The 62711-nt window shown below is 39.5% G+C and overlaps 3 protein-coding genes and 1 non-coding gene across 5 annotated transcripts; 3 read left to right on the forward strand and 1 right to left on the reverse strand.

Annotated features, from left to right (window-relative positions):
* Positions 1–22015: 22015 nt before the first annotated feature.
* Positions 22016–22122, forward strand: LOC131247612 (small nucleolar RNA R71). Its single transcript, XR_009171888.1, has one exon. It is a non-coding gene; the product is annotated as a small nucleolar RNA R71 (small nucleolar RNA).
* A 9390-nt stretch (positions 22123–31512) lies between these two features.
* On the forward strand, positions 31513–34331 carry LOC131245725 (subtilisin-like protease SBT1.2). Its single transcript, XM_058245376.1, has one exon. It carries the CDS (start codon positions 31833–31835, stop codon positions 34173–34175), a length of 2343 nt encoding a protein of 780 aa, XP_058101359.1. The 5' UTR covers positions 31513–31832; the 3' UTR covers positions 34176–34331.
* A 2158-nt stretch (positions 34332–36489) lies between these two features.
* Positions 36490–38994, forward strand: LOC131245727 (uncharacterized). Its single transcript, XM_058245379.1, has 2 exons — positions 36490–36974; positions 38712–38994. The coding sequence occupies exons 1-2, from the start codon at positions 36547–36549 to the stop codon at positions 38869–38871; spliced, it is 588 nt and encodes a 195-aa protein (XP_058101362.1). The 5' UTR covers positions 36490–36546; the 3' UTR covers positions 38872–38994.
* A 937-nt stretch (positions 38995–39931) lies between these two features.
* LOC131245726 (uncharacterized) lies at positions 39932–53953 on the reverse strand. Of its 2 annotated transcripts, none has more exons than XM_058245377.1 (8): positions 53804–53953; positions 50624–50913; positions 50348–50417; positions 50123–50178; positions 47769–47844; positions 47624–47660; positions 40607–40721; positions 39932–40532 (listed from the first exon to the last, which is right to left on the reverse strand). In XM_058245377.1, exons 2-8 carry the CDS (start codon positions 50905–50907, stop codon positions 40196–40198), a joined length of 975 nt encoding a protein of 324 aa, XP_058101360.1. In that variant the 5' UTR covers positions 50908–50913; positions 53804–53953; the 3' UTR covers positions 39932–40195. The 2 variants fall into 2 exon arrangements, with proteins under 2 accessions (XP_058101360.1, XP_058101361.1); XM_058245378.1 differs by having other exon boundaries at positions 50624–50930; positions 53804–53866.
* Between the last annotated feature and the right edge of the window lie 8758 nt (positions 53954–62711).

Raw genomic sequence — 62711 nt, forward strand, 5'->3', positions numbered from 1 at the left:
ACTAACTTGGTTCATATACAGCTCTACATGTATGATCCTTTGACGCTCATGCATGCGCACGGCTCGAGCCACATTCAGTTGATAATATCGTTAGTAAAATTAATTGGACCCAATTCCACCTTATTTTAGCCATGTCTAAGATAGTGGACCTAGGAGTGCAGGTGGGGTGAGGTTGGTTGTCACAACCTGACCTCCAGAGGCCCAACTCACAACCTGCGACCTGATAAGACCTGAATTCCAACTGCAGCTGGTTCCTAATCCGATCCAAATACATGTGATTAATCAAAACCTGACTCAGGTTGTGGGTGCTTGATCCCTGGAAATATGCCCCTAAAACAAACTCCTCTCATCAGACAATGGCTTCATCATTTCTCAGTCTGATGATCCAGACCATTGATCTGATGGGAACCACATGGAGCATCGTCCCATATCCGTTAAATCACAGTGGTTCATGATCAGGATTGATGTTCAAGTTTAGATGAGGTTCAATCATAAAAAGGAGAGATTGCCATTTTGTAGGCCCAAACGTGACAACATGTGACAAATGTGTGGAACATGTTTACGCCGCCCTGAACGGACGCGGATTTCCTGCCATAGCCTTTTGCAGTGAGTTCATGCGCTGGCATGCTAGGTGGGCCCCACTGTGATGTTTGTGAGAAACCTGCCCCGTTCATCTCTTTTGCGAGCTTATTTTATGACATGCGACAAAAAATTAGGCGGATCCAAAACTCATGTGGGCTATACAAGAGGAAGCAGTGAGGATTCAATGACTACCGTTGAAACATTCATATGGACAAAAAAGTTTTGTATCAGCCTAAATTTTTAGTGTTTTCACTTCATCACAGTAATAATGACCTTATAAATGGTTTGGATGGCATAAATACATCAAGTGGAGCCCAGAAGGTTTCACCGGTAACCATTTCCTTCCCCAGTTTTCTCTCTCATGTGGTCTGCTTGAGTTTTGAATCCACCTCATTTTTTGTAGCATGTACTAACATAAGCTTGCAAAACGGATGAATGGGTTGGATTTCTAATAAACATCAAGATAGGCCCACCTAACATCCCAGTGCAGGAACTTGTGCAAAAGGCTTTGGATGTCACAAATGCGACGAGACGTAAGAACAGTCAAACCGTACGAGGAGATAAATATGATATAGTAGGTAAAGCGTTTGGTAAGTGGGGATCCACCATGCATGCATCTTTTTTATCGTCATCTGTGGCCCATCGTGAAAGTTATCTTACCGAAAAATCACAACGATTAACACATTAGATTGGCCAACAGTGCAGGTCAAATCTGACCATCGGTGGTCACCTTCTTTATAGTGTGACCAATGGAAGCGGATTGGTTGGTGTACCTCACACCACGACCTGGTTGGTGTGTTGACGTCACCAAGTTCCGTGAGTCCCGTTATGAGGTATGTGTTATATCCAAACCAACCATTGGCTGAAATTGTTGTAACGCTTAGCCCAAGATAAGACAAATCCAAAAATTAAGTATACCATATGGTAAAAAAACAATGGGGATTGAACATCTACCATTGAAAATTTTTTAAAAGTTAAAGAAGTTTTAGATCACTTTGATATTTATTTTTTTCTTTATATTAGTCTCCGTGACCTTAAGAATAAATTGGATGGATAATATATTCTATAGTGGGTCCTAATGTTTTAACCTAGAGAATGATTATCTCCACTACTACACGCGGTGTGTTCAACCTAAGATTTGTGTATGCTCATTTCTGGGCTGATTCTTTAAAACCATGTTGAGAAATAAATTAACAATGTAGATATAATAAATACATCATTGTGGGGCTTATGTAACTTTGATCTAAATTACCACAATTGGGAGCTCCGGGGCAGTGCTGGTCTTGGCATCACACATGCCCACGGCAGCTAGGTCAGTGGTGTGTGGTACACTATCCACTCGCCTTTCATGTAAAAAATCAGGCTGGCAACCCATTAGGTGTATCACAGCAGCAGATTGGCTGGTGTACCACGCACCACCGGCCTGCCTGGCCGATGATACTCATTTGTATGAACAGTTTAAAAGAGATCAAAGTTACATGCCCCACGATAATGTATATATTATATTCACACTGTTTATCTATTTGAAGAGAATTTTAGAGCATAAGACAAAAAATGAATCATCTCCATAGCTCAAATGTACCACACCACAAATAGTAGTTGCGACAACAATTCTCATCATTAAAATATTCATAAGGCCACTAACATTTATTTTTCATCCAATTTATTCATAATGTCATACAGACCGGGCTGAAGAGGAAAACCAAATATCATGCTGATCCAAAACTTATGTGACCGTCAAAAGGGTTTCAAAGATATACGTTCAATACCTCAGCTACTATGTAAAGTGTGCTCCACTTGATCTTTATATTTGTCTTATTTTTAAGCTCGAGACTTAGGATGAACTCCCCAAACAAGCCGACAGTTTGGATATAACACATACTTCGTGATGGGACCCACAGCCAAGTCGGTGTATCCGTTACACCAGCCAATACGCCTCCGGATCCGATCTCCCCGAGAAAAAAAATAAAAAAACGAAAACTTCGCAAACCTACCGTCTCACCTGGGGAAGCGGATTGGCTGGTTTCCCGCACCGCAGCTAAGCAGCTATACGGCTGCTGTAGGTACGTGTCGTGCAAAGACGAGCACTGACGCTCCTCGAGCTCCGAGTTTTACTAACGGTTTAAAGGAGATCAAAGTTACATGGCCCAATAGTGATGTATTTATTATATCTACACCCTTCATTTATTTTTAAAGATCATTTTAGAGTATTATCCAAAAAAAAATGAATCACATCCAAATATCACTTAGACCACACCAAAGATAGCTGCGGAGTTAATGATTGACATTATTAAACAATTAGTAGAGCCCACCGTAATATTTATTTTCAATCTAATCTGTTCATAGGGTCAAAAAGACCTGAATTAAAAGGAAAAACAAAATTTATATTGATCCAAAACTTTTATAACCCCCAAAAAGGATTTCAATGGTAGACGTTCAATCCCCCACTGCTTTTTGCAGTGTGGTCCATTTGATTGTTAGATTTGTCTTAATTTTTATCTCCAGCCTTAGGACAAGCTCACCAAATGAATAAACAGTCTAGATATAATACATATCTCGTGATAGTACCTACAAAATTTTATGACGTCAATACAGCAGCTGCATGAGAAGGGTGAGGTACACGGGTGAAAACAGCTTCCTCTCTTGATCATCCGTTGTCGCTCTTTTCCCTCTACTGCTCTCCTTTCCCTCCATTTTTCTCAAATTTCTTCCTCCTCCCTCATCCGCCATGCGTCAAATCTCTCAATCAACATCAAATCAAAGCATGATGCTGGTGGGATGTGCGTTTAGAACTTGATTTGAATTTAGTTTTGACGTATAGGTCCCACCCACGAACGTGTCATTAATTATATCTCTCGGGTGCTCGCTCCGTACTAATTATATCTCTGGAGTATGGGTGACAAACATTTGTTTTTTTTTTTTTAATCACTAGCTGTTGATCTTCTTACATGCACGTGGCGTGGCCCACTTGATGAGTAGACCCACTTGTTTTTTGAGTCTGCATAGCTTCCCTGACGAGTAGTATGGCTCGTACGGTGTCATGGTAGGTGGGCTAAGTAGGACGCGGATTGGATACTAGGTTGAGTAGCCGACTCTTTACTGAAGTTACGTCACCCCACCATGTATATGCTGTATTCACACTGTTCATACATGGGATCATTTCAGGGCATGATCCGAAGAATGAGGCAGATCCAAGGCTGAGGTGGACCCCACCACATAAAACAGTGGGGAGAACGACGCTCACCGTTGAAACCTTATGAAGGTCCACCGTGATGTTCGTCTCGTGTCGTTTTAAAATGTGAGCCAAAAAATGAGGCAGGGAAAAATCTCAAGTGTACTACAAATTGGGGGTTGAACTTCCACCGTTAAAAACTTGTTGGAAGCTGGAGTAGTTTCGGATCAATCTGATATTTATTTATTTTTCTCTTCATCCACGTCTACAGGACCTTATGAATAGGTTGGATGGTAAAATAAACATTACAGTGGCCCTTAGAAAGGTTTTAACGGTGAGTGTCATTGTCACTGCAGCTTCCTTCGGTGTGGTGCAATGGAGCTTTGTCCCTACTTAATTTTTTGGTTCTTACCTTAAAAGGATTTGAGAAAAACGATGAATCGCGTGGATAAAACACTTAAATCACAGTGGACCCCACAGAGCCCTGCCCGGACGAATTACTGTCCGGGCGAGGGTAGGACGCACTCCGCCTTCCATAAGTTCTATACAGATATCTCAAGTACAATGCGTATAACGACCTAAGTTATAAGTCCACCTAGCTAATAACTTCAAACTTTTTATGTGTCTTATATCCAACCCATCCAATACCGTGGCCTTATTATCAAGAGGATTACCTTGTAAAAAAAATATATTTACTTATTAAGCGAATCACACTTCTTTTTATTACTTATTAATGGCTAAATTTTATTTTATATGGTGTGCCCACCTAATAAAGAGTTAGGAATGTTTTTTTTACATTAAATTATCCTCATGGTGGGACCAACTCATTAAAAGGGTAGCATATCACATGCACTTTATAGTTTGGGTGTTATGGGCTAATTGGATTGTACTTCATGGTCTATGTAAAGGTGCGCATGGATGCTCACCTAAGATGGTGTGCAGGTGAGTATTACTGTATGTATACTTGACAATCAATGTTTAAAACCTGAACTAGAAAAAATTTATTTTAAGTTGCAGTCTGGTCGAAGCTGATCTTACTGTTATTTAAATAGATACGTGTAAAACCATCATTGGCTCGTAAACGACTGCAGTGATGTTATAAATAAAATTAAGATGCAAATGATAGAGGGTTGTAGATTGGGTGAGGGGAGTAACAGCTTAGTGGATGAGGCCCTTATACTGGGGCCCACCTCAATGCACGTATTGTATATCCTTGCCGTGCATCCTTTTTTCCAGATCATTTTAAAACATTGTCCAAAAAAAGAGGCAAATCCAAATCTAGGTTTGGACCACACTGTAAGGATTGAATCCCACCATTAAAAACTTTTTGGGGCCTACAACCGTTTTGGATGAAGTTGATATGTGTTTTTCCTACGTCTAAGTTTGTGTTAGCTTATCAACATGTTTTGAATGGCAAATAGACATCGCAATGTAGAGTTGTACATGAGTTGAGTTAGCTCAGTCAACTTGCATGGCTCAATTTGAAAAAGCTCGGCTTGCCTTAGCTTAAATTGGACTCGGACTAAGTCAAGTTGATTTTTGGAGCTCAACAAAATTTTGAGCTTAGTTCAAGCTTGCTTGAGCTTGACTGGATTCGGCTCAAACCCCAACTCGAATCAAATTAGCTCGATGGTGACTAGGTCATTTTGATCTTAATGTTGCTCACCAAGTGTTTCATGAAATGTCTCAACGAAGTGTTGTTTATTAGACTACCCTCGTATTAGAATATTTTTGAAATAGGTATTTGAGTGTAGATTGAAGAAACAAATCCCCATTAAAAAAATACATTATAGGACTCTCCTTGTATCTTTATCTTGATGCTCCTCACCGAATATTTGATGAAATACTTAAAAAGTGCTCTTGTTGATATACGTACAAAGTATGAGAGGTTGAATATGCAATGTGTTTAGGATAATGTCACACAGACTTGAATTCAGCTCGAGCTGGCCTTTGATATTGATCGAGCTGATCTTAGAACCGAGCCTAGCTGACCAATCAGGCTCAAGGATCGAGGCAAACTGAATTTGAGATGGGGTTAGCTGCTGGCCGTGCCGATCCGGGCTTTACCAAGCTCGACCCACTTTGACTCGTGTACTCTATTACAATGGCCCCTTGGAAGTTTAATGGTGGGCTTTCAATTACTATTGACTCATTTTTTTGGGAACATGTCCCTAAAATGATCTGTTAAAATGGATGGACGGCATGGATATACAACATATACATTATGGCGGGACCCAAGGTACCAGCATACACATCTACAGGAATTATGAGATAAAATAATGTGCACCCACCATATTATGTTGCAAATTCCATGAAATGAGCACGCAGACAGTCAACCTCCATTTGGTGGACCCGGGCATTGAAGGACCACGGCATAGGAATTGACGTCTCTCCATTTGCAGGTCACTAGCTGAATCATTAGGTGCGTGTTTGGGCGTTGGGATTGGAAGGGATTCGGTGGGATGAGATTCAAAAAACATAATTACCCTGTTGCCATGGGATAAGAATAATTCCATGCTTTGTTGGTAATCCGGTGGTTCATTGAATGGATATACTAACCATCATTCGAAGTTATTGAGAATAACACACATGTGTTATATCAAGACTGTTCATTTGTTTTGTAACCTCATTTTATGGCATGGGCCTAAAAATGAGGTAGATCCAAAACTTATATAGCCCCTTTGAAGTTTTCAACGGTAAGTATTCAATCCCCGTTGCTTTCTATGGTGGGGTCCACTTGAGCTTTAGATTAACTTGATTTTTTGGCCCATGATTTAAAATAATCTCAAAAAATGGGTGGACAGTGTGGATCAAACCTACACATCATAGTGGGACCTACACAACTTGCTAATATTGAGTGAAATTGGCATGGGACCCAATGCAATTCCATCGACAGCTTTTCCATCCTCCCCAAACATGGAGTGGAATTGGCACGGACCAGATGCAATTCCATCCCACCTAATTAGGGCGTGTTTGGGCACTGGGATTAGAAGGGATTAGGTGGGGATGCGATTCATCTGGTTCCGTGCCGATTCCACTCCATGTTTGGAAAGAATGGGAAGCTTGGAATTACATTAAATGGAATTGCATTGGGTCCTGAGCCAATTTCACTCAATGTTAGCAAGTTGGGTAGGTCCTACCATGATGCGTGGGCTATATCCACACCGTCCACCCATTTATCAAGATTATTTTAGAGCATGGGCCAAAAAATCAAGTAAATCTAAAGCTCAAGTGGACCCCACCATAGAAAGCAATGGGGATTGAATACTTACCGTTGAAAAATAATTTGGGGCCACATAAGTTTTGGACCTACCTCATTTTTAAGCCTATGCCATAAAATGAGGTTACAAAACAAATGAACGGTTTAGATATAACACGTGTGTTATTCTCAATAATTTCAAATGATGGTGGGTATATCCATTCAATGCACCACCGTGTTATCAACAAAGCATGACATTAATCTTCTCCCATGGCAACATGAGACAATTCTTGACATGGGTAATAATTATGTTTTTTTGAATCCCATCCCATCTAATCCCTTCTAATCCCACCGCCCAAACAGGCCTAAGGAAGTCTCATTAGAATCGTCGGTTTGTCTATTTATTTGAGATTTTAATGTTTTATACATGATTCAAAATTTAAACTGTCCAAATTGAGGGTGTGTATTTGAAAAATCGAATGGTTTGGAAAATCATAACCTCTTGTCAATGGATATTTTTGTTGAATTTGGATCATTGACTGTGTTCATTTTGACCGTTCATTTTTTGGCCTGCAATCCGGACGGTTATTATGGTCCTTTAACGTGATTTTTCAGTAATTACCCATCTACATTATCCCTACCATCTTTAACAATTTGGTTGGGGGGCACATGGCTGTCACGTGTATGATAGGTGTGTGCCTGACTATGAATGGTTACACTTTGCCAGAGCATAAAAAGTTCCTTTGTTTCAAACTTTCAACCGGTACGTGATAGAGGAAGCGGATTGGTCACCACACCCCAACACTACCCAGCTAGGTGGTGTTGGCCTCATGGGGCCCACCGTAATGTATGTGTTCTACCACGCTATCTATCTATTTTGCCAGTTCATTTTAAGGCATGAACTCAAAAATGAAGTAGATCAGAATCTCAAGTGACCACACCACAGGAAAAGGTGGTGATTGAATGCCCACAATTAAAAATTTACTGGGGCCACAAAAGTTTTGGATGAAGCTGATATGTTTATTTTCCCTTCATCCAAGTCCGTGTGAATTTTCCAATAAGTTAGATGGAAAGTAAACATTACAGTACGTCATGGGAAATTTTCAATTGCCTGCATCTTTATCCCCACTGTTTCCGTAGTGTGGTCCACTTGATGGTTTGATATTTTTCATTTATGGGATCATACCTGAAAATGAGCTGGAAAAACATATGGACAGGGTGAATATAAAACACATACATCAAAGTGGTCCCCACAGCGCCAACACGACCGACCTAACGGGTAGTGTTGGGGTTACTACCCCCAATCCACTCCCGACCAAATTTGAATGGTCTTAAATTTTCCATTGTTAATTTGTTTAAACCATTAATGTTGTAATGATTACCCAACTGATACAGTACGTGTCTGCATGTCCCGACTCGCAGCGTAAGAGAGGAATGATAAACTATCCTGCAATCAGTTTCTAAGTGGGACCCATCTTTCAGTTTATCCCAAACGCTGATATGATGGGTCTGACCATAGATGCCCCATGCGTCAACCATTCCCAAGATTAGAAGATCATAGCCATAGATAATTTGGCCTTTTATTACTTGAATTGAAACTGCTTGTTTATATTCTTCACTTAAAGCTTCTTTGGGAGCATATTGGGAGCCCCCTGGATTTGAAACTCCTTAGGTTTTGGAATTTTCTTATTATGTTTGGCACCCGGGATTGGGAATCAACTTTAATAAAAAAGTAGCTATGCATGGTATATTTAAGGGAGTTTGAATTTAATTATTAAATCAACTTTAATATATCTAATTAGTGAACCTATATAATATTTAACACAATTGTTGCAATAAGCCCGTGAAATATCTGCTTTGTTTGAAAATGATGAAATTCCAGGTCCCGGATGAGCCATAAGCACAAAATCACGTCCGAGTGACTAACCGGTAAATTTAACGGTTGATTTACATGGACAATGTTTGGATGGTGTTGATCATTATATTCAAGTAATTATAGTGATGCAAATGATAATCTAATTGTTTTGGGACATCATTAGTGGGCCATGTGCCCAATAGAATAATTGTCCATTAACATCCATGTTACACATGCAACTCCTAAAAGGATTTTAGATGTAATCCTAACTAGGGGTGTGCACGAACCGGGCTAGCTCGGTTAGCTTGCTCGACTCGACTCGAAAAAGCTCGATTCGACTCGCTTCGAAGCTGAGTTCGAGCCGAGTCGAGATGATTTTTTTAGCCCGAAAATGAGTTTGAGCCGAGTTCGAGTTGGCCCCAACTCGACTCGACTCGGATCAAACCAGTTCGGTGACTCGGTCACTTCGATATTGATGTTGCTCACTAAGTATCTAATGAAATGACTCAATAAAGTGTGGCTAGTGGCAAGGAAGGTATGTATTTTAGCGTCACCAGACAATCCTCATCCTGGCCAATAGGACCCAGTTGGGAATTGGCCAATCACCTTGTTGGAAAATGTCTCACTCTTAAAGTACAAAGGCCCTCCAGCTGCGTACTTTGGACAGTCGGATCTTCAATAATCTAATTTTCAGTATTTTGAGCAATATAGCTATCAACTTAGTAGCGGATGGTAACTCCATTTTTATCGACAACTCCATTTTTATAAGAGAACTGATTAATTACAGGCAACAGCCTGCGCCACTTGTGCTGATGTAATATCTTTTATGCTGATGTGCTACTTTTGTAGGCCCCATCAAGAAAATCACCAATGAGTTTGAAAGTGTAGTCCAGGTGTTTGTGAAAATGCCACACAAGCGAACTCGGCTCGATCTTGGCTCAAACTCGGCTCGAACTGGCCCGAGTTGCTGATCGAATCGAGTCGAGCCAAGTTCGAGTTGAGGCCAGCCCTAATCCTAACTCTCACCATGGATTTCAAAGAGGGGATTTGAAACCCCTAGTTACTTAATGGTGCCAAATAACCGGGGGATTTGAAATCCCCTCAAATCCCCCTAAATCCATGGTGCTAAACGACCTCTGCTAGTAATTTGTTGGGCACCTATTGAAATGGGTTGACTTTTACTTTTGAGAGTTTCTGCGTGTGGACCACTAATATCGAGGCCAATTTGGAGATGAACGTGCAAACTCAAAGCCTGAATAGTACATTATCATATATGTGATCATGTGTATGATAAATGGGAAGCATTAACAAGTTTCTATAAACCATTATAATAGTGGCCTACTTTATAATTGGATTAGACCCATGAGCTGGGCTAAGTCATTCATCATTGGCCCTGGCCCATTGCCACCATTATCCAATGGATATATCACATGACACACATGTGTCATGTATGTAGAGTTGTACACATGTTGAATTGAGTCGAGCTCAACCTAGGTCAACTCAACTCAGCCATCAAGCTACCCTAGCTCGAACTTAGCCAGCAAGCTACCTTAACTCAAACTCGACTTGGTTCGGCTCGGCTCAATCCTCGAGCTTGATTGGCCCACTTAGCTTAGTCCTTAAGCTTGACTGGCCAGCTCAGCTTAAATAGATCAACAACTCGGGCCAATTCAAGCCAAGTTAGAGTTGAGCTTGAGCTCGATCTTTCAAGCCGAGTTCAAGTTGGAGCTTAAGAGCTAAGTTTGAATTTAGCTTTTAGGGTTTTTAATATATATAATATATTGTACATAATATATGTGAGGCCCGTATCCTATCCTGTACTGATCCGTAGGTTTCCGCGATCCTTCCGGTCGAATTTCGGCAACCTGCGACGTATAATCGACGTTTGCACACGACCCTAAGTCATATCCCATAGATTTGAGTCGGCTTAATTCGAGACTTATACTATTGCGACCGCACTGTCGCCGCGGTTCCAACGTCGTGACTCGCGTACCGATCAGATACCCAAGTTAGAAGATGTGGGCCCGCATTTATTTCGAAGAAACACTGCGTGTTTGCAATCCCAAGAGAATCTCTATAACATGTCCCATCAATGAATCACTCAAATCAATCAATCAATCACCTCATGTTAAGTATAAGAGCAACCCCAAAGTCAACTCTTTCTGATCACTCTCTCTCTTACACACCCATACATGTCAAGTACACCACCACCTCACATCCATTACTCTATCACCCATCACCTCTCTTACAACCACCCCATCTTTCTCTCTTTCTCTTCACATCTTCCAAGCAACAAAGGAGAAGAAAAGTGGACGTCCAAGCTATTCCATGAGAGAAAAGTGAGATGTGTGTGGCTCACTTCCTCTTCCAAGATCTATCATCCTAGCCCTTCATCTCTCATCCCCTTCCATCAAAGAGGGGTACACAAGGAGCTCAGTGTTTCATCGGACCAAGAAGATCGAACGATGGGTGCTTCTATAGGCCTAGATTTCATTTTTTTATGAAGGGCTAAGTGTGGCCTACCAATTGATGGTATGAATCTCAATTTGGACCCTAGATGTGGCCGATGGCCCAGCTTGATTCTCATGATCATTTCATGATGGGGCCATTCTCCATGGACCCCATCATGATGTTTACTTCGTAGTTTGAATAAGGTCATCTAGACCTTCCATTTTGATGGAGAAGGAATCTCCACCATTGATTTTTATTTTGGTGGGCCCACATGTATTGGGACCCACTTGATGTATGTTATAAATCATGGAAGGGAGGGCCTATAGTGCCGGAGTCCCTCCATCACTCGATCTCTCTCTTTCCCTCTCTCTTTTTCCCTTGTTCATGGCCCCATGATGTGTACATTTTATCCAAGTTGTCCACCTTCGTGGGACCTACTTGATGGACGTGTTGGATCCATTCGTCCATGCCATATGGGCCCTACCTTAATGGGGATGGAAAAAAACAAAAATATCAGATTGATCAAGTGGCCATGTCCCCGTGGGACCCACCTTGATAATTACGTCCACGTCCAGCGTCCCTAGACGCTGGATGTTGTGAAGGATAGTGGGTGTACTAAAAAAAATATAAATATATATATATATATATATATATATATATATATAATTTTAAAGCTAATTGGGTAGGCCACTCCTATGGGCCCCACCTTGATGCATTGATCCAATCCACATCGTCTATCCCGTTCCTCATTTCATCTTAGGCGTTAAGCCGAAAAATGAAGCTAATACGACTTTCTGGCGGGCCATAGCATAGAAAATAGTGTTTTTACTGTTGAAATTCACCCTGATGTTTCTGTACACCAAAACATGTCGAATATTGGGCTTGATGGGTCTGTCTTGGGCCATAGAGACTAATGGTTAGGTTGGATTTTACTAATGAGGACCCCACTTATGAAAAACCACAGAAAAACCTTTTTTTAAAAAATTATATATATATATATATATATATATATATATATATATATATATATATATATATATATATATATATATATATATATATATATATATAGACGCAGTGCTGCTGCGCTGCTGTGGCGTGCGCGGGCAGGGACCCCGGTCTCAGCCATGGGCCCCACCGTGATGTGTGTCATCATCAACACCGTGCATTTGGGTGGGCCCCTTAGGGCAGTGGGCCACCCCCAAAATCAGCCATGTAGGGAACTCAGGTGGCCCACGTCACAGGGAATAGTGGATTGAACGCCTGCCATTGAAACCCTTGTGCGGTTACAGAAGTTTTGGATCATTATAAAATTTATTTTTCCTCCTTTTTTGGTCCATGTGACCTCACCAACAGATTGGATGGAAGTTAACGTTATGGTGGCCCCATGTGGGACCGCACCTTGATATATATGTTTGGTCCACACCATCTAGATGGCTGGACGGTGGGTCGTACCATGATGTGTGTGTTCACTCCACTGTCCAGATAGCTGGACGGTGGGCCTTGCTATGATGTATATGTAGTATCCACACCTTCCATCTGTGTGGACCTTACCATGGGGTATGTACTTTATCTATGCCGTCCATCCCTATGGGACCCACTATGATGCATGTGTTGCATCCAAACCATCCAACCATTTTGAAAGATAATTTTAAGGCTTGTGATAGAAGAAAAATAAGACAGATCTATAGTTCAAGTAGACCCACCATTTTAAATAGTGGGGACAGTGACATTCACCGTTCAAAACTTTTTAAGGGCCATGGTAGTTCCGATCAAGTTGATGTTTTTGCTTTCACTTCATCTACCTCTATGTTAACTTATGAATGGGTCGGATCTCAAAGTTACATAAGGGTGGGCCAGATTGATATACATGAAGCCCATTTGATTCGGCCAGTTGATACGACCCATTTGATGAGGGCCGATGTAATATATTTGGGACCCGTGGGTTGAGGCCCATTGTGATGTATTTGGAGCTCATGGTAGAGGCCCCTTGTGATATATTTTTGGCCCATTTGGTAAGGCCCATTGTGATGTATTCCCGGCCCATTGTGATGTATTTTCGACCCATTTGGCAAGGCCCATTATGATGTATTCAAGGCCCATGGTTGAGGCCCAGTGCAGTGTATGTATGGCCCGTTAAGTTGTGTATGAATCCCTTGTATGGGCCACTCCTTGGGAGCAATGTTGGTTAAATGGCCACATTATTGGGCAATGATGGTTCAATGTCCATACTGTGACCTTCCCTTAAGCCTTGTTTGGCCGATTCCAATTGTCGAGGCCTATTATCAGTGCCGGTTATCAATACCGATTATGAGTATGTGACAGCATAACATCATGATACATGCCCGTACGCATCATTTGCATGTTTGTTATGAGATGTGATTGACCATTGCATATGTCATTGGGTAGGTTGCTATGAGACTCCCTGATAAGAGAAGATTGTCTTACATGAGCACACGATATGCATAGGATTGAAGCATGACTGAATTGTATGACTAATGCATCTTGCATTGTATGTTGTGAGTACTATACACCTTAGCAACATCAGGGTCGTGGCCTCCACAGGCATATCGTGGATGGCCAAATGGGACATCGAAAATGTTTGGTTCTAGCATACAGACAGTATAGATGTCCCTGAGTGAAAATTCATAAACCTTCATGGCTAGGAGACGTCCCAACGTCGAGACCGAGTGGATATATATGAGCGTATGAGGGCTATATACCAGTAGGTCGCATCTCCCATTGTATCGTGGTCGGTTGGGAAGGGGTGTGTCCTTACCCGCCTGAGTGAGGGGGAAATGTCTAAGTTGACTTTAACCACCTTGAGGAATGAGTCCGCTATCGACGATCCAGGCCCAATATTGGCAGGCGGATAGTGAGGTCTCTTTCACTTACCCAGTTGTGCGTTCGGATAGGGGCGACAAGCTGGCGTAGAGTGTAATAGACCGGTGATGATCCTAGAGGGGAACCATATCGATATGTCGACTTATTGAGCAGGAGTTGTATACTCATTCATTCATTCATTCACTATCTACTCGGGCTGGTGGTGCTCAACTATTTGTTATGTGTACCTTCGAATGGCCATGATTTCGGTTGGGGCGCGCGACTAACCTGAGATCAAGAGTTTACCACATTGAGTTTGACTATCTAAATTTAGGTATGAGACTAGTTTGGATAGAAGACTCTTGGGATGGACCCCATAGCTTGCGATACTACGTACTATCATCCCCGGCAACGGCGCCAAAAACTTGGTTGCTTGCCTCCAAGTGCAGAGGTTCATAAGTAATATCCTGTGAATACAGGGTCGATCCCACAGGGAGATGAATTGCGAGAAGAAAAAAAATCAAATGCAAAACAAACTAAGTAATAAAAATTAATCTGATGATTTGATTTTGGGATTTTTGAATGGATGTAATTCAACTGAATAAAAAACACCCAAGCTTCAAAGTTCCACACATAGGTTAATGTTCCAAAATCATGATGACTTGGATAACACAACTAGGATCTGAGCACTATGGTCAGCCTAATCAGAAAATAAAACACTTTAAATATTTTAATAAATGATATAAAAGATTATAAAATAATGGATTTGCACCATTGACATATATTCTCAAGCGCTAGTGATTTTAAGTATTCAATATCTATAGGATAATGAATATCAAAGAAATATAACAGGTTGAGAACATCTCCTATCTACGAAATCTGATTAATTTAGGGTAAGCCTATCCATTAATGTGGATCTCATATGATGGAAACATATGGATCTTACAAAAGGATAAAAAAATAAAACTTAAATAATAGATAACAAGCATATACCATTCTTCTCATCATTAAAACAATCAATCATCATAACTTAAAGAAATATTAAACCCATGTGCTTCCCTTCTAGCTTGGGCTAGAGGGAACTTAGAAAAACATAATTAAATTGCAGAAATAAAAAGCAACAAGAAAGAAAGAAGAAAAAATTACAAATAGAAAAGATCTAAAAGGAAAGAAACAACTTATAAAGCTTTAATAAAACTAAAAACTCTTAAAAAACCTAAATATTGCTCTTGAATGCTTCTAATGATCCTTTAGAATGCCCTAGGAGGCCCTATTTATAAGTAGGGAACTCCAATTTTCGTATAAAGTTGAAAACCCTAAAAAACGCCTCAAATATATGTATTTTTCCAAAATAGACTTCTCGCTGCATAGTTCGTTTAAAACAGACTTCCTGCTGCGCAGTTTTCCAAAATAAACTTCACAGCTTTATAATACACTTTTTTAGGATGATTTCAGGATTCTTCACTTCAAATCTTTGATTCTCTTCATTCCTCGCTTGGTTTTCTTAGATCTTTGGCATGTGAATTCTTCAATCTTGATCTCCTAAGATTCATCCCTTGCCTTGGTGATTTTTGAGCATCAAATTCTTACTTTTTAATACCCTTTTTCAATCCAAGCTCTTAAATCACCCTGCAACACATACATGAGTAAAATAGAATATTAAGATGATTTATGTTCATAAAACTAAGATATAAATGGGGAAAATTATGCAATATTTGAGTCTTAACACACCCCCCAACCAGCATTTTGCTAGTCCCGAGCAAAATAAGCGAAGAAAAATAAAAATAAGAATAAAAAATAATTCTAGAAACAAAATTAAAATGAAAACAAAATTCTAACTACACCACTTTCGCAAGTAATCTCGATTGCATTTAGCATATGCAACAAGCCTTTAAACCCCTAGGTTTCCCCTAGTGGACGAGTTATAGTCTCATGAGGGTTTTCAGAAATGTTACCCACAAACATTAAAAATAAGAAAAATATTTCAACACTATAAAATTTATACAATTATGCCTTCATTCATCATATGAATTCCAAAACAAAACAATACTTACCCTAGATATGAAGTTAGCTAGAATCTTAATTTTTTAATCCATTACATCCTTCAGTTCAGAGACCTAATCAAAATTTAGAATAGTTATAACCCGATATCCTTAGGTGCTTCGTGACACTAGTCTAACTCTGAGAAATATGCATGTTCCCTATCCTAACTCCTTTCAATCATCCCAAGAATATGAAATCTCTAGTTATCTCATTTTTTTTATGACATTTCTTCTTTTATCATCATATTCTCATTATTATAGACCACCCTTAGATGAAGATTCCCATCGGGTTTGCTTCATAACCTAAGGTATCGTACTTGTAATGGTAACAGTAATGGATACTTAGGTATTCTTACTCCAGATTACTGACACGATTGTTATGGTCATTGCATTCATGCTCTATAATAAAAATTTCTTTTTTCCATCACTCTTTTCTTTTTCCTTTAATATTCTTTCTTTTAAACATATATCAATGGTACTAGTTCATTCAACCTTGTTTGAATCAAAAGTTGTTATTCTAGTTCACATATCATATTCCTCACTTAGTTAGCTAGGGTATATTGTGAATTCAGTACATCAAATTACAACTCACTTTAAACTAGTGATTAGATAATTGAACTCAAGTTTATAATTTTTAGTTGTCAGAATTCGGACTACTATCAACCTAGACTAAATATTAACTTTGCCTTTGGAATTCGTATAATATCATGTTCACATTCTTGTATAAAAATATTATTTTGAAAATGTTGAAATTTTTTTTTTTTCATAAACCTAAAAAAAAAATAAACTTAAACCTAACTAAAACCTAAAAATAATAAAAATAATAAAAATAATAATAAAATAAAATGAAACCCTAAAAAAAAAAAAACTTTCACATGGATGACTATCCACACCCCCCAACCTAAAATCTACATTGTCCCCAATGTAATGATAATGTAATGTAGAGAACAATAAAAATAAAAGAAAGGGTGGATAGTACCTGCCATGAAAAACTCACCTGCTATGTGACAGTAAAAAAATTGAATATGTTACAAATCCTACACAAATGCTCCGTCAGACCAGGAGCATCATTCTGAATATTTTGGCTCATGAAGAGGGATGGACTCCTCTCCTAAATGAAAGTTTTCCACATAAGGCTTCAATCTCTGACCATTAACCTTATACACATTGCTATTACGTGGATTCTCAATTTCAACAGCCCCATGAGTATAAACATTTTTCACAATGAAAGGGCCTGTCCATCTTGATCTTAACTTTCCCGGAAAGAACTGGAGACGGGAATTGTACAATAAGACCTTTTACTGAGGTTCAAAATTCTTCCTCAGGATATTTTTGTCATGAAAAGCTTTGGTCCTCTCTTTGTAGATTTTAGAATTTTCATAGGAGTCTCTCCTCAACTCCTCTAATTCATTTAACTCTAATTTCCTTTGTCTATTTGCTTGATCCATATCAAAGTTTAATTTCTTTATTGCCCAGTGGCTCTATGTTCCAATTCCACAGGCAAGTGGCAAGCCTTCTCATACACCAATCTGTATGAAGACATTCCAATCGGGGTCTTATAAGCAGTCCTATAAGCCCATAAAGCGTCGAATAGTCTGAGGGACCAATCCTTCCTATCTGGCCTTATAGTTTTCTCTAAAATTTGTTTAATTTGCCGATTAGAAATCTCAGCTTGCCCACTCGTTTGTGGGTGGTATGGGGTGCTCACTTTATGCTTGATGCCATATTTCTTCATCAAAGCCTCAAATGTGCTATTGCAAAAGTGAGACCCGCCATCACTAATGATGGCCTTTGGAGTTCCAAATCTAGCAAAAATATTTTCCTTAAGGAATCGTAGGACCACTTTGTTGTCATTGGTCCTACTTGGAACTACCTCAATCCACTTTGAAACATAGTCCACACCAACCAATATATAAAGAAATCCAAAAGAAGATGAAAATGGACCCATAAAATCAATACCCCAACAATCAAAAATCTCCAATGGTAAAATTGGGGATAAAGGCATCATGTTGCGCCGGGACACTCTTCCCAACCTTTGACATCTATCACAAGCAACACAGAAAGCATGGGTGTCTTTAAACATGGTGGGCCAGTGAAAACCACATTGCAGGATTTTTGCAGTGGTTTTCTTAACAGAAAAATGGCCACCACATGCTTCCATGTGACAAAAAGAAATAACACTCCGAACTTCATCCTCTGGGACACAACGTCTTAAAATTTGATCAGTCCCATATTTATATAAATACGGGTCATCCCAGAAGAAGTTCCTAATCTCGGTTTCAAAACGCTTCCTATCTTGTGACTACCAATGATATGGCATTTTTCCCGTTACAAGATAGTTCACTATATCCGCATACCAAGGCAATTTAGAGATCGCAAATAATTGTTCATCAGGGAAAGTGTCCTGGATATGTATCTCCTCAGTGGAATCATCTAACATCAATCTAGAAAGGTGATCGGCCACTACGTTTTCTACTCCTTTCTTATCTTTTATCTCTAAGTCAAATTCTTGGAGTAGGAGGATCCATCTCAAAAGACTCGGCTTTGCATCCTTCTTAGATAACAAATATTTCAAAGCCGAGTGATCCGTGAAAATGACCACTTTGGATCCCAGCAAGTAGGACCTAAACTTATCCAAAGCAAAAACTACTGCAAGTAACTCTTTTTCAGTTGTTGAGTAGTTCACTTGGGCCGAGTTTAGAGTTCTACTCGCATAGTGAATAACGTAGGGTCGTTTATCTTTCCTTTGGCCCAAAACAGCCCCTATGACATAATCACTTGCATCGCACATTAGTTCAAAAGGAAGTGTCCAATCTGGTGGACGCATGATAGGTGCAGTGGTAAGGGATGATTTAATTTTATTAAAGGCACTTACACACTCATCTGTCCACTTAAATGGAACATCCTTTTCAAGAAGATTAGTCAAGGGTATAGTAATGGCACTAAAGTCCTTGATGAATCTTCTATAAAAACTAGCATGCCCTATAAGTGATCTAATATCTCTAACAGTTCGGGGGACAGGTAGATTAGTTATAATGTCGAGTTTTGAGCGATCTACCTCGATTCCATTTTTGGAGATAACATGGCCCAAAATAATTCCCTTTTGAACCATGAAATGACATTTCTCCCAATTTAAGACAAGGTGTTTCTCTTCACACCTAGACAAGATAAGAGATAAATTGTTGAGGCATTCCTCAAAACTACTCCCAAATACAGAGAAGTCGTCCATGAAAACCTCAAGAAACTTCCCAACCATATTTGAAAAAATACTTAACATACACCGTTGGAAAGATGCTGGGGCGTTACACAATCCAAATGGCATCCGTTTGAAAGCAAACGTGCCAAATGGACAAGTGAACGTGGTTTTCTCTTGGTCTTCAAGGGCTATCTCTATTTGGTTATATCCAGAATATCCATCAAGAAAACTATAAAAGGAGTGACCTGCTATCCTCTCTAAAACTTGATCAATGAATGGTAGAGGGAAATGGTCCTTCTTTGTGACTTGGTTCAATTTTCTATAGTCAATGCAAACACGCCAACCAGTGGTGACACGTGTTGGTATGAGTTCATTATTAGAATTCTGCACAATAGTTATTCCAGATTTCTTTGGAACTATTTGAGTTGGACTCACCCAAACACTATCAGATATTGGGTAGATGATTCCCACATCCAATAATTTGATCACCTCATTTTTTACAACTTCCATTATGTTTGGATTGAGACGCCTTTGAGGTTGTCTAATTGGTTTGGCGTCATCATCAAGGTGGATTCGATGGGTGCATATGGAAGGGCTTATACCCTTGATGTCAGAAATGGTTCAGCCCAAGGCTCCTTTGTGGTCCCTTAGAACTTTCAACAATTTAATCTCTTGATCCTTCTCTAAAAATGAAGAGATCACCACAGGATAAGTTTTATTTTCACCTAAGTATACATACTTAAGCTCATTTGGCAGTGGTTTTAAATCAAGCTTTGGAACATTGGTTGGTGATGGCAGAGGTCGCAAGTCCTCGATAGATAGAATTTGAGTGCGCGGTATCCATTGGTACATACCAATGTCCTGGGTGGTAGTGCTCTCATTATCATCAGAAATTTCAGCAAGCACTTTTTCTAAATCAGAATTTTTCAAGTCTCCAATGACTTGAATCAATTCATCAGTCAGACTACGTGTTAATTCATCTTCTTCTATCAAGCAGTCCATGAAATTCAACTCATGAATCTCATTATTATCAATGGGCTGCTTACATAGATTGAAAATATTTAGTTCTAGAGTCATGTTACCAAAAGACAAGTTCATCATTCCATTCCTGCAATTTATGATTGTATTTGAAGTTACTAGGAATGGGCGGCCTAAAATGATGGGAACTTGAGCGCTAGCATTTACACATGGTTCAGTGTCTAGTACAATAAAATCCACGAGGAAGTAGAATTTCTCCACTTGGACTAGCACGTCCTCTAAAATTCCCCTTGGTACCTTAATAGAGCGGTCAGCGAGTTGGAGTGTAATCGTGGTTGGTTTAAGCTCGCCTAACCCCATTTGTTTGTAAACCGAATAAAGTACTAAGTTGACACTTGCACCCAAATCTAGCAAAGCATGCTTAATTTGGAAATTCCCAATAATACAAGGAATAGTGGGACTTCCCGGGTCTTTGTATTTGGGTACAACCCTTTGTTAAATGATAGCGCTCACTTTCTCAGTAAGGAAGGCCTTTTTGTGCACATTTAATTTCCTCTTTACAGTACACAAGTCCTTGAGATATTTAGCATATGATGGAATTTGTCTAATGGCATCAAGCAGAGGAATATTGACAGTAACCTTTTAGAGCACATCCAACACCTCTTGATATTTCATGGGGACAGTTGGATTCCGAAGTCTAGATGGGAACGGAACTGGAGGCTCATATGACTTAGTCTCTTTATCCTTTTGTTGTTGCGGCTCTTGAACCATAGCCAGTTCATCATTTTCTTGAGACAGTGGCTCATCCTCCGGTATTTCTACCGGTTGCATTATCTTGTTATCGACCTATTTTCCACTTCTCAAGGTAATGATGGTCTTAGCTTGTTCATGATGTAGTTCACTTGGATTTGAGTCTCCAATGAAATGTGTGTTTCTAGGGTTTGGCACAGGTTGAGAAGGAAGGGTGCCTTTTTCCCTAGCATTTAGTTGAGTCTTAATCCTAGCCACAGCTGTCTTTAATTCCTGATTTGATTGGATTAGAGACTGATTTATTTGAGCTTGAGAGTTCATGAATGTGGTCAATGCATCCTCCACAGATGATCGCTTTGGCGGGGGCACATATGGTGTATTGTTAGTTGCCCCAAAGAAGTTATTTTGTGGAGGCATTTGAGGTGCATTGGGCACATTAATTTGTGGTCCATTCCTCCAACTAAGATTACGATGGTTACGCCAATTTGTATTGTATGTGTTTCCCAATGGTTGCATAACTGACCTTTGGTAATTATTTATAGCATTTACTTGATCATGCTCATGCGTGATATTTTGTACAACTGAGATTATTGGACAATCCTTTGTGTCATGGTCTCTACCACCACAAATGCTACAAAAATTATCCAAGGAAGTGTTTGCTTTAACCATATCAACCTTCCTAATTTCCAAGGCTTCGACCTTTCTAGCCAATGCAGCGAATTTTGCATTAAGGTCGTCTTCCTCTCTTAGGACATACATTCCCGCTTTCTCTCTAGGAATGGGTCTAGTTTGGTTTGATTTAGCAGAGACATCCCATGTCTGAGTATTCTCTACTAACATGTCTAGAAAATCCCAAGCCTCATTATGATCTTTGTCAAGAAAGGTTCTACCACACATCATCTCTATGAACTGACGGGTATCCATGGTGAGCCCCTTTCGGAAAGCATCAATCACGTGTTATGGTTCATAACCATGATGTGGACAAGTAATTAGAATGTCTTTGAAGCGCTCCCAAGCTTGAAAAAATAGTTCATTCCCCTTTTGGGAGAATGACATGATTTCTTGTTTTAGTGCATTTGTTTTATGCTCGGGAAAGAACTTTTTCAAAACCTCTCTACTTAAGGCTTGCCATGAAGTGATGGTATTAGGTCTCAGAGAGTTGAGCCATGCTTTGGCCCGATCCTTTAGAGAAAATGAGAATAACCTAAGCTTAAGTATATCCCTATTGCCATTGTTTACTTGTAACATTGCAATTCCTTCCTCAAAGTCCTTGAGGTGTAAGTAGGGGCTTTCAGAATCTAAGCCATGAAATTTAGGAATTAATTGAATCACACCTGGTTTAAAATCAATGTTCCCTGTGTGAGCAGGGAACACTATATAAGATGGTAAAGTTGATCTCTCAGGGTGTAAATGTTCACGTAAAGTCCGTGGTTGGTTTAACACATTCGTATGAACTTCATTTTCATCCTCAAGAGGAGGATTATTTTGATTTATAGTTGGATCTGACAGATTTGGATTTGGACTATCAACTGGGTCTGCCATGGAATCCAAGTGATGTTGAGTGCCTCTTCTAAGTGAATGATCAAGGCCTGGAACTAGTCCCCCTTCAGAGGAGAGTCGATTGTTTTGATCCCTACTCCAACGGGACATAAACCATCCACACCACACAACAAATACCACTAATTCAAATAGCAAGTATGATACTTAAAATAAAAATAAAAACTTAAATCAACAATCCAGGTGGCAGAGCTAACCATAAGGGTTCAGTCCACAAAGCAAAATAAATCAACAACCCAGGTGGCAGAGCCGACCATGAGGGTTCAGTCCACAAAGCAAAATAAATCAACAACCCAGGTGGAAGAGCCGACCATGAGGGTTCAATCCACAAAGCAAAATAAATCAACAACCCAGGTGGTAGAGCCGACCATGAGGGTTTAGTCCACAAAAAAATAAATAAATAAATAAATAAAAGTAAAACTAATGCAGAAATTAAATTATTTTAATCTGGAAAATAGATTCAGCGGATGATCTTTATGATCAAACAACAACTATAGGACAACCATAGCACTTGGGTGATAAAATCCCAAGCAGGGCAACCTTATGTCATAGTTAGTGCTTGAAAGACCCAATTGAATTTATTTTCAAAGAAAAAGAAAAGAAAAAAGAAAAAATAATAAAATAAAATAAAATAAAATAAAATCTACAGAAAATCTGGAGGGTTTAGAAGAAAACTTACCTTAGCTATCTTGCGCAGATCTGATCTATCTCAGTCTCTCCCCGACAACGACGCCAAAAACTTGGTTACTTGCCTCCAAGTGCAGAGGTTCATAAGTAATATCCTGTGAATACAGGGTCGATCCCACAGGGAGATGAATTGCGAGAAGAAAAAAAATCAAATGCAAAACAAACTAAGTAATAAAAATTAATCTGATAATTTGATTTTGAGATTTTTGAATGGATGTAATTCAACTGAATAAAAAACACCCAAGCTTCAAAGTTCCACACATAGGTTAATGTTCCAAAATCATGATGACTTGGATAACACAACTAGGATCTGAGCACTATGGTCAGCCTAATCGAAAAATAAAACACTTTAAATATTTTAATAAATGATATAAAAGATTAGAAAATAATGGATTTGCACCATTGACATATATTCTTAAGCGCCAGTGATTTTAAGTATTCAATATCTATAGGATAATGAATATCAAAGAAATATAACAGGTTGAGAACATCTATCTAGGAAATCTGATTAATTTAGGGTAAGCCTATCCATTAATGTGGATCTCATATGATGGAAACATATGGATCTTACAAAAGGATAAAAAAATAAAACCTAAATAATAGATAACATGTTACACCATTCTTCTCATCATTAAAACAATCAATCATCATAACTTAAAGAAATATTAAACCCATGTGCTTCCCTTCTAGCTTGGGTTGGAGGGAACTTAGAAAAACATAATTAAATTACAGAAATAAGAAGCAACAAGAAAGAAAGAAGAAAAAATTACAAATAGAAAAGATCTAAAAGGAAAGAAACAACTTATAAAGCTTTAATAAAACTAAAAACTCTTAAAAAAAACCTAAATATTGCTCTTGAATGCTTCTAATGATCCTTTAGAATGCCCTAGGAGGCCCTATTTATAAGTAGGGAACTCCAATTTTCGTACAAAGTTGAAAACCCTAAAAAACACCTCAAATATATGTATTTTCTCAAAATAGACTTCTCGCTGCATAGTTCGTTTAAAACAGACTTCCTGCTGCGTAGTTTTTCAAAATAAACTTCACAGCTTCAGAATACACTTTTTTAGGACGATTTCAGGATTCTTCACTTCAAATCTTTGATTCTCTTCATTCCTCGCTTGGTTTTCTTGGATCTTTGGCATGTGAATTCTTCAATCTTGATCTCCTAAGATTCATCCTTTGCCTTGGTGATTTTTGAGCATCAAATTCTTACTTTTTAACACCCTTTTTCAATCCAAGCTCTTAAATCACCTTGCAACACATACATGAGTAAAATAGAATATTAAGATGATTTATGTTCATAAAACCAAGATATAAATGGAGAAAATTATGCAATATTTAAGTCTCAACGGGGCGTGCGACTAACCTGAGATCAAGAGTTTACCACATTGAGTTTGACTATCTAAATTTAGGTATGAGACTGGTTTGGATAGAAGACTCTTGTGATGGACCCCATAGCTTGCGATACTACATACTATCATCCCGACTTCACATTGGTCATTTCATTCGCATCGCATATTGTATTACATCCGTAGGCATATGGCATTGGGTTGTTATATTTCTGTGCTTATATGACCTAGATGGACTCAACATGATTTACATATTGCATTGCATCATCGGCATCTGTTATTGTCTTATTATGTTTTGCATTGCATAGCCTTGATATGGCCGTTAACATTCATGTCTTACATCGCATAGCCTTGGTACGGCTGATAGCACTCATGGACTTACCAGTATATTTCCGTTTACTCTGATATTCTGTGATTCATGATCTTGCTTGTATTTCTGATATTGTATGATTATGGCATTATATTGCGTACTTGGCACGTGCATCGCACACACTTATACCATCCTCTAAGCTTTCTATAAGCTTATGCATGATAGATGCGTGCAGGTGGCATTAGGTTGCAGCAGCGTTGAGGTTGCAGCTAACTTCTAGAGCTTTGATTTTCGACATATGTATTTCCCTTTCAGCATTATATTCAAAGTTTATATTAGTGGATATGTGATGATGATGTTGCCTTTGTGATTTGAATAAACTTATGGTTATGCTTATTACGAGATAAATGTACGTTGAAAAACCCTCATTGTAGGATCTTAGGATCGGAATCTGGCGTATGCAAGCTGGGAGCCGAGAATGGGGTACTATGGAGGTTATCGACACCAAATTCGGCGATCGGGAATTTTGTGAGCTCGATTACCGGATTTAGGGCGTGACAATATATAATTTATTTAAATATATAAATATTTACAAAATATTTATATGAAGTAAATCTGAGTCAAATCGATTCGAACCAAGTCATGTTTGAGTCAAGTTCCAAGCTGAGTCGAGTCGGTCTACCTCGGACTTTGCTCGAAATTTTTTCAAGCTAAAAAAATCAGCTTGAACTCATTTTCAAGCTGAGTTGAGCACAGTTTATTTCAAACTTTGCTCGAAATTTTTTCAAGCTAAAAAAATCAACTTGAACTCAATTTCAAGCTGAGTTTAGTCGAACACGGTCTATTTCAAACTTTGCTCGAAAATTTTCAAAATCAAAAAATCAACTCAAATCTGCTCGAACTCAGTTTCAAGCCGAGTTGAGTCAAGCAAGTTAATCAAGCTAACTCAGTTTACTACTCTACATGGATGCCCCTTTGACACTCACGCATGTGGCTCGAGCAGATTTCACTTGATAATATCAGTAATAAAATTAATTAGACCCAATTCCACCTGATTTGAACCATGCCTAAGATAGTGGACCTAGGAGTGCAGCTGGGGTGAGGTTGGTTAGGCACAACCTGCAACTTGATCAGACCTGAATTCCAATTAGAGGTTCCTAATCTGATCCAAATACATGTGATCAAAACCTGACTCAGGTTGTGGGTGCTTGATCCCTGAAAATATGCCCCTAAAACAAACTCCTCTCATCAGACAATGGCTTCATCATTTCTCAGTCTGATGATCCAGACCATTGATATGATGGGAACCACCGCGTATGGAGCATCGTCTCATATCCGTTAAATCACAGTGGTTCATGATCAGGATCGATGTTCAAGTTTATATGAGGTTCAATCATAAAAAAGGAGAGATTGTGATTTTCTCAGGCCAAACGTGACAACATGTGACAAACGTGTGGAACACGAGTTTGAGCTGCCCTGATTGGACGCTGATTTCCTGCACTGGCATGCTGGTGGGCCCCACTGTGATGTTTGTGAGAAACCCACCCCGTTCATCTGTTTTGCGAGCTTATTTTAGGACATGCAACAAAAAATGAGGCAGATCCAAACCTCATGTGGGCCACACGAGAGGAAACAGTTAGGATTCAATGACTACCGTTGAAACATTCATATGGACAAAAAAGTTCTGTTTCAGGCTAGATTTTTAGTTTTTTCACTTAATCACAGTAATAATGAACTTATAAATGGTTTGGATGACATAAAGAGATCAAGGTGAAGCTTAGAAGGTTTCAATGGTAGCCATTTCCTTCCCCAAATTTCTCTCTTATGTGGTCTGTTTGTGTTTTGAATCTGCCTCATTTTTGGTAAGATGTCCTAACATAAGCTCACAAAATGGATGAATGGGTTGGATTTCTAACAAACATCAAGGTGGGCCCAATTTAACTTGACGCGGCCACCATTACCTGATCGATATATTACATGGCATGTATGGATGGATGTATATGAGTTAAATTGAGTCGAGCTTGGCCCAATTTAACTCAACTCGGCCAACAAGCTACCCTAGCTCAAAATCAACTCAGCTCAACTCAATTAGCAACTCAGGCCACTTCAAACCGTGTTCGAGCTAAGCTTGAGCTCCATCTTTCTAGCTGAGTTGAAGTTAAAGCCTATAAGCTAAGTTCAAATTCAGGTTTTAGAGTTTTTAATATATATAATATATATAATCTATTATAATATATATAATATATTATATGTAATATATAATTTTTTTAAATATATAAATATTTTGTAAATATTTATATTAAGTAAATTCGAGTCAAGTTTCGAGCCGAATTGAGTTGAGCAAGTTAACCGAACTAACTTGGTTCATATTCAGCTCTACATGTATGCCGCCCCTTTGACGCTCATGCATGCGGCTTGAGCCACATTCAGTTGATAATATCATTAGTAAGATTAATTGGACTCAATTTCACCTGATTTTAGCCATGTCTAAGATAGTGGACTTAGGAGTGCAGGTAGGGTGAGGTTGGTTGGGCACAACCTGACCTCAAGAGGTCCCAATTCACAAACCTGCGACCTGATAAGACCTGAATTCCAACTGCAGGTTCCTAATCCGATCCACCGATCCAAATACATGTGATTAATCAAAACCTGACTCAGGTTGTGGGTGCTTGATCCCTGGAAATATGCCTCTAAAACAAACTCCTCTCATCAGGCAAATGGCTTCATCATTTCTCAGTCTGATGATCCAGATCATTGATGTGATGGGAACCAACGCGTACGGAGCATCGTCCCATATCCGTTAAATCACAGTGGTTCATGATCAGGATCGATGTTCAGGTGTAGATGAGATTCCATCATAAAAAGGAGACACTGTGATTTTATCGGCCCGAACGTGACAACATGTGACAAATGTGTGGAACATGTTTACCCCGCCCTGAACGGACGCGGATTTCCTGCCAAAGCCTTTTGCAGTGAGTTCATGTGCTGGCATGCTAGGTGGGCCCACTGTGATGTTTGTGAGAAACCTGCCTTGCTCATCTGTTTTGCGAGCTTATTTTATGCCATGCGACAGGAAATTAGGCGGATGCAAAACTCATGTAGGCCATACGAGAGGAAACAGTGAGGATTCAATGGCCACCGTTGAAACATTCATATGGACAAAAAAGTTTTTTACCAGGCTAAATTTGTAGTGTTTTCACTTCATTACAGTAATAATGACCTTATAAACAAACGGTTTCGATGGCATAAATACATCAAGTGGAGCCCAGAATAGCCATTTCCTTCCCCAATTTTCTCTCTCATGTGGTCTGCTTAAGTTTTGAATCCACCTCATTTTTGATAGCGTGTCCTAACATAAGCTTGCAAAACGGATGAATGAGTTGGATTTCTAACAAACATCAAAGTGGGCCCACCTAACATCCTAGCGCAGGAACTCCTGCAAAAGGCTTTGGCAGTAAATCCGTGCGTCCCACATCAACACGGGAAAGATTGACTGAGCCGTGAGAAACTCGAGGAAGCGGATTGCGTACTGAGTAACTCAGTACCCTTAGCGTACTGAGTAAACTCTGTGGGGCCCACCTTAATTCATGCATTTTATTCAACCCGTTCATCCATTTTACCAGATAATTTTAGGGCTTTAGCTCAAAAATAAAACCTATAAAAAGATCAAGTGGACCACACCAACGTAAACAGTGTGAATTGAACTTCTACCGTTGAAAAGTTCTTAGGGGTTACAGAAGTTTTAGATCAAGCTGATGTTTGTTTTTTCCCTTCATCCATTTCTATTTGATCTTATTAACAGGTTGGATGGAAAATAAATATTACTGCGTGCCTCAGAAAGGTTTCAACGGTGGAAACCAAAACCTCCACTGTTTCATGTGGTATGGTCCAGTTGAGCTGTGGATATACTTTCATTTTGATATCAACGGCTAAAATGATCTCTAAAAACGGATGGACGGCATTGATAAACCACATGCATTCACAGTGGGCCCAACAGAGTTTACTCAGTACGATAAGAGCGTACTGAGTAACTCAGTACACAATCCGATTTCGAATCTCGATGGTCATGAGAAAATCACGAGAAAATATGAACTAGGATCTATATTCAGTGCACTCGTGTGGCCCACACGATGAGTGGATCAAGCTAACTTTTTAGATAGGGTATATTCGTGGTGGGTCCCACCTGATGTGTGTCTCAAGTTTTTGCACGTGTGATCACAGCACACCCGCATGGACGCGGATTGCCTGCAGTGATTTGTGGGGCCCACCGTGATGTATGTGTCATATCCACTCCGTCTATCCGTTTCGCCTGGTCAGTATAGAACAAGAGGCAGATCCGAATCTCAGGAGGACCGCACCACAGGAACGGTGAGGATTGAACACCCACCGTTGAAAACTTCTTCGGGGTCAAAAGTTTTGGATCAAACCGATATTTGTGTTTTTCCCTTGTCCAGGTGTAAGTCACCTTATGAACGGGTTAGATGGCTCACAGAAAATTTCAATGGGGGTGTCTTTATCTGCACTCTTTCCGATGGTGTGGTCCACTTGAGCTTTGGATCCACCTCCTGCCTAGGTTCACGTCCTAATATGAGGTGGGAAAATAGATGAACGGAGTGGATATAACACATACATCACGGTGGGCCGTACAAGTACCCTGCAGGCAATCCACGTCCACACCCCAACCCCTCGCATAGTGGGTTCCATCAAACGAACGGTCCTGATCACCGAGAGGCAGGTTTTTGCTCAGAGGAGTACCGCACGATCCGTCGGAAAGACACGTTAGTCAAGCACGAGCCGCGCGTGGAAAGGAGCCAAAAGAGCGTGTGAATAAAGGCAATGAGAAAATGAACATCAGAAATGTGAAGTACAGTCGCACGAGTGCTCAGTCCGTGCACTCTACCTTTTACACACCAAATTAATTCACCATTATAAGATCCAATCCGTTCATCATGTGTTTTCAATCATATGAACATCCAGGAGAAAAAATTTAGTGAGTCTTCTCATGATTCGTGCTACATATTGAAGTTAAATGTGGTCCGTTGATCAATTTCTTTTGACTGTTGATTGCTTTTTCTTTGTTTTCTTTTTTTTTTCACGTGTATTGCATTTGATCAGTAGGACTAGCCTAATTTTTACTCGGTAGAACCTGATCAGTGAGGCCCATCTAACGACCTGCTTAGGCCTCTCTAGAGCGCTGCATTATGGTGCGTGTAAAGACCGGATTCTGCATCCGTGCGATGGCATGTAGCTGCGATTCTCCAATGTTCCATGGACGTTGACAGGCGCGGATTAGGTAACGCAGGGTAACATCAGATGAGGCCCTTACCATGGGACCCACCTCGATGTATGTGTTGTATATCCATGCCGTCCATCCGTTTTTTCAGATCATTTTATTTATGTAACAAAATTGGGCAAATCCAAATCTCAGGTGGACCACACAGTGGTGATTAAAAGCTCACCATTAAAAATTTCCTAGGGCCGACTTTAATGTTTATTTGCCGTCCAACCTATTGATAAGGTCATACAGACCTGGATGAAGGAAAACACAAATATCATATTGATCCAAAACGTTTGTGCTCCGAACGGTAGGAATTCATTCACAACTGTGTTGTCCACCTGAAATTTGGATCTACCTAATTTTTGGATCATGCCCTTGAAATGATTTGAAAAAACGGATGGACTGCTTGGATATAGAACACATACATCTATGTGGGCCCCACGATCAGGAGCTCACCCGCAAAGCTGTTATCCCCGCCTCTCACCTAATCTAGGCCCGACATTGATATCTTTACTTGCAACGGAGTTCGTTTTGCTTCTGTCGCGACTCAGAATCTACCGTATGTCGCTATCTACTGTGGCTCATGTGCTGAAATGGTTCGATGCTTTGAACCGTCCATATCATCTTTACTAAGATAAAAAACATGAATTCCCATTATTAAACTTCACTGATGACTTAATCTTTAATTTATGGTGATGAATGAGAGCCATTAGAATGTTCCGTCATAATTTTAAATCCATCCACCGATAGTGATGTTAAAGTCATCCAATCAGAATATATTTCTCAATTTAGACCATGTATTTAAAATTTAGCAACATGGACGATCCCGATCATCATAAATACTCAGAATGAAGCCCCTAGTGGGCCGAGATATACATGTTAGATCCTGAGCGCGACGGATGCAAAACGAATTCCTTGTTGCACGCAAGCACAACAAAAGAACCAAACAAAAGATTCCCAGAAGCCAGGGGGTTATTTTCTACTCCGGCTGCATATGCTACTTCATACTCAAGCACTTCAAAATGGTACACCCGGCATCCTTTAGCTCTAACTAAACCGTCTAAATTGTCTATTTCACTGCATTAAGGTAAGACTACAAAAATAGAATTATTTTCACAATCTAACATCACATTTTTAGATAATTGTTTATTGAATAAAACCATTGAATAATTTCCAGTTCTAACCGTCCAATAAAAGTCAAAAAATCTGATACTAAAATAATAAAATAATTATAATTTCTGGTTTATGATACATCTAAGCTTCTACACATCCACGTCTTAAATTTCCAACTAAAATATAAGTAGCAGAGTATCATCCATCGCACGCTCCCAGAGTTCAAATATCTCTTTGAAACTAACGGCTCCGTAAGGTGATAGCATACACAGTACTAAAAACAGGTCAGAAGATCTCGTGAAAGTTATACATCTCAGCCTTGTCTCCTCTCTCTCTCTCTCTCTCTCTCTCACCAAAAGATCCTCGTGAGTAAGAGCCTTTCAAAATCAAATGCTCCCATCACCCATTTTCAAATTCCCATACAAACACACCATTACAAATACCCCACCGCCAATGCAAAGGAAAAAAAAAACACCCATGACAAAACATGGCTCACCAAACAAATCCATCCAAGGGACCCAAGATCATCTTCCATCTTCCCTTCATCTCATTTATGCTCTTATTCCTTGTGGGACCTACTCATGCTCAGGTCCACAATCTCCAAACCTACATTATCCACCTCCACCCTCAGTTCCTGACCACCTCAGGCTTCAGTTCAAGGCTCCAATGGCACCTCTCATTCCTGGAGAGAACCATCCTCTCCAATAACGGCACCCCACCGTCTTCCCGCCTTCTCTACTCCTACCACTCTGCAATTGAAGGTTTCGCAGCCCGACTCTCCGAACATGAACTCGCTGTCCTACGAGCCACACCTGGCGTGATCGCAATCCTTCCCGATCATCGACTCCAGTTACAGACCACTTACTCATACAAGTTCTTAGGACTTGATTCCTCTGGAGATAGCCCATGGGCTAGATCTAAATTCGGGCAAGGGATGATAATCGGAGTCCTTGATACTGGAATCTGGCCCGAAAGCCCGAGCTTCAACGATCACAACATGCCGCCCGTTCCTAACAGATGGAGAGGGATTTGCCAAGAAGGCCAGAGCTTCAATGCTTCCGCCTGTAACCGTAAGCTCATTGGCGCTCGATTCTATCACAAAGACCACCGAAAATCTCCATCCTCACCGTCCATCACAGAGTACCTATCCCCACGCGACGCGCATGGACATGGTACACACACGTCATCGATCGCAGCAGGGAATTCCGTCATCGGAGCGAGCGTGGTCGGCAACGGCGCCGGTGAAGCTCGAGGAATGGCGCCCGGGGCCCACATCGCAATTTACAAGGTCTGCTGGTTCGGCAGCTGTTTCAACTCAGATATATTAGCTGGAATGGACGATGGCATTAGAGATGGAGTCGACGTCCTTTCTCTCTCCTTAGGCGGTTTCCCGCTTCCACTCTACTACGACAGCATCGCTATCAGCAGTTTCAGAGCGACAGAAAGGGGTATTTTGGTAGTTTGCGCAGCGGGAAATAACGGTCCGATTCCGTACTCGGTCGCCAACGAGGCTCCTTGGATAACTACCGTGGGGGCCAGCACAGTCGATCGGAGATTTCCGGCGATTGTGAGAATGGGCAACGGTCAGATTCTATATGGAGAATCCATGTACCCGAGGACCCATCTATCAAATGACGGGAAAGAGCTAGATCTGATCTACGGTGGGATCGACGGTATGGATGGCGCGGAGTTTTGTTACAACGGCACTCTTTTAAAAAACAGAATTGGCGGGAAAATGGTGGTTTGTGATCGAGGGCCGACCGGAAGAGCTGTGAAAGGCGAAATTGTTAAAGAATCCGGCGGGGCTGCGATGATCTTGGCCAATACAGAAATCAATGAAGAGGAAGATTCCGTCGACGTGCATGTCTTGCCGGCGACGTTGATCAGCTATGCAGAGTCGATTCGCTTGAAGCTTTACATAAATTCCACAATACGGCCCACTGCCCGGATCGAATTCGAAGGAACGGTGATCGGAAAATCTAGAGCGCCAGCCGTCGCGCTTTTTTCATCAAGAGGGCCGAGTTTAACTAACCCTTCTATTATCAAACCTGATTTGATTGCTCCTGGTGTGAATATAATCGCTGCTTGGCCAGAAAACCTGGGTCCCACATCGCTTCCAGAAGATTCTAGAAGAGTGAACTTTACCGTCTTATCGGGAACTTCCATGGCTTGCCCTCACGTTAGTGGGATTGCAGCTTTGCTACGATCGGCCCACCCATCATGGAGCCCGGCCGCGATTAAATCTGCGATCATGACAACCGCAGATGATGCGGATCATTTAGGAAATCCGATAATGGACGGCTCAAAACCTGCAGGAATCTTTGCGATGGGAGCTGGACATGTCAATCCAAGAAGAGCGATGGATCCAGGGCTGATCTATGACATCAAGCCCGATGAATACATCATCCATCTATGTAATCTCGGATACACGACGCAGGAGATCTTCGCCATCACTCATCGCAATGTCAATTGCTATCGACTTTTATCAAAGAACGTTGATTTCAGCTTGAATTACCCGTCCATTTCAGTGATCTTCAAGCGGGGGACGGTGAGGAAGATGATCAGACGGTGGTTGACGAACGTGGGCCCACCTAATTCAACGTACTTATTGCAAGGAAACGCACCCCAATGGGTGAAAATGAGAGTTAGGCCAGAGAGATTAACATTCAGTCATTTGTATGAAAGGAAGGACTATAGAGTCTGGTTCATCTCAAGGAAGAGAATAGCTGAAAAGAAGGTGAGTTTTAGTCAAGGACTCTTGACATGGGTGCATAATCACCAGAGTCAGTACAAGGTTAGGAGTCCAATTTCAGTTACATGGGCAGTATAGGCCCCGTTTGGATGGAAAATTGAATTGGATTGCGATATCCAGTTTAATAAAATGGTAGTGACCAAGTTGTATTTTTCTTCTTTAGCATTGATATCTTGAGAATTAGGCTTCTAATCAAAGATAATGAGTACTAGAAATGTCGTCCCAATTTGATTATTTCCTCTCTCATGAAAATTCAATTCATTGAGTATCCAAGTGGGACTATGGTTAAGTTGCATAGGAAATGCAACTAACGATAATTATTTATGTGGTACGACAATATACTTAATATTCATATAGATTGCCAACCCACCTGAATTGTGGCCCCCACAAAGATGGATTTCAGCCTTGACAAACCATTGTGGGCATTGGGTCAGCTTGGCTGACACAAGGAGGGGTGTAATGAGGTCAAGCATTGTTTTGCTTGGGGGATAACTACTCCGAATCCATGGAGCTTCTCTGGACTCCTCATAGAAATTCCTCGAATCAATAAGGAGAGAGAAAATAAAAAATAAATTCTAATAAAATTTGAAAAATTCAATTGATCATAAAAATAATTTTACAATCCTTTAAATAATTATATCAAACATAGGAAGAAGTTTCATAATCAAACTCCAACTCAAACTCCTTAAAATGGTGGCTTACTATAAATAGTAAACTTACTATTTATAGATGATCATGTTTTCCACTAGGCATCATGGTTTTTGGCCAAAAATAGTAAATGTCCAATTTGGCTTAACCATGTTATTCCCCTAATTTTTCTAAGCCCTTTTTCATGTTGGGCACAACTCCTAAAACTCAATGCATCAAAAGTTATGATCAAACTAAAACTTGCAGTAAATAGTAAAAATAGAAATAAAATAGATTTTGGACTGTTGATCTAATGGAATCTCGCAAATTAGGCCCTCCATAGCAGGGTTGGTTGGCTAAAGTAACTTCTCCTACCCAAAACCATATATGGTATGTCGAATAATTCATTCCAGTTTATGAGATATGCATGTTTTAAGGTTCCGACTGTCCGGATTACTTCCACCTCTAATCGAGTCTCCTTTGGTCCATCTTGGCCATGAAATTGTCCGCGACTCACTCTACATCATTGGCCCTACCCCCTGGGTCTGGTTCGGCCTAGCAAAATGGGTAGAGGGTCAAGCTCAGGTTAGAAAATATGGCACATGGGTTATGATTGGGTTGAACCCAGCTACCAGACCTGACCCCACTTATGTAGGTTATCAATGGACCAGGTTAGATGACTCAACCAGGCTCAAAACTTAATAGACAGATACATGTATGTGTGTATGTATCCACTAATTGACAAGCGTACGTGCATACCTTTTGCCTTATATCCCTTTCTTAAACATGAGTCTTGTAATATCTAATGGGCCGAGCCTGATCATCTGAATACAATTAAATGGGTTGGGTAATTGGAACGGGTCCGGGCTTGATGAGGATTGAGTGGGTCAGGAAGGGTCATCAAGCAATGGGTCATGGGTCCAGCTCAAGCCATGGTGGGGCCCACAGAGCACCGACAACTAGCCACCTGGCTGTTGGTAGCGTCACTAGCCAATCCGTTTCCGTTCCCAGCAAAAATAGATGTGAATCTCCTGCGGCTGTTGTACGGGGCCGTGCACCCAAAAAAAACTGTGGGGCCCACCTTGATGTGTGGGTCTGACATCCACTCTGTCCATTATGTTCGCCGGCTCATGTTAGGACCTGATCCCAAAAGTCGGACCAATCCAAAACACAAGTGGGCCACACCTCGGGGAATACTGGGAATGGGAACTCCCACCATTGAAATCTTCCTGGGGCCCACCGTGCATGTTCATACTACGAGTCTCACTGGGACGAAGGGAAAACCAAACATCCACCCGATCCAAAACTCCTCTGCCCTCCAAGATAGTTTAAACGGTAGCCGTCCCTATCCCCACTTATCCCTGCTGTGTGGCCCACTTTGACCCCTGGACCGCCCATATTTTTCTACCTACATCTAAACATAATCCGTCGCAAATGATGGACGGATAAGATGTCGCACACGCATCACAGTGGGCCCCACTCAGCCTTTTTGTTGCCCGGTCATGTGATCTGTCCTGAATTTTACCAAAATGCCCCTGACAATGACCCTGAGCTGTCCTAAGTTAGAGTACCGTTGTCGTTGACCGGGTCCCACGGGTAGGCCCCATCCACAAATTACTCTACACCGATATTTAGCACGAGCCGAAACACGAGGGTGGTAGGACCCAATTCCAAAAGTAGCGATGGTGGGTGTAAGATAGCAAACGAAAAATTTTTAATTTTTAATTTTTAATTTTTAAAAAAAAACAAACCTCATATAAAGACAAATCAAGAGAGGTAGTGGTGGCGGTGGTCTTGGTGTTGGCGTTGGTGGAGCAGGGCAATGCAGAGCGTGGGCCCCACCACGACCGCCGTGCCTAGGAGGGTGATGGTCGTGGCGGATCCCCGCCCTGAGTCGGAGGGCGCGCTGGAGTGGGCCCTCTCGCACGCTCTGCTCGCACGCGACGAACTAATCCTCCTCCACGTGGAGCCCAACAGCTCGCGGCGCCACTCTTTCGCCACGTTCCTCAAGCGCCCGCCGACGGTGCCAGGCCAAGCCGATCCCTCTTCTGTGGAAGGCGGGGACTACGAGTTCCTGGACGATATGAGGACGACGTGCCTGGCTTTGCAGCCCAGGGTCCAGGTCCAGGTCGAGAGGGTTGATATGGACGGCCGAGATAAGGCTTCGGTTATCCTCCTGCAAGCCAAGGTTTTCTCCGTCGATCTCATCGTCATTGGCCAGCGTCGCCATTTCTCCCAGATCTTCCTCGGGTCAGTTCTCCACTTCTCCTACAACCCATGCACTAGCCCAATCTAGATAGCGCCGCGTATCATTTTTTATTCAACGCCCATGATTGCATGAGATACTTCCGTAATTAATAAATGATGCGCTTATTGAGTAGATTTAAATTACCAAATAAAATAAAAAGACAAAAAATATTTAAAACAAAAGAAATTAGAAAGAATCAGTTATTTCAAATAAAAATTAATTACCAATAATCAATATGAATGAGACAACGAAAATCACCCATAAGACCTTCACTCGCTCTCTTAACAAAGAACTCTGGTGGAAGGGGATTTTTTATTTTATTTTTGTTTTTTCACAATGTCTTAAATGAAAATAAATTTTGATAATAAGTACTTTTTTTTATAATAAAATACATTTGTAAATAACTTGTATTTAATTAGTCAAATCTATTTACCCATAAAATATGAAACATAGGGGTACTCATTTCTTAAATTTTGATTGTTAATAAAATATATCATTTTTATTATTTTTTTTAAAAAAGAAGAGAGATGAAATAACAATGAGGATAGCTTATTTCCAGTTGAATACACACAAGAATACAATATTTCGTGCACATCCAAGTTCAATTGCTGAACTTGTGCAAATATGCAACCATCGGCCTTCAAGTTCCCAACATACGTGCCAATGTGCATGTGTTATAAATGTTACATTAAGCTCCCCTCATGTCTCAAACCTGACTGAATTACTTAAATGGGTCATATTTCTAGCCTACGCCCTAGTAGCAAACATTTAGCTTGGCCCAAACCCACCTCAAGGTGGCTTGGGCCAGTTGACCTGCAGCCCGACTTAACCCATTCCCAGACCTAGCCACAATCGTGCATGCAGGGCTCGTGTGCCCCTTTAGATACTAGGCATCAATGGGCCTGAAATTATAAGCACCCAGAGTCTCACTCAATGAAAAGGTGACAAGGTATGGACCCAAGCACCCACCTATTAACTGTCCTTTTTTTGTTAGATAGCCAGATCATCCAGTGATGTACCGTACCAGAGCAGACAATAGCTTCGGTTCGAAAATGGTGGAGCCCACCTGCAACAATACGAGGCCATGCAAATGGGACAACTTCATCTAGCATCATAACAGCCCATCTGGCCCAGCCGAACCCTAGGCCTAACCCAAACCACCAACCTATGCTGCCCAAACCGTAGAATTAGATACTCACCTCTAATGCAATTTGGGTTGGGTCGGGCTAGATCAGTGATAACACCTAACAACAAACCCAAAATCAAACATCTAACCATCAAACAACACTATTAAAATAAACACCTTGAACTACCAAAATAACACTAGTAAAGTCCACCATCACCAATCACAAATAAATAAAATAATGAAATAAAATAAATAAAACTCCCTAATATTTTAGAATGAGATGATATTTCAAAGACAGAACAATCCCAATCATAAACTCCATTTTCCTTGCTGATCATGATTTTACATTTATACCATTATACCATGTATGTTAGTCATATCTCATATTTATATGTACTGCAAGTATTGCGGAAGGCCACAACCCAAAGTAGCTTCGGGTCAGGTTGCCCAGGGCCTCAACCCAAGCCCAACCCAACTTGGTTTCAATCAAGGATTTTCAGCGTGAAAGCAACCGAACCCAACCCGTGGGTTCAGGCAATTAGGTTTCAGGTTTGGGCCTGACCCAAGTTGCTGTCTCTGATTTTTCTTTGGTTATGAAATTGCATTGTGACAGGGGTAAACTAGGTGGAAAATCGGCGAATAAAGCACCAGATACGGCCGAGTATTTGATAGAGAACAGCAAGTGCCTGTGTGTAGGAGTTCAAAAGAAAGGGCAGAAAGCAGGCTATGTTCTCAACACTAAGACTCGTAGGAACTTTTGGCTTCTTGCATAGACAGCACTCTTCCTTCTTTTGCTTCTCCCCCTCCTTTCAATCTCCTCTTTGTGGAGGAAATTATCATATCTTGTCTTCTTTTTTCTTTCTTTTTTCAATGCATGTGTTTGCATGGTTGAATGCCGATACATCTTCACAGCCAACATGTGACTCAGGACCACCTACGCCTGTAGCAAGCACTGTAAGCATGACATATCACACACAGCCCTTGTATTTTTTAGTAATGGCCATGAACTATATGTCCATTTCATGGCCCTGCAAATAAGGATATCTATCCAAATGGACATGTAAACCCCCCCTGCGGTGCATGTGCAAGACTCAGGCTGCTTATCAACGTCCAGAAGATCAGCAGGCCATATGTAGTATAAAAGCATGCAGGAGTGAATTGGCCAACGAAGCTTGACCTACCTGATGAGCAGAACAGCCCGACTTTATACGCAGGCATTGTGGGGCATGCCTGGTGAACAGCCCAGATCTTGCAAAGGTGTGCCGTGAATCAGATCAGCAGTTCTTCAAATAATCTCTCTCATCCGACTGGGCATGCGCAACTAACATATTTATAAAGGAATTATATGATACTCTTGCTGCATATGCAGGTACTCGGAAATTAAACACTGGCCATATATTAACTAATGTTAAACCAGCTAAATTGTGGAATCCACTGTCGCTAGGTTGCAGTCTAAAAATGAGATTGGTTGAACAATCCTAACTTTCAATCCATGGACACATGTTTTTCGAAATAAGACCATTGGATGTTTTTCGGTTTCAACCCACCAATAAATATTCAGCATTCTGGTATTTAGATAACCAAATAAAGATAGTTTTTTTGGTTCATGATACATCTAATAAGTATTTAGATAACCAAATAAAGATAGTTTCTTGGTTCATGATACATCTAAAAAAGTATTTAGAAAATCAAATAAAGACAGTTTTTTGGGTCATGATACATCTAAAAATTGGTTCCCATAATTTGGACGGTTTAGTTTGAATCACTTTTGTGCCAGGTGCACAACTTCCCAGCAATTTTTAACTGACTGCATATCATTCATCACACTCTGCAAGAGTATCAAAGTTTTTCTCATTTATAAATACATACATGATGCAACACGTGCCCAATTAACCATAACATGCCTAGAAGATGTATTCAGGTAATTAAAGGAAGAACTGATCATGAAAATAATCAAAGAAAATGGAACAACATAGATATACACAAATCTCAAGCTCATCAACATTAATTTTAAAGAGGAACCGAAGAGAGAGAGAGAGAGAGAGAGAGAGAGAGAGAGAGAGAGAGAGTGTGTGTGTGTGTGTGTGTGTGTGTGTGTCAAAGCTCATCATGTATAAGTCCAGGCGGGACTTCCACCTCAGGATGTACATGGTCATGATGCGGCACAGGATTCAAACGATCTCCAGCTCCCAGTGTCTCAAGACCTGGCACCACTTCCACATCAGGATGTACATGGTCATGATGTGGCACATGATTCAAACCATCTCCAGCACCCAGTGTCTCAAGACCTGGCACCAGCTCATTAAGATGTCCTACCGAACCCCCCTTGATGGCAGCAGTAAGCTTTCTCTGCAATTTAAGCAGCCCAATGCGTTTGGAGACGACGTAAAGAACCGCAGAAGAGAATAAGAGAAGCCCAACAACCAATATCACCCTGTTCAATAAGATTCAGTATGAGAACTCCCAAACAAGAATACAAGACAATGGATGCAGCTGCATTGATTTTACCTATCGAGGACATCCTGACGCTGCATTGTGGTGAGTAGGCGTCGAGTCCGCATCAGCAGTGAGCGGTGCCCCTTGTACTCGTTTTCTGCTTTTCTTAACACACCGGTCGATTCCTCTGACAACACATCACATTTTCTTCAGTCTCGATTCAAATTGTGTTTTGGCACTATGGAACAAGTCACAACTGCTTATGTTATAGTGCCGCAAGAAGTTATCCTTTTGAATTACATGCAGTGGGTTGGGAATCTTTGGATATTAAATTGAATTGCAATAATCAATGCAATGAAGTGGAAATGAATAGCATGGAGCAAGTTCTAATTCATTTGTAATGAGAGACTAGCCAACAAATTCAAATTATAACTGGGTCAGTTTGAAAATGCTAATGTCAGTTTGAAGATGCTCATATACATCTAGAAACAATACCTGGAGCTGGAGATAAAACTAACCAAGATGAAATTTCACATCCCATCAATAGGTTTACACTTTACAGAGGCATTTATAAAATAACCCAAATAAGCCTCACTTAATATCAGAGAAATACTTTGCTTTTACATCTCCATCCCCATCCTTACTCATACAGATGGAATTATCATGAGAGATGAATTAGTGTCATGTCTAACTATTTTTCGTAGTCGAAAGAAATGAGTTGAAATATCTATTGCTACAACGAGTATTTCATTTTAGGGATAAAGTTATTACCCAAAGAAAAAAACAATAATTATAAAATAAAGAAAGAGATCAATTCGGCTAGCAACCAAATTGAATTTATGACTGCACGGTGTCCAACTTGAAACACATGGAATTGCAGTTCGAGGATTAATCGTCATTATAAATTGAAATGTTGACACGTCCACTTTGGTCATTTCTTCCATACTGAATAGGGTCATTGCCTTTCAATTGAATAGAGCATCCAACCACACCCTAAGCAGTATTTGTACAATCATACCAAAAAGTGCTAATCGTATTCAATGCAAGTGAACATAAACAAAAAGGGATCATGGTGATGTACTGAGAGACTCATGTGTACCAAATCCAAAGCCCTAGGCCAGATTCTACCAAATAAGTAATAATTCCAACAACAGCTCAAAAGTCACTGCTTGAGACCATGCATAAAATCAATCAAGAAAAAGCAACTAATTAAAAGAGTGAGAAGTTAATATGCCTGCTAATATATGTGGAGTTACCCATATGATGGGTCTGACTAAAATTTAATTTCTTTCCATTTAAATGCAAGTTAATATAGCATCCACTGAATTCTCACATGATTCCAGTATAAATTACCATGGCTGGTATATCACCAACAATCACCATCGAATTGGAGGGGTCTACTGTGGACATGGACCCAAAATCAATATGATCAGATGATCAAAGCCATCCAATTAAGGGCAAGAAAATGGATGGTAAGAGTAAATGGTCTTAAAATTCATTTTTTAGGCCTTGTATGTAGTCATGTGCAGTCAATGGTGGACCTTTACCATCCAATGGCCCATCATATTGTAGGGGGGCCCACCTGGGTCACATAGAGGAATCTGCACCAGAATAAAGCAATAATAATTCATACAGATCATTGCTGTAGAATCTAGTGTGCCAATAGACATACAATAGTACAAAATGCTAACCTCTGTTATACAACTAGATTGAGCCAGAGAGAACTGGAAATCGTATGGGTTCAACACATTCAGAATTTCAGATACTCTGACATGACATTCTCCTGTAACTGGGTGATTGGAGAATTTCCTAGGAAGTGGATTACAAGAGGCTTGCTGCACCATGATGCTATACAAACAAAATCATTCTTTCTCAATTGCTCATTGCTGTTCTGATGGATCAGGGATACCTATACAATATTTTGAGAACAGAATATCCACATGCACTTACCAACATAGAGCCTGACCTGGTAGCTATAAGCAGCTAAGCAAAACCATGATCTAACCTTACAACTTAACAATAACAAGCTGGCAGGGATTCTACACTTGAACCGAATAATGTCATTCCAAACTCACTTTTTTAACACGTTTGGAATAATGCCATTCCAAACATATTGGTGGGTACTCAAATTTGAAACCCTATTTTAATGGATGCATGGTGGTAGTTAACTGCCAATCACTTGGTTAGATTTTATGCATCCTTTACACGACTTTAATTAGTTTCATAGAAAGGTGCACCCACATTAGCTTTTTGGTTTTTGGTGATCAGACTAGAGGAAGGGCCTGGGTCAGGGGATGTGCTCTTTGCTTTGATTTGCTTCGTCTCCTCTATTGGTTGTAGCTTATTTTTAAACTGCTTGTTGTGAAGTAACAATGGGGTCACCATCCACAAGCTGAGCCTGTATTTTAGTTTTGTGCTTTAATGGAACTGTTATCTTCTCAATATATGTGTGCGTGTGTGAGCGTGTGAAGTGTGTGTCCATGTTTTTAAATATTAAGGCAATGTTACCTAAATCACAAATTCCCTACATTTTCCATTCAGAATTGCACAATCCGGATTATGGATCATTGTGATGTGAATTGCTATTTTTAGAGAACCTAAATTATGGTTCTATAATCTCACTACTGATGAAGTTGTAATGCAAATTTATATTTACAATGTAGACATTTATACTCTCTCTTTTCTTTTTCTTTTTTTTAATTCAATTATAATACGGAGCTTTGCTAAACCCACACGTGAACAAGTCAGCTATAATGTCATGCCACCAAATATGTCAGTGTGGCGGACAGGGCAATATCCAATTCATCCAACAGAAGGGTACCTCTATCTAGATTCCCTACACCAAGAATCGGTAGAGTCCACTAGTCAGGTCTGCCACAATTAACTGAACAGATGTATGGTCGTGCAAAGATTTCTAACCTGTCAACTTATTTCTAATATCATGGCACACCTACTGAATGGCTTTGATATTTCACCTGTCTGCCATGTTGGGCATATGTTGCCATGTGTGCATTAGCTGACTTGTATACACCTGTGGGCTTAGCAAAGCTCTATAATAGCATACTATAAATGTGGGTTTATAATAACAACATTCATCATTTCATAAATAAACTGCAAAATGAGTTCAAATACAAAATAATATTGCATACACTTTAGTGTATGTATTGGAGTGATGCAAATGATCCCACCCCTACTGCACCACATATTAGAAGAGGTATTGTACCATGCACCCGTTCTCGTAACAAGTACCAAAGCAACCCAAGGTAACCGTGTATTAAGTTGCCCACGTTAGCTCTTACTAGCATACAGTGCAGCAAAGGCAAATTTGACTCTAAATTGGTTCACTTGTCAACCTCCTCACTCCATAATTCAATCCTTAGTTGCACAAAGTACAAATCTTCCATCCAGATGCGGCTCCAACTTCCAATGGCCTTCATAATCACACCTCCAACTCCCACTTTCCAGCTATTTGTACTTGCAAACACTTTTTTCGGAGGTATGTACTTGCTAGCATTTTGAAACCACACCTGCCCTCTCCTGTAATCAAAACTGCTACTGGTTCTCTTCATGCTTTGAGCAACTACAATTCAACCTATAATGATGCTATCTAAGATGGATATCTTGTTGATTTGTTCCCATGAAGGTTTTGCAAAATTTCTGAAGTGTGAGATCCTAGTGCTGATCCTTAATCATGCTCCATCTAGTATATGCATGTCATAATTGTCATCTAAGCCTTATCTCAACTAATTGGGGTTGGCTACACAAATCCTGTTCAGCCATTCTACTATATATCTAGCATACACAAGCGAATGGTAAAGACAACCTAAATATGTTGAACCAAACATCACCATACACTAAAAATCGTGAGAGATACCAAAGCTAGTAAGTATCTATGCTCAATAGATAAACTGAACTCTGATTGTGAACGGGATTTTGTATCCTTGCTTTGGCTGAGAACATCAAACTAAATGACAATCTAGAAAGTGGTTGCCCATCTTCACTAGCAATGTGGGTCAAAGATCAGTGAGCAAAGTTTGGATAGTCTTGCAGCCTTGGCAGGGAAAAAATCACAGGCCTCCCATTTCCTATCTGGGGTTTCCACTGGGGACAAATGCGTCTTCCATTTCAGTTTGGAACCCGTTGGTAAAAAAAGATTGAGAAGCCTCTTGCCTCTTGGAAGAGAAGCTATCCATCCCTGGGAGGGTGGATAACTATTACTAAGACGACTCTTCTGGATCTCCCATTTACTATCTATCTTCAAGATCCTGGCAGCGAATATAGAGAGAATTCAGAGGGAGTTTCTCTAAGAAGCACTGCAGCGAAAACGAAATTTCATTTGGTAAGACAGCAAGAAGTCCAGAAAGAGAGAGGAAGGTGGGGTATTGGGAGGAATCAGAGAGAGGAACAACAGCTTGCTAAGAAATCGGTGGTGGAAATTTGGCAAGGAGAATAACACGGTGGTGAAAGGTCATCGTGGAGAAACATGGTGTAATAAACAGGAATTGGGATCTGCAAGAAGGGTTCCATTCTCTAAGATCTGGAAAGATATCATGAACATGGAGAATCCATTCAACCCTTGGGGAGAAGCGCGAGGCTTCAGATTCTTGGTGAACATGGGTGATTCTGTCTATTTTTTTGGGAGGATGAGTGGATCAAGTGCCTTCTGTCAGTCACATTTCCGAGACTGTATAGGCTTGTTTATGAACAGCTTGTTTCAGCTAGAGCTTGTAGGGAGGGAGCTTAACAGGGAAGAAAGTGTGGAGTATCATCCTTGGAAGGAATCTAAAGGAAAATGAGATAGAAGAATTACAGCCATCACTTCGTGTCCTGGAAGATTGCATTTTAGACCTCTTGATGAGGATGCTAGAATATTGAAGAGGGATGCTTTGGGCATGTCCTCTGCATGATCTTTTTTACGCTTAGTGACAACCACAGATGTTCAGTTTGTTGTTTCCTTAGTGGAGATCGACGGCACAGCAGCAAGTATCAGCTTTCTTGTGCTTAGTGATTATTGACCAAGTCCTGATGGTGGAAAAGTTAAAACGCATGGGTTTGGCCTTCCCTAAGAAATGCGTGATTTGTACAGGAAGAAATCACCCTTTTTTGCTCCAATGTCTGGTTGCAGCATCGATTTAGAGTTATTTCTTTACAGAGTTATTTTCTTCTTTTTTTTTGAAGGATCATTTCCTTACAGAGTTCTAGGGTCAAGAGGCAATCATTAGTAGAATACAAAGAATGGAAGAAGCGTGATTGTGGAGTCTCACTTTGGGATGGATTTCTAGTTGGAGGAAATCATAAAGGAACCTTTTCTAGTTCGACAGGAAAGAGTAACTTGATTTAAATGAATAAGGAGTATTGTCTATCTTTGCCTCATTGCATGAGCATATATAACTGTCTTCGACTCTACCAAATAAGGACATTTAGTTCGACGGGGACTTTATTCAACCAAAGGAGATTACTCTTAAACATCTAATTTAGTTACTTGTTGCAGGAGGCAACTTAAAACTCAAACTTCTACCATATGGCTCCAAGAAGTCTTCAATTCAGCCGCAACAAGTGGGATCCATGGTTTAAAACTTTTTCAAGTACAACAAGGTTTTCTACGACTCTATAGATCTCTATCAGCAACCAAACGTGTCACTACACCAATATGGGACCGAAATCGATCAAGTAGTGGGCGAATCGCACTCTGAAACTGCTATTAAAATCTATAGTGGGACCAGATGAGCCCACTGAAATATGTGCTCAACATTTTTTGACCATCCAGCCATTTAAAAAAAAAAGTCCAGATTACAGATCCAGCCTCAGTGACATTTTGGGTAGCTAGATCTCTCAATCATGGAGGCTATGGGGTCCAACTTGGTGCCGTTTTGATAATTGAACATGGTCTTGCAACAGATTGATGAGGATGTTTCTAGCAGAATGAGAGGCGGATGGATTCAGGGGAAATGTGCCTCTGGAGGGTGCTATGATCGCCACGTGATAGAAAAACTCAAGGAATTTTTTATAAGTTAGACCAGGTATGATATATGGAGAGGAGAGAATAGGATCAGAAGATTAGCATTGTAGAGAAGAGGATGTTGAGATAGATGTGTGGGAAGATTAAGACAAACTGAATCAAGATTGAGGTCATCCAAAAAAGCATCCAAAGATCAAGGTGCAATAGGAGATAAAATGAAGGAGAGCAGATTGAGATAGTTCAACCATGTACTAACGAAAATTGATGATGGACCTCGAAAGGAGGGGGCCTGAAAGGAAGATTAACGGATATGAAAGGGAGGCAGTTTACTTACTTAGGATAGCATCTTTGATAGGTATGATGGATGACATAGGTTGCAACATCTGACCCAAAATGACTGGCATGAGGCTATTATGGTGGATGATGATGATGAAATACTAAAGGTAACAATTAAAATAGATAAATATTATAAAGCTTCCTAACTAATGCAAAAGGTTTTGTGTTGAAAAACCCCAAGAGATTATCAACATCATCATCTTACTTAGCAGTATCCAAATTATAAAAAAAAAAAAAAAAAATCATGCCAGGGAAGTAGCCTCCAATAGAAAATGAAATAGGCATATCGAAATCAAACATATTAGTGGACCATTCCTATCTTCGTTTATTCATTATAGGCAGTACACAAGGTTAAACCCCATTGATCGGCCAGTTGGAAGATGATATCAAAATTTTGGCGTATATTGATATGAGAACCATAAGTTGAAAAAGAAAAAGAATATTACAACTATACCACAACAGAATTGTCGCAGAAGGATATCACAGAAAGTAGCATTCTGACAAGTAACAGTACAACCATACTATACATATCCTACTTGATTGTGTATTCAGTATATTAACACTGAAGTTGCTAGCTTCTTCTTTTTCTTTTTTAACATAAAGAAATTCCTTGAATTATCAAATAACACATTTACATCAAAGAGCTAAGTTAAGCAATCAATAAACAAACATCCAGAAAAGGCTTTGATTGTCCAAGAAAAATGTGGTTATTAACAGTGGTACAGGATATAGTTCTGAACTTATTATTACTTCACAGCAAGAGAAGCACATAGCTGTCAGTAGCAATAACCTACCAAAAGTCGTCAGTGTGTTTGCACTTCTTTCCACCTCCTGAAGACGCTTCATAAGTTTGTTAATAAGATCATATCTAAATGGGAAGTTCCATAAATGAACTATAAAGTACAAATCATCAATGGTCAAAAAGTTATAAACCATAACCTGAACCATCAGTTGACGAGTGCGACGAAGGCTGTCGGTGATGCTTTCTGCAGCAGATGTCATTCCAGCCTTTGTCCTGGAAGGCAGTTACAAACCACAAACTCATTGAAACAAATCATCTACTGTGTTTGAACAAGATGGCTCTATTCACATTGAACCACTAAAAGGAGCAGGTATAAAATATGAAACGTCATTTGTTTCTAACAGTAGAAAGTTCATACAAGCAAGATAGTCAAAAGCACAGAGAAGAACATAACCATCAAATGCCTTGTAAACTGTAGAATATTTTCTTCTTCTTCTTCTTCTTCTTCTTTTAAGGCATAGAGAACTTATTCAAGAGCAAAAACAGAAACCAACATGGCAGATACCTCGAGTGGCCAATAGTGACCCTCACATCACACCCACTTTTAGTCTTTAGCAAGCATATTGGCCAACTCAATGCATCTCTTTGAACGACAAGGCACAAGGCTCCCAAATCGGCTACTAAAGATTTAATCACTAAAATATAAGAACAAGCCTTGAAGGCCCACAATTTATCATCTGAAGTTACTAGATGGCATTCCGACTCCAAGAGTCCCTTTTAATGACTCTTGGAGTAAGAGAAAGATGTGGGGCCTTTCTCAACACAGAAATCAACGTTACACCCCCACCTTACCACAAAACTTGGAGAAAACCATCAACACCTTCCCATTCTCGGTAGGGGTATCAATAGGCTGAGCTAGGGCTGGGCCAAGCTCTATCCAAGCCGGCTTGTTCAACGTATGCCCAAACCTGGCACAGGCCCATTATAGGCCAAAATAGTCCAACCCGACTCCAGCCCTAACTTATAATGTTGGAGTGGATTTTATATAATCAACATGGTGGGCCTTATAAAAATCAAGGGTGGACGTCTCTCTCCCAACAGATTGATGGTTGGAGTGGATTTCACATACATTCCATGGTGGGACGCCTAAAAAATCAAGGGTGGGCGTCCGTCTCCTAGTTGTTTCCACTGATATATTAAAAAACATTAAAAAAAAAAAAATACCAAACGCCGACCCTTGATTTTTTATCGGGCCCACCGTGATTTGTATGTGAGATCCACTCCGACCATTAGATGTGTAATCCCATGTTAGGCACAGGGTCAAAAAACCAGGCTAACATGTAATTTAGGTGGGGCACACCAATGGAAACAGTTGGGAGAGAGATGTCCGCCATGCCCCACAAAAACTTAGGCCCTAGGCCCAAAAATCAGGCCCATATGTGATTCAGATGGGCCATACCAAGGGAAACTGTTTGTAGGCTGAAAGTTGCCCTATATACTGTTTCCAATTGTGTAGTCCTCCTAAATAACGGATGGGGCTGATTTTTGGGTCCTGAGCATAATTTAGGGTGAAGAGCTTGGTGGTTGGGGTGGATTTTACATAAACACCACGGTGGAGTCTAGACCTTTTCCTTCCCTCTGTTGAAGTACAACATAGAGCAGGCAGAGAGATGAAAGGACCGCCTTCTCCTGCTTGCTTGATCGGAATCAATTCTATGATTGAATAGCATAAGTGCTATTTAGTAGTAGAAACTCAGAGAGACAGATAGAGACGGTACTCCCTCATACCTGCTGACTCCTAGGAATGATAAGTAAATCCCTTATTTTTGGCTTCCTCCGAGCCGGAGCCGTTTCCTGATCAGGAAACCCATCCTGCCAAGGGAGCTCCCAAGCATGTTCTAGATCCAGAATAAGAAGCGATGGAGCATGCGCTCTTGACCTACCTGAGCTAACATCACGAGGACCCAGGCTTGCAATTAAGTAACAATCAGGCCAGGCCTGATTCGGGCTAGGCTGTACACAGTCCAAGCCCAGCCCAATTAGAAAAGGGGCCTGAATTTTAAGCCTAAGCCTTACCCTCAGGCTTCATACCCCAGCCCCAGTCTAGCCTGAGGGCTAGGCCTGAAAGCCCGACAGTCCAATCCAGCCCATTGACAGCAGTAATTCTTGGTAACAACAACCGCCCAAACTTTGCCCAAAATGAATAGAACTACTGCACAAATAGGTCATTCAGTCATAATCCAAGCATAGTCCACCAGAATTTAATCATGTGAAAGAAATGCCTAGAATTACACATAACTTAGTTTAGAAGAGAGACCATAGGGACATTAATGACCATGGGTAAAAAAAAAAAAAAAGTGAATGAAAGGAACTTCAAACAAGAGCATGGATTTCAGAACTGACAAAAGTTTTAGCCCCGAGCATGTAGCATATGCATAAATCATGTAAAAATAAAGACCTAAACAATGTATTGGTAATTCTACAAATTGATCAGTTTTTCATGACTAAAAGGATGAATCTTCCACTAAGAAAAATAAAAAGTAGCACATACTGTAAATTCCGTCTCCGAATTGTGGACTCTTCTCCGCCTCCTAAAAGAAGTTCTCTCTACAACCGAGAAATTTCCATTTCAGGAAGAAGAAAAGAGAAAAAAGAAGGCTAAAGTTTAATAAAGTCAAAACTTACTACGGGATTATTCAGCAAAGAGATGAACAAAGTTCACAAACAAGGCAATGCCTGACACATCAAAGTCACCCCCCATAAGGAAGAACCTTACCTCTTCCTGTGCAGCTTTTCTGATATTGGCCTTTGCATGCAAATTAGCATTCCTTAAGCTCAAATGCAAGCTAAACAACAAGAAAACAAGCACAGTCATAACTCATAAGCATTCCAAACTCAACCTAAGGGTTTCACCAAGTTGCTCAGAATCCTGAGTTTCACCAAGAAAACAGACCGAGTAAAAAAGAAATGAAATCAAATGGTAAAAAAAAAAAAAAACAACATTCAGCATCGTTAACTAAAATCTACCAATTTGAAATCGAGAGTGTAGCACCTCTGATATTGCTCCTTCCAAGATTTTAATGTTGACTGAGCAGATTGTGCTTCTTCTTCAGTGGGAAGCTGTTGGGCTAGAAGATCGAGCCTAAATTGCAACGACCTAAGTAAAGCCAGCCCATCCTGCGCAGCACCATTCAATCTTGGAAGAGAATTCACTTCATCCGTCCCTTTTCCCAACTTCCCGCAACTCTCAATTGCTTTTACATGATCCTGGGTTTTGGCAAATGTCTGATCCCACTCTTTCGTCGCCTTCTCGACAGCCTGTGCAACCTCCTCCATACCAATCTACACAAGCAATCAATCTATAGCATCTTGAAAATAATCATGAGAACACAAAAATGTTTCAAGGGAAATTCTAAAAGAGGAGTAATCACATCCACCTTAATAAATGGTAAGTTACCATCCACCCTGAGCACACATGCAACGGTATAAGTGTGTACAACATCAGTGCCAGCAAAAAAGGTCAGCCACACGAGGAAGTGCTGGATGCAAAATCAGGCCAATCCAATCATCAGGCAGATTATGCATGTCTGGTGAATCAGACCATCCACAGGACTGATTTAAACTGTTTGATGATTTTTGTACAGGGAGGCACGCATGACGATCGGACCAGCATGGTTTTTGTGTGTGCCTTCATGGTGGGTCCCAACTTTGCATGCCTCAAATAGCTTACACACTTGAAATACTGTCATATATTCTATGGTAGCAGTAACTTACAGTCCACTGAGTTGTATGTGATTAATCCTCATACTAAAAGCTTCATCTCATCCTAAGAATCTATGGCCCCGATCAGCATAAGTCAAAACACTATTAGCATAAATATAGTGTTATTACTTATTACAATAGATAGTCTCATGTTTGGAGCTTAAATTAGCTATGCTAAGAATGGTGGTATCAAAATAGCGCTATTCACCACCTACTTTTTCTAGTGTCAACTACTGTGCTATGCTAACAGCTGGATTTATGAGAAAAACTCAGAATCCAGCTATTTTGATAAGGGAATGTTTCTAACATGTGTTGCATGGTTGCTTGAAGGGAGGAATGGTGGATCAGGTCCAAACTGTCAATCAGGTGCGAAGCCTCTTGTTTAACTTGAATCCCAAAAATCAAGCCCATCCAAAACTTAGGAGAGCCGCACAGTAGGAAACAGTTGAACTGGGGACACCTAAAAATAGTTGTGCTTGGCCCACCTTAGTGTTGAACAGGTCTGATATTCCAGGTCATGGCGAAACATGGGTCATTGCATCTGATGGATGTGTGGGTCTTATGTAAATAAGTCATTCATCCCACCTTCATGGTACACACACACCCATGCCTTGCCACACTTGAGAGAAGTCAGGCTCTCTTTCCAACTTTTCAAAAAGGAAAGGTGACTAAAAATAGGTTGGTGGACAATCATAGTTAATACACATGTACTGAGAACATTGTACACATGTGATGATTTTCAGAAAATCTTTTGTCCAGACCACTGAGTCAAACCTCACACACATATGTGATCATTTTTCCAAACTCCATTGCATTATCAATACCTACTTATACAGATAGATGGCATCACTGCCGAACACAATATATCCGTTGTCATCTTAACTTCTATTTCATCATTGTAACTTTAATCATGATAAAACTAGCAACACTATCCATATAGTTGTATGATGCACAACAAATGGGGCCTAAAGTCATAGAGACCATTTATAATCCAAGAACCAATTTACAAAGAAGCATTTCTAGTGCTTTAAAACATAGGTCTAGCTGATAGATGATTAGCAAGATATATTAGAATATAATGATCTAGATTTGTTAATATATCTAAAGATTCCAACTTGCTGAAAATAATCATATTTCTAAAAGGAAAAAAGGAAAGGAAAAAAAAAACCAACACAAACATCTAAGAAAAGAATGGAAATATACAAATAACTTGCACAAAATTATTTTTAAAAAATAGATTTGACATTTCTGGGAATATTGCCATACATCAGAATTCCAGATATTTCAAAGACACCATTTTTTCTCAGGCCAATAACACATTATGAATGAAACACAATCCCAACTGAAATTTCAAAATTGAGATACTCCTATGATAGTTCACCACCTTTTTTGCATTCATGTATGGCTATAGACCATCCAAATTGCAAGGCACAGTGTGGGTGGAGGCATATCTCTATGGCCCTGTTTGATTTTTTATTTTCAATGAAAATGCATGATAAATGCGTCATTATTACTCCTACGCATGTTTGATTTTTGTGAGTATTTCCATCTCAAAAATCAATCCAAAAGAGACTGACTTAAATTTGTAGGCCCCACCATGACGTATGTGAGATATCCACACAGTTCATCTGTTTTACTGGAACATTTTAGGGCATGAGACCAAAAATGAGGCAGATCCAAAGTTCAAGTGGCAGTAGTCATAAAACTTGTACAGTTGAAATTGTGTTTTGCTTCCTAGGGCCCAAAAGACTGTTTATTTGTCATATAACCCATTCATAAGGTCATGCAGACATGGATAAGAGGAAAACACAAATATCAGTTTGATCCAAAACTTCTAGGCCTCAAAAAGTTCTAACGGTACGCCTTCAATTCCCACTGTTTCCTGTGACTTGGTCCACTTGAGCTTTAGATCTGCCTCATTTTTTGAAGTCATGCCCTAAAATCAGCTAGCAGAATGGATGGACAGCGTTGAGAAGCCATATAAATCACAGTGGGACCCTCATGAAATTCACATTCCACCTCAATTTTAGCATTCAAAAAGCAAAATCTCAATTTTAGCATTCAATTTTGCCTTGAGAATGGCGTTGGAATTACTGTGGGAAATAATTAATACCTATATTCAGGTATTTGCAATAGTGAATTACAAAACAAACAGCCCCGAAAATTACACTGATCAAGCAATCATAACCGTCCAATTGAGGGTATTAAATAGAGGTTGAAAAGTAATATAGGAAGCAGTCCAAATTCCAAGGGTGAAATTAGATGGTTACTATCATCTTCTCAATGCAATTTTTGGCTACGCTACATCCATGATTTGCTATAAAAAAATTTAAAAAATTACAAAAAAGTTGGTCTGGATTGCAGTACAACTATGTCACGTGTATGGTTGCACAATGCTACTTAGGGATTTAAAAAAACCCAAATTGATGAGATGCAGATAGATAAGGAGAGAAAGGTGGGGGGGAGATACCTGATGTTGCAAAATGCTCCTTGACGTGCTGGACCAAAGAAAAGAAGAAGAAGAAGAAGAAGAAGAAGAAAAAAAAAAAAAAAACTAGAAAGAGATCGAGAGCGGAGAGAGATCGAGCGGAGAGGAAGAGGGAGATCGACGGGAGAGGGAGAGGGAGCGGACTGGGGGTAATAACCCAGTCCGCACCGTACTGAGTAAACTCTGTGGGGCCCACCGTCATTCGTTCATTTTATGCACTCCGTCGGAAAAAAATTAAGTATGTACTAAGTTCAAGTGGACCACACCACAGGCAACAGTGTTAATTGAATGTCTACCGTTGAAAATATTTCGGAAGCTGATATTTGTATTTTCCCTTCATCCATGTCCTTGTGAACTTATGAACAGGTTGGATGATAAATAAACATCACTGTGGGGCCTTGCAAGATTTCAACGGTGGAAATCATTATTCCCACTGTATCATGTGGTATGGTCCACTTGAGATTTGGATATGCTTCAATTTTAGTATCTAGTTCTTAAATGAGCTGGAAATGGACGGCGTGGATAAACCACATGCATTCACAGTGGGCCCAACAGAGTTTACTAGGTACGATAAGAGCTTACTGGGTAACTTAGTACGCAATCCGATTTCAGTCCGCACCAGCCAGCACGGGTGAGGTATTACACGGGTGGGTGTTACCCTTGCCGTAGGGCCCACCTTGATCGTATTTTGTTATATCCAATCCTTCTATCTGTTTTTAAAACTCATTTTTTGGCACGGTTTTAAAATTAAGCATTCTAAATATCATGTGGACCACACAACAAGAAACAGTGATGATTGAATGCTCACCATTGAAAATTTCCTAAGGCCCACTTTAAGAAGATATTTAATGTTTATTTATCATCCAACTCGTTGATATGGTCACGTAAACATGGATGAATTTAAAACATATATATCATATTGATCCAAAACTTCTGTGGCCCCCAATAGGTTTTCAGTGGTATGTGTTCAATCCCCATTGTTTCATGTGGTGTGGTCCATTTGAGCATTTAATCTATCTCGTTTTCAATCTTATCAACTAAAATAATTTTAAAAACTAAATGAACGGCATGGATAAAACACATACACCAAAGTGGACCCCACATAACCCCATAGAGTACTGTACGTCTCTAGCTAAGTGATGGTGGGGGTAGTACTAGCCAGGTAGCTAGTGATCGGTGCTCTGCGCACCCACCATGATGTATGCGTTTTATCAATGCCATCTATCCATTTTTATAAATCATTTTATGGTTTGATATTAAAACTGAGGCAGATATAAATCTCAACTGGACCACACAATGAGAAAACAATATTAATTAAATGTCCATAATTAAAAACCTCCTAAGACCCACAATAATATTTATTTGACATCCATCGTACCTGGATGAATGGAAAAAAAAAATCAGCTTGATCCAATACTTCCGTGGCCCTCATCATGTTTTTAATGGTGTGCATTCAATTAACATTGTTTCATTGATATGGTCCACTTAAGATATGGATCCACCTCAATTTTGCGCTTACTATAAAATGAACTGAAAAAAATGTATGAATGGCGTAGATGAAATAAATACATTGTGGTGAGGATCAGAGAGCACGGATTAGAGTTTGGGGTCCATTGACTGCACATGTCTTGGATTTTCATGAGGTCGGTAAGTTGCAATGCAATTTTGACCTAAAAATTTAGCCTAATTTGGAAATATGATCCAATCACTCTATTTTACTTGTCAAGTGGTTCGATTTGATTGGTCACTCACCTCGATTAAGTTTCGTATGATAAAGATATTAGTTAGACAAGATTGACCAATAATATGATAAGCCATGTATTGCGATCGAACGGTTAGATTTTGAGTGCAATTTAAACTAAACATTTGAAATCATTTACTCTTCAGTCTATACTAATCAGATTGTCCAAAATCTCTCTCAATTTTCAAAATCTATTTTTTATTAAAATAACCTTTTTTTCTTTTGTTTTTTGACTTCTTTTTTTTTTTTTCAAAGTGCCATTATTTTTAACATTTTAGTTATTTTTAAATATCAATTTTTTTCTTTTCAAAATCTCAATTTTTCTCAAACAATTTTTTTTTTTAATTCAATCTTTTGAACTTTGTTTTTAAAAATCACAAATTTTTTTTTTCTTTTCAAAAATGTCAATTATTACCAAAATGTTTTTTTTTTCCAAAATTATCAACTTTATTTAACCTTCTCAATTTTTTCAAAAATGTCAATTTTTTATTTTTTTAAATCCCGATTTTTATTAAAACAAATTTCTTTTCAAAATCTCAACAAACATTGTCAATTTCTCTTAAAATTCTCAACATTCTGTTTTAGAAAAATAATATATTTTTAACTTTTGAAATTTCTTTTTGTCAAAATTTTTGATTTATTTTTAATTTCAAATTTTTTAGAATTTACTTCCTTTTTTAAAATATTTATTTTTAAAATTATTTTTTTCAAAAACTTTTAGGAGATTTTTCATATGATACTACCAATCATTTAAAATCGGTTTTCATGTAAAATTAAACACAAATTCCACAATTGGCACTACAAAAAAATAATAATTGATGCATTTAATTAATTCATTAAAAAATTTATATTGAAGTTTTGGGCAAAGTTACTAATTATAGTAAAAATCTTTTGTTTGATTATAATAAAGTATAATTTTCTATCTAATTCTACAAAAAAAAAAAAAAACCCAAAAGAAAAAAAGATGAGCATCGATCTTTGGCTTGCACTCATTCAAGACTATCGCTCACCCCATGATTACTCGATCTAAAGTTGTCATAGCAAATCAAAAGGAAGAAACCATTGCGCCTAAAAGGCACCCCTCAGATAGCCTGAGCTCATGGCTGGTAATACTGCAACCACCTCATCCATGGATGAAATGACCTAAAATCTTAAGGCTTTGCAAGACCTTCTTACCCAATATATTCAAAGAGAAGTTGTCCAAACTATACAAGTGTCATCGCCTAGTACCCCAGTCATCTTAACTTTCCAACATCCTCCTTAAAATGGGAGTCACCTTCAAGGTTAATTTTTCACAGCCGACAATCCTTTCCAACAGCCTCTCATTGATGAGAGCCGCTGTCAAAATCAATCTACCGCAACCAGGAAACCCAACCAATTCCAACATCCTCTTCCTAGTAGAAGATCTAGTTAATTCCAAAGGGCAAAAGCCCTCTCATTTGGTCCCTCTGAAATTGAAGAGCTCTGAGAGCAATTGTGAGATATGCAGAGGAAGCTATGAAAGCAACAAGGAGTAGATATTCCATCCACCAAGTTCAAGGATCTTTGTCCCTTCCCTGATGCAAAGGTACCTCAAGACTTCGAGGTACCAAAATTTAACAAATATGATGGTACAGGGTGTCATATGGACCACTTAAGAGCATTTTGTGGGGAGCTTAATATTGTGGTAGGTAATGACGGAGCGTTGATCCGTTTGTTTCAGAAATTCTTGAAAGGCAATACGTTAGATTGGTACATGTCATTAGACGACTACCGAATTAAAACTTGGGAACAACTTTGTCAAGCTTTCACTGATCATTTCGTGTACAATCTTAATGTAGCGCCCAGAAGGACGGATCTTGCTACCCTAAGGTAAAGGAATGATGAGTTATTATCAACTTATGTTGGACGGTAGCGTGCCATGGCCGCTAGAATAAAAATACCTATTGATGACGATGAGTGAATGTACATGATCATCCACTCGGCAAACCAGAGTATCTCTGGATATCTCGTCTCGTATCCCTTCTTAACTCTCCTGCTCCTCTAGATTACCATTGAATGTATACTCTGTGACTTGTCAGAACTCTGGATCCTATCACATCAGAAACTTATGGTAGCCTAGTCTATTTTTAATAACATTCATCATTATCATATTTGTTCAAAACTCTTCTAGACATTCCCCGGACATATGCTCTATGGCTTGCCGGAACTCCAGATCTTGACATATCAGAATTTCGTGTTTGCCTAGTCCTATTTCAATATTATCATCATATCCCTTAAGATTATTTTACCACACAAAGTAGAGACCATACATCTGTATGGGCAGAGAGGGTGCCTAACATCTTCCCTCTTTGTAGCTGAGATCCCTTACTCAGAATCCTAAATCGCAAATCAAAAGTTAACTTAAAGCAAGAGAGTCTTCGGATTCTCTAGCTTTACATATTCTGCGGGTTCTAGCTAATTGCGGGATTTTGAGTTAAGTGGCTAGTGGCAACTCCAAGTCTACATTACATCATCAATCCAAATTAGCCAAATCACCCCCAAAACAAACATAAATCATTTCTAATGTTCACACAAAGCTAGAGCATATGAAATTTTTAACAGTGATATCTATTTGTCATCTAACCTTTTCATATGGTCACACAGTCATGGATGGAAGGAAAGCACAAATATCAACTTGATTCTAAATTTATAAACATGGATGAAGAGAAGGTATAATTACAGCTTGATTCAAAAATTTTGTGGCCTCCAAGAAGTTTTGGATGGTTGGTGTTCAATTTACACCGTTTCCAATGGTGTGGTCCACTTGAGTTTTGGATATACTTAAATTTTAGGCACATAGCCTAAAATTAGCTGATAAAATAGATGGACAACATGGATAAGACACATACATCACAGCGAACCCTACAGAGTTTACACAGTACGCTATAGCATGGCAAGTGCTCAATACCTAATTCGCTTTAAAGCGGTAGCTTTATGAAAAATACATTGGAATGTAAATTACATACTAATTAGGGAGTAATTTATAATTCTTTTTCATATTTTAACAATTTTTCCATAATAATGCCTCATTAATATATTAATATAGTATTTACATCCCAGGACTTATTTTGATTTTTATTAAGTTACCTCCTTAATTGGTGGGTATATCTTGTCTTTTTATTATAAGAAACTACACTAATCTTTTATAACTTATACAATCCTACGGAGCTTAGACAAAAGTAACAGAAGATCTCTATGAGAATTAGCTTGATTAACAAGATGTCTTAATGAAAAATTAGTATAAGTAGGTACTAGGACATAGATACCAAAACAAAGAGGCAATATTTTGTAAAATTCCCCCAAAGTTTTGGGTTATACTCCCCATCACCCCATCCACACCTGGAATAGCATTACCATTTTTGTGAAGTAGCTAATTAGTGTTTAGACCCAGCTGATCATAGCTAGATTGAACGGCTTAGAAGGTATCATGTGGCAACCCACAACCGTGCCACATGTTGTGTAGATGAATTTTAAAGTGCGGAGTTAGAGATATACACATATGAGAGCATTAAATACTAGAGCTCTATCAAAAGTAACTCTTTATAAAAAGTCTTATTAATACAAGTTTCTATATAAGCATTAAATGCTAAAGTTATGCCCAAAAGCAACTCAACAAAAGGAAAGAGTCCAACACAAAGTTTCTTCAAATATTGTTTGACTAAAATAGTAAGAGGCTTATAGGATTTTTCTTGTATGTGTGCCATGATATAATTGGCCACGCTTATGTGAAGAATCAATGAGATTTACATCCCCGATCATCCAAATATCTCACAATATAAAAATTTACGTACGGGCACCACCCTTCCCAAATCTATAAAAGACAAACTCAATAAAGAGCTCAAGGCACCAACCAAGCCATCACACAAGCTGTTTCACAGTGTAATGTTGTCTTAACTAATTTAACTTTACTTCCTCCACTTCTCCCCAATCTTGCTGCAACAAGTCCGGAGTTTAGCATAGTTTAGATCTGCTATTGTCTAGCGTTATCGTTACAGTACGCTTACGAATAGTATAAATATCCACCACTATTGTCATTAGATCTCCAATCAACCGAGTTTATACTTGGAAGATCTCATTGGTCATGTCCTGTTGACTCTGCCTCAATTGTTTGTTTGTACAGATGATCGTAAGTAATTTCTCTTTTATTTTTCTTTGCTTATTTTACGTTCTCGCCAATTGTATTGTTCTTAATTCTAAATCAATAAAAATTAACGAGCAACCTTTATTTTTAATTTTAATTATCCGTTATTACAATATTGAGAAACTTGAGAACCACGATTGCCATTGAAAAAGAAGTCCTTAGCTTAAGGTAAAAGATCACATTCAGGACTAATCTTCCCATTCTAATTTACTTGATCGTAACACATTGGTGGCTAGATAATCAAATTAACCTTCACAGGTATGATCCTACAGTTGATTTGGCGTCTGGGGTCACAAGCGTTCAATTAAACTCAAGTCGAGTACAACTCTGGAACGCTCGACACTATCCTAATGGCGCGTGTTTGACTGAATATGGGTCATTCGTTAGCATGTGTGGTCTCATTTTTAATTGAACTGCAACAATTTTAATTAGCAAAGTACTAATAATTAATTAAATATGATTATGAAAATGCTATTGGTAAGCCAGTAAGTAGATGAGGTTATGGTAATATCTAGATCCGAACTACATACGAGTCAGGTAATGGGGCATGGTCAGGTAAAAAAAATCATCGCATAACAAAGAAGAAGTCTAAATCTGACTTTCTTAGGCTATATTTGTTAGGTAATAGAGTAGACAAATATACATTGCCAACTTTAGTTGCAAGGGGGAGGGTTGGGTTGGGTTAAGGGGCCCCAAACCCAACCTGTTTAGGATTTGGTTCTGATGCCTATTGTAATTCGGGTTAGGCCTCAGTTGAGTCAAAGCAATATATATATATATATATAGCAGATCCATTAATTTAATAATTCACTAATTTATCACATGGGTCGAGTTTGGGCTGGGTTAAGGTCAAAGATAGAAATTACAATTGAGTTTTTATGCAAATGATTTAGTTAGTTCAATTAGTGTAATTTTTGGTATATTCTCCATCAACAATGGGGTTCACAATTTGCACAGTCCAAATGATCACAAGTAATGAATGGGTAACTCTCTTTTAAAAAAGGTGGACTATTCTACAATTTTGAAAAAAAAAAAACATCATAATTAATTGGCTACTTTTCCTTAGGTTTGGGTTCAGTGTAGGTCTAAGTCCAAACCAAGTTCATTTTAGTACAACTAAAGTTGGATCCATTTGAAATTAGGTCCAAGTCAGGATGATTTTGGAAGGATCTAACCCTAACTCATTAATAAATTAGGTTTAACTTTTGACCCAGACCCACCACATGGATCTAAATTTTGGACCCACTAATTGTTGGGCCTAGTCCAATGACCCCTAGGATCGACCTGGCACATTTGCACATTTGTTTGATAATAGGGTTGTTAATAGGTCAGACCAGGGTTGCCTAAGCTTAAGTTCAGGTGTATTGGTTCCGTTAGGGCTCTAGCCAAGGTGCTAGTATGTGGGCTGGGCTTGGACAGGTCATGCCCGGCCTTAGCCTTAGCCCGGCCTGTTGACTGCCCCAGCCGCTCATAGAAAGAAAAGAGAGAAATAATAACACACATAGGGCATCCTTTTATTTCTCAGGCTAACATGTAACTTGTGCATGACATCTGACTTATGAAAAAGATAGGCAACTACATGCAATGTAATAATCCATGTCCAGCTACTGGTCGTACTTAAAATGTACATGTGACCCACTTAATGAGCAGGTTAGGCTGGATTTTAGGAATGGTGATCTCTATGGCATAGCTCATCATTTTGACGACTTGGATGTCCTATCAAAAAGATGGGGCCTGCATTTGAAATTTCACATAAGTCCTTGAGTGTGTTTCTAAGTAGTGATACAAGACATATATAAATCTATAAGCAATGGGGTCCAGGTGATGGTGGGTCCAAGTTTGAGTTTTTTTTTTTTGGGGGGATTGGACTTGGATTCTATTGTGTTTGGGCTAGCCATCGTGTTCCCATTGGGTCCTTGGACCTTGGTTTCAAGTCAAGTTGTGGTTAGGCCCAATAAAAATAAGTGCATTTACGTAGTCGGGCAACTTGAATGGATGGATTACATCAAACTCATGTGTCAGTTTGATACATGCGAGGTGTTGTGGCTAGGCAAACTTCACAAACCTAAATTCTCAACTCGTCCCATCTTTAATCAAGTCCCAAGTAGTGGATCCGTTCCTAGAACGGGGCCATGTCTCAAAGAATTCTTTATAGTCTTTGTGGACTTTTACTAGATTTTTTATTAACCATCCATTTGTATGCTGCTTAAAAGGATGATGGAATTACTTTTTGTGTACATCTAACTGATCATGGTTAAATTAAACGACAGAGAAGATGCCTCGTGATAGCTATGCCACATATGTTATAGATGAACTTCTAAAGAAATAATTAAAAAAGTGTACATGTGGGAGCATTAAATACTAGAGTTCCATTAAAAGTAACTTTTTTATAAAGTAAATTCCATCAGATAAAATATCTATTAAGTATGAAATGCTAGTCCCACCAAAAGCAACTCTACGTGGATATAAGAGTCAAGTGACGTGAAAACTCCAGTAAGCCTTTCTTTGCACGATTGAAATAGCAAGAGGTGTACATGTACATATGGCCTAATACAATGGACTACACTTATGTGAAAAATCAGACTACACTTATGTGAAAAATCAAGAAAATTTGTATAGCCGACCATCTAAATCTCTCACGTTACTTAATCATAAACAAAGTCATTGACTCTCCAAGTCTATAAAAACATCACTCAAAGAAGAGCTTCAGGCCCTCGCCATAAACAATTAATCTCTTTACAACTCAATGTTGCCCTTATCTTTTGTCATCTATATACGTTTATTAATTTAACTGCTTAGCTTAGTCACTCTTCTTTTGTTTAATCATGCCGCAATAAGTCTGAAGCCATTAGTTTAACTTAGTTCCACTATTATCCAGCTCAAAGCTATTAGTTTATCTTAGTTCCACTACTGTTCAGCGCATCGTTGTAGTATGTATTAGGACTAGGTTAAATATCAACAACCCCATCGTCAGATGCTCGGGTCAT

Source organism: Magnolia sinica, chromosome 5 (assembly GCF_029962835.1).
Source record: "Magnolia sinica isolate HGM2019 chromosome 5, MsV1, whole genome shotgun sequence".
Classification (NCBI taxonomy): Eukaryota; Viridiplantae; Streptophyta; class Magnoliopsida; order Magnoliales; family Magnoliaceae; genus Magnolia; species Magnolia sinica.

What these genes read in the sequence shown, in the direction of transcription:
- LOC131245725 (XM_058245376.1), top strand. Translation starts at nt 31,833, where the DNA reads ATGGCTCACCAAACAAATCCATCCAAGGGACCCAAGATCATCTTCCAT.
- LOC131245727 (XM_058245379.1), top strand. Translation starts at nt 36,547, where the DNA reads ATGCAGAGCGTGGGCCCCACCACGACCGCCGTGCCTAGGAGGGTGATG. An exon ending in TTCTCCCAGATCTTCCTCGG is followed by an intron (nt 36,975 to 38,711) that starts GTCAGTTCTCCA and finishes GCATTGTGACAG; the next exon opens with GGGTAAACTAGGTGGAAAAT.
- LOC131245726 (XM_058245377.1), bottom strand. Translation starts at nt 50,907, where the DNA reads ATGGAGGAGGTTGCACAGGCTGTCGAGAAGGCGACGAAAGAGTGGGAT. An exon ending in TGGAAGGAGCAATATCAGAG is followed by an intron (nt 50,418 to 50,623) that starts GTGCTACACTCT and finishes CTTGTTGTTTAG; the next exon opens with CTTGCATTTGAGCTTAAGGA. An exon ending in CTCGTCAACTGATGGTTCAG is followed by an intron (nt 47,661 to 47,768) that starts GTTATGGTTTAT and finishes AAGCGTCTTCAG; the next exon opens with GAGGTGGAAAGAAGTGCAAA.